The sequence below is a fragment of the Silene latifolia genome, chromosome 8 (assembly GCF_048544455.1).
Source record: "Silene latifolia isolate original U9 population chromosome 8, ASM4854445v1, whole genome shotgun sequence".
NCBI classification, from domain to species: Eukaryota; Viridiplantae; Streptophyta; class Magnoliopsida; order Caryophyllales; family Caryophyllaceae; genus Silene; species Silene latifolia.
In genome coordinates, this window is record NC_133533.1 from 111,824,140 (window position 1) to 111,894,500 (window position 70,361).

At 37.6% G+C, this 70,361-nt stretch overlaps 7 protein-coding genes and 1 pseudogene across 11 annotated transcripts; 5 read left to right on the forward strand and 3 right to left on the reverse strand.

Moving 5' to 3' along the window:
• Positions 1-8,637, reverse strand: part of LOC141595765 (leucine-rich repeat extensin-like protein 6) — a 24,426-nt pseudogene extending 15,789 nt beyond the window's left edge.
• A 5,330-nt stretch (positions 8,638-13,967) lies between these two features.
• On the forward strand, positions 13,968-14,345 carry LOC141595766 (RNA polymerase II C-terminal domain phosphatase-like 5). Its single transcript, XM_074415732.1, has one exon. It carries the CDS (start codon positions 13,968-13,970, stop codon positions 14,343-14,345), a length of 378 nt encoding a protein of 125 aa, XP_074271833.1.
• A 1,697-nt stretch (positions 14,346-16,042) lies between these two features.
• Positions 16,043-17,280, forward strand: LOC141595767 (putative receptor-like protein kinase At5g20050). The gene has a single exon (XM_074415733.1). The coding sequence runs from the start codon at positions 16,066-16,068 to the stop codon at positions 17,278-17,280; it is 1,215 nt and encodes a 404-aa protein (XP_074271834.1). The 5' UTR covers positions 16,043-16,065.
• A 635-nt stretch (positions 17,281-17,915) lies between these two features.
• On the forward strand, positions 17,916-19,271 carry LOC141595768 (putative receptor-like protein kinase At5g20050). Its single transcript, XM_074415734.1, has one exon. It carries the CDS (start codon positions 17,916-17,918, stop codon positions 19,269-19,271), a length of 1,356 nt encoding a protein of 451 aa, XP_074271835.1.
• A 17,769-nt stretch (positions 19,272-37,040) lies between these two features.
• On the forward strand, positions 37,041-42,909 carry LOC141595769 (uncharacterized). Its single transcript, XM_074415735.1, has 5 exons — positions 37,041-37,213; positions 37,296-37,422; positions 37,534-37,821; positions 38,114-38,188; positions 42,895-42,909. The coding sequence occupies exons 1-5, from the start codon at positions 37,041-37,043 to the stop codon at positions 42,907-42,909; spliced, it is 678 nt and encodes a 225-aa protein (XP_074271836.1).
• LOC141597363 (uncharacterized) lies at positions 42,349-48,511 on the forward strand. Of its 4 annotated transcripts, none has more exons than XM_074417794.1 (10): positions 42,349-42,517; positions 42,895-42,953; positions 43,983-44,109; positions 44,513-44,549; positions 44,647-44,716; positions 45,666-45,770; positions 47,090-47,240; positions 47,326-47,405; positions 47,882-47,975; positions 48,069-48,511. In XM_074417794.1, exons 2-10 carry the CDS (start codon positions 42,923-42,925, stop codon positions 48,142-48,144), a joined length of 771 nt encoding a protein of 256 aa, XP_074273895.1. In that variant the 5' UTR covers positions 42,349-42,517; positions 42,895-42,922; the 3' UTR covers positions 48,145-48,511. The 4 variants fall into 4 exon arrangements, with proteins under 4 accessions (XP_074273895.1, XP_074273897.1, XP_074273898.1 ...); XM_074417796.1 differs by having other exon boundaries at positions 43,995-44,109; XM_074417797.1 differs by lacking the exon at positions 42,349-42,517 and adding an exon at positions 42,529-42,660 and having other exon boundaries at positions 43,995-44,109.
• Positions 48,512-48,553: 42 nt separating this feature from the next.
• On the reverse strand, positions 48,554-52,460 carry LOC141597364 (deSI-like protein At4g17486). 2 transcript variants are annotated; one of them, XM_074417799.1, is made up of 4 exons: positions 51,963-52,460; positions 49,640-49,927; positions 49,175-49,255; positions 48,554-49,071 (listed from the first exon to the last, which is right to left on the reverse strand). In XM_074417799.1, exons 1-4 carry the CDS (start codon positions 52,111-52,113, stop codon positions 48,932-48,934), a joined length of 660 nt encoding a protein of 219 aa, XP_074273900.1. In that variant the 5' UTR covers positions 52,114-52,460; the 3' UTR covers positions 48,554-48,931. The 2 variants fall into 2 exon arrangements, with proteins under 2 accessions (XP_074273900.1, XP_074273899.1); XM_074417798.1 differs by having other exon boundaries at positions 48,554-49,074.
• A 2,064-nt stretch (positions 52,461-54,524) lies between these two features.
• LOC141597361 (uncharacterized) lies at positions 54,525-58,961 on the reverse strand. Its single transcript, XM_074417792.1, has 2 exons — positions 58,826-58,961; positions 54,525-55,953 (listed from the first exon to the last, which is right to left on the reverse strand). The coding sequence occupies exon 2, from the start codon at positions 55,923-55,925 to the stop codon at positions 54,939-54,941; it is 987 nt and encodes a 328-aa protein (XP_074273893.1). The 5' UTR covers positions 55,926-55,953; positions 58,826-58,961; the 3' UTR covers positions 54,525-54,938.
• Between the last annotated feature and the right edge of the window lie 11,400 nt (positions 58,962-70,361).

The following is a 70,361-nucleotide window of genomic DNA, read 5'->3' on the forward strand; positions in this document are numbered from 1 at the left end:
AAATACCATAGTTGAATTAGAAACATAAAAGAAAGGATAGTCATTTACCTACTGGAGTGATCTTTCCAGCTTTGATGTCACCAAGATACTTGGAACAATTCCTCTTCCAATGTCCAACACCATTACAATAATGGCATTTATCAAGAGGACCCTTCTTGGTTTTGGAAGTGCTAGCTTCAAAAGTCTTAGCCTTGGTGGACATGGGAGCTTGCCTCTTACCCTTTTTCCCATTCTTCTTGAACTTCCCCTTGCTCTTAGTGCTTATATTAAGCACATCCTTAGATGGGTTAACATTTAGCCTCATGTCTCTTTCGGCTTGCACAAGTAACTTGTGCAACTCTTCAAGAGACACGTCCTTGTCTTGCATATTGAAATTCACCCGGAATTGTACATATGCTTTGACTTGGATAAGGAGTGAAGAATCCTATCAACAATGAGCTCTTTGGGGATTTCAACCTTTTGAATTTTCAATGTCTCGACTAGCTCCAACAATTTGAGCACATGAGGGCTAACCTTTTGGCCCTCCTTGAAATCGAGATCAAAGAATGCCGAGGCCGCCTCATATTGGACGATCCTTGGTGCTTGTGAGAACATTGTCACAAGTTTGGAATAGATTTCATAAGCGGTGCCCATTTTAAAGGCTCTCCTTTGGAGATCCGCCTCCATTGCAAAAATCAACACATTTTTCATAGCGGCGGACTCTTTGTGGTAAGTCTCATATGCTTCCCTAGTGGCGGCACTCGACCTAGCATTAGGTTCGGGTGGAGAGGCCTCAATGAGGTAACGAAGCTTGTCGTCACCTTGGGCGGCTAATTTAAGTTGGGCATCCCAATCGGAGAAATTTGACCCATTCTTTTCAAGTTTACAACGATCCATGAAGGATCGGAGCCATGAAACATTAGTGAGAGTGGTGGCGTTGGTGTTTGGTGCGGCCATTGTAATGAGAAATAAAATTCGTCTACAAAACAAAATAGAAGGAATAAAACACTTGTCGTTTTCAAAATAATAATACTCGTAAATATTAATTTAAACAAGTTTTATTGCATTTATCTAGTGACCTCTACCCAACTTGATAAATGATTCCAAGACCCAAATTCATATTAACTTGAGCACGGTGTAGCCGATTCATCCCTTATCAATATAACTCGGTGGATTAACTCTTTAATCAATTCTACTTTTAGAACTCTTGGTCGATAAAATTACATTAATATTTATCTTTAGCCCAAAACACATCCGGCAAGGGTCGAGAATACTTTTGTTGAGTTCAACCCAAATTTCGAATAAATGTGTCCATGATCCAAATCCACATCAACTTGGGCACGGTGTAGCCGATTCATCCCTTATCAACATGAATTCGGTGGATAGACATTTATCACCCACTTCCCCTACATAACAAGGTTTGTACCCCGGTGTGGCCGAGCGCACTCCCTCACGAAATAGGTTTTCATGGTTTCTACTTTTTGGTAAGGCTAAGTCTCAATTGTTTATTTTAGCGAGAGGTCATGTCAATTTATTATCTATCACGTTTTAAGTGAACTAAAGCGGTGAACTACGATAATTGTAATTGACACGGTCGATAAACTCGATTAAAATGCATGTTTAGTTATGGCGATTTAGTGATGCATGCAACATATAAATAAAATGCAAAACATAAAAATAAAATCCTAGTATGACCTTCCTAAAATAGTAAATCTAATAAACTATTACAAATTCGGAAACCAACTCCTTTGGTCCCTTGAACTTCGGTCTTGGCACGCATTTCAAGGCAACACTTTCTTTGATGGATCGCCTTCTCGAATGGCACCGTCTTCAAGGAACTCCGGAATAATTAAATTACAAAATGAATTACATAATTTCCTATTATACATTTGTAATTCAAATAAAAAAATAAAAATAAATCTATTAAATTACAAAAAGATGATGCGAGATCACAATAATTACAACCGAATCGATATTCCCATACATTTCGGGTAATACCAATTAAAACTAAGGCCATACTAAGTAAAATTACATAATTCAAAAATTACATAAAATTAAAATATGACAATCATAAATAAAATGCAGCATTATAATATGTATGAACATGCTAGATTTTATGCTAAATCGCCTTTAAAGAGCCAATATCGTATATTTATCGGTTTTTACGGATTTGCGTGATTTAACTTGTTAAAATCACAATAATTACATAAATTCATATTTATGTACAAGTTAATTACCCTAACCATCTTAGGACTCAAAATTAGTCTCCACTAACATTTTGACAATAATTAACCTTGATTTCTTAATATTGTTCATAAATGGACCCAAAAATACAAGATTATGCTATAAACTTCAAATTAAATTATAAAAATTTCAAATAATTTCGAAATTTGAAATTTAAACTCATGAACATTCTGGAAAAAATACCATGACACTCATAATGTTCAAAACTTAGGTTAAAAATTTCGAAAATTTATCGAGAAAAACAATATTGCGGTTTATCGTTTTTAACAATTATGACCATAAAAATATGAGAAAAATTATTTTCATCAACTTTTCACTTTTAGATCTGAAATATATGATAAAATGCAACATATGACGTTTTTCCTTTAGTCGTGAAGTATGTTTTAGCATTATTACTAATTATAGTCACTATTTATGTGAGTTTTTCATCAAAAATTCATAAATCATGCATAAAGACTTCATTATAGCCAAATATTTTACACACATCTTGTAAAATTGCATTCGACAACATACTAAATTTCCATGACCAGATTCGAAATATAACTCATATTAACCTATTTACCCATTTAAATACGATTTTAACTTGAAAAATCCATATTTCGAGCAAAACAACTCATTTTATCATGAACATTTACAGGTCATCAGTAGATAATATATGAGAAAATATATCCAAAAACCACTAAAAAATTCGAAGTTTAGCTATTTTTCGTCCGAAAATGACATTTTTATCATAAAAATCACATTTTAATGCCAATATTATATAAAATGAACAATAAAATCCATAAATAAACCAAAATGTTCTAAAAATGACTTAGGAACAGAAACTTTTAACATGCAAGGTTATTTTTAGGTTTATCTTCATAAATCCAAATTAATTAGTTTTGTATGTTAATCTTATAACTCGGAAAAACTATAAACCGATTTGCATGCAAACAACCTAAGGCTCTGATACCACTTGTTAGAATACATTAATCTCATTAATTTACATATTCATATATGTTCAAATTTATTTAGTCATAAAATAAATGGAAGATCTTATGCATGCAAACTAAAGCAAGATAAAAGAAGAAATCATCAATCTTACATTGAGGTTTCGGAAATTAGGGCACCAACAAGATCTCCCTCTTGTTAGTTCTTGAGCTTTCCTAATAATGGATGAACAAAAGGTCCAAAATAGAACCTCTCCCAAAAGTAAATACCCAAGGAAAAACCCCTAATAACTAATATTATTTTGTACTAGAAATAATACAAGTCTTACTTAAAATTTGACACAAAATAAATTTTGTTCTCTCTTGTGATTTTCGGCCAAGAGAGGAAAGATTTATGAGGATTTTTTTTTTCTCTAAGTTTTCACAAGGTTAGAGAGAATTAATATTTCTTACACTAGAAATATATTGTGAAGTAGTGAATGAAAAATTAGAGGAAAAACCCTCTATATTTCCCTTTTGAAAACCGGTGGGGAGGGTGAGGTGAGCCAATGCATGGTGCTCATTTTCTTCCCAAGAAAATAGACTTGCATGGCTACAAATAAGTATGTCATCATTTTGTTTTCCACTTAGAAAATAATTAACACAATTTGAACCTTATACTCCCTCCATTTTCGGCACATATGACATAAAATGGAAGGTCCATTTTATTTTGTCATTTGTCAATTGTAACATATGTGACATGTTACTTGACTTATGAAATTGTAATGTATTTTTAAAATATTAAAAATCAACATACTCATAAAATATGTCATTTACAAAAATCGACTAGTAATTCGTAATTACTTGTACCAAAACGGTTTATCAAATTTATAAATTACAACGTCCTGTATTTATAATAAATTATTCATTCAATTTCAATTTGTTTCATAAACAAAAATTTTATCTAAGTAATAAAATAATTCGATTACTTAGACCGTATCTAATTTAATCGAATTATAATAAGACACGTTAATCTCACTCACAAATCATCCGTCAATTTTAAGCAATTTAATTAACTCGTATCGACATACGATTAATTAAGTAATCAATTAAGGGTATTTCCCTATAGGTATGACCTAAGGGGATCAACTGATCACCACCGTCGCACGACAGTAATGTCAAACTCTAGTCAGCCAATCATTACCGATATGTGTGGACCAGTTGATTGTAAAATATTACATCCCACATGTATTCTTAAAATGAGATTTAAACATGTGATCATCATGATCGACAGTTGTGATCGCATTATTGTCGGAGGACACATATTCCAGCAGTTTGGATACAATTTCCTCCCAAATTTTGCCTATTGTGGAGAGATTTTAATTTGCCTTCTAGGAGGGAAAATGCTGTAGGAGAAAAAGTACTCTCTAAGATATGGGTAAAAGAGTTGGTTGGGGTTTGGTGATAGGAGAGAGGAATGAATAAAATAATAGAAAAAGTTTCCAAAATAAGAAAGGGGAAGAAAACCCGAATAATCCGTTTAAGGAAATAGGGAAGAAAATAGTGAATAAGACTATAAGAGGGAGTATCCTATTATGGAGATAATGATATAAACTCTTAAGAACTCTCTAAGATAATATTTGAGAGACTCAAAAGATTTTGGATCGAAATCTAAGTTCAAAGGATGTCTTCTATTTATAATCATAGGTTCACCCCACCTTTTGATAATCTTTTGATATGGACAATTTTATTATTTATACGTTCAATACTTCAATGTGAGATATATAACATACTAATGGGTGTCTGGTTGGCTAGTTTGTAATGGAATTGAATGGATTAAATCTATCCGAGTGTTTGGCTGGGTGATATTGGAGGAGTTAGATACTTAATAGATTCTAACTCCATCTCAACCCCTTGGAAACTCACACCCACCTTCTCCCCTTCAATAAAATTCATTCATTCTCCTTACTTATTTAAATATAACCAAATAAGATGGAATCGAGTTGGAATCTCATACATCTATGATATCATACTCCGCTCCATTCCATTCCTTCATTTCGAACCAAACGACCTTTAAGAAGTATATCATCTTTAATATATGCAAATAATATGAAATCTATACTCCAATAATAATATTTTTTTTACCATGAATCTAATTATTTTATTTTCATAATTTTTTTTAACCATCTTATGGTAATTTTATGATGCAGAACAATTTTACTATTTATACATTATATATTAACAACACCTAAATTATTAATGTGGGACAAATAACATCTAAGAAGTAAGAAGTACACCATTTTTTTCGCACCTAGTTCGACATCCAACCCGACTAATATTATACTATGTTCATACGTTTTTTTTTCTTTTTTTTTTATCATAATTAAAATAGGATTATTTCATAGGAATAATCCATCGTATAGGTGACCTGCATAAATTACTCCATCCTATGAGTAATTATAATTTAATCCCTCCTATCCCACCCCCTTCCTGTTACCAAACTCACTCAATTTTTTGACCTGTTGTATCAGGTAACCTTTTCTTCCCTTTTATTTAACCCTCAAATTTATCCCTTTCATCCTTTTTTTCCGTAAAAAACACACCTCCACCACTATCCACACCGCCATACTCACCAGTCACCACCCCTACATCATAATAAGCACCCTTACTGTCACACACAACCCACCGTAAAAACCTTCTTCACTATCGCTCACCACCTCAGCCTCCCATAACACCTTCAACACCATTACCGCTCACCACCAGTATCGTCATCCTCTGTCTAATTTTCAGCGGATAACATTTAATTTTAAAGAATGAACCATACAATAAGATCAAATATACATTTAATTAACAATCAAAGACCATTTTCTACCCACAAAGCAAAAATTCCACCATTCAAATACCAACTTTTCTATGTATCTTCTTAGTCGTGCCTTACCTGCGTCGCCGTCCAATTATAGTAGTTTTTGTCGTCAAATAGCACTGGTGGTGGGGATGTTGTTGTGTGCTTATTTCCTCATCTCAAATCATAAGCAATCATAGCATATTTCATTGAATTAATTTTCAGTGCTAGAGTAATCATATCAAACTTCATCAAAACAAAGTAACTCCCAAAATCAACTAACAATAATGTCGTTAATGCCAAGCTTCATTAGAAACCGCCGAAACAACTACATCTTCGATCCATTTTCCCTGGAAAAGTAATACTCACGGAGGTTATAAATTCGACGGTTGTTTCTATGGCGGCGGCAGCGTTGGGTGGTGTTAGGATGGGATTGGGAGAGATAATGATTGATCGAAAATGAGGAATTGGGTGGTGATCGGAACTGAGGAATTGAGTTTGTTGGGTGGGATAAAGAGGAAGTGAGCCGAGAGAAGTAGGACACGGAAGTGAGAGAGAGAGTTTTTTTTGTTAATTTTAGAATTTAATATTTTTTTATCAGTTTTAGATTTTTTATTTTTAAGTGTGACCTTATGAGCAGGTAGCCGGTTACTTTAGACTGCTATGGGAAGGTGCGTTGTATAGGACAGATTTAATTGGAATAACTGATAGGATGGAGTAATTTATGCAGGCCACCTATAGGATGGATTATTCCTATGAAATAATCCATTAAAATATGTGCAAATGATAAGAAATCTATATTCTAATGATAGCATTTTTTTATCATTAATCTAATTAAATAATTTTCATTATTTTTTTAACGATACTTTTGCAAATGAAATGTAAAAGTTTTTATATAAAAATTATAAACATCACTGAATATGATATAGAAAATACATATTATAATAATTAAAACATCATCCTCATAATTTTTTATATCATATTATAGAGATAATGATACAAATCTTAATTCTTACGAACTCTCTAAGACAATACTTGAGAGACTTAAAAAGATTTTGGGTTAATATTTGAGTTTTAAGGATGTCTTCTATTTACGGGATGTAGCAAATTACTCTCATAACTTATGAATTATGTGTAAATCAGCCCCATAAATTTCAATTGTACCAACGTCAAGTTCTTCCAATCTTATCTTTATTAATTCAGAAGACAATGCTGAATGGAGAATGCGCCACGTCATTTGTACAACTTTTTTTTTTTTTGGAAATTCAGGTTATGGTGGGTCCCGTTGGTGTGCAAAGAATTTATTTTTCAAATCGTTTGCCAATACAACCATGCGACAATTTTCGTCTTAAAAAAAATTTATGAAATAATTACATACAATCGGAATAAATGAAATTAATAGCATATAATCGGAATGAATTACAAATTGGAATAAATGAATAAATTACATATAATCGGAATGAATTACATAATTAATAATAAAATTACATAATTAATAATAAAATTACATAATTACGAGAATAAATTACATTTAATTACGGGAATGAATTACATATAATGAGAATATATTACAGAAATTAATGAAATTAATTATTACAAACAATGTGAATAAATTAAATAACTTAAATAATTTTTAAAACTAGATAGTACGATGTTGTTGAGCGCTTAGTGTGAGATCTATGTGCCGAATATGGTAAAACTCTTACTGATGTTAATCCGTCTGTAATTGGAAATGAACATTCACCCGGTAGTTGTGATTTTAACGCATCCCATTTACGTGGAGAATGTTCATTTCCAGTTAGATCACTGATCTACATTAAACATGTAGATCATTGATATAGAACTATTAGATAATTACAATAGAATTGTAAAAATAAAATATTCATCAAAAAACATTCATACCGTCCTAAATACAAACCCGTGCAATTTTGCACGGGTTTAAAACTAGTAGTTTCATATTTCCAATACTTTCAGGTAGTGTATCCGTAAGATCGTTAAAACTTACGTCCAAAACGGTTGCTTTTGACAATTTCCCTATATCTTTGGGGCTTGGGCAAACACGCACCCTGTTAATCCACAATTTGTGAGAATAACTTCGTCCAATGTTTTCCTCATTCTCGAAATTTTTGGCGGAAAACAACGATTAAGATTGTTATTTCCCATTACCATTACGGATACATGGGAATTTCCGACACTTCCGGGAGAATAAGACGTGAAATTATTGTTATTTAGAAATAAGGCATCGAGTTTTAACTTGAAAACTTCGGGTGGAATTGCACCATCAAAATGGTTAAATCGAACGTCGAGGAATTTGATGGAAGTGAGGTTGAATAACACAGAAGGAAACTCCCCACAAAACTTGTTATTACTTATATCAAGTTCAAATAAAAGTTTTAGTTTAGTAAAAGTGTGGGGTATAGGCCCTAAAAAGTGGTTCGAGTTCAGATGAAGTAAGGCTAAGTCAGTTAACAACGAGCCGACTTCCTCAGGGAAGGCTAAGTCAGTTAACAACGAGCCGACTTCCTCAGGGATTGTGCCCGAGAGGGAGGCGAGGTTAAGGTCAATACCTGCCATGGTGATGACGGTCGGGTCGTCGAGCGAGGGTGCACAATAAACTCCTTTGTAGGAGCACACGTCGTAGCCTACCCAATTGCGCGCTTCCATTTTGGTGTACTACTTGTAGTGCTTCTGCTAAACCAATCATGATACCTTTGATGTCCATTGGCTGAAGTTGCTTATCTGCATGCTTAATATTTACGCAAGTAAATAAATATTAACTAGTTTCGTGGCCCGTGAATTTCACGAAATGTTTAGTGTGATGTTTTTAATGTTTCTAGTAATTGAGACTTTATAAAATATCAAATCATATAGTAAGATTACCTCATGAATAATTCATGATAGATCGTGTACTAAAAATACGGGCATTGACATGTTAACATAAAGATCAAAGTCGATAAATTAAATAGTGCTATTTTTGCAAAGGTAAAATGATGAAAAAAAAATCAACAAATACCAAAATAAAAAATACATTTGAAAAAAAAAACTAAAAAACTATTACTTATTCACGTTGATGTCGTCAATCTTACACTTAGTTTTTATATATAGTTAAGCAATCCTAATATTTTACTTCTACATATAGTCTTTTTCTCCAATGAATCGTCCATATAAAAAAGTAACTCAGTAATTAGTGCGAATTAACCAACAAAACAGTGGAATTTGTTTTATACAATATTATCGTTATTAACTTAAACTTCCTCTTAAATAGAGAAAGAAAGAGGGAATAAGAATAAAGTCTTAGAGATATAAGTAGGTTAACCTTTGAATAGGTCAACACCATAAATCTTGGTAGACCCTAAATGAGAACAAAACAAATACATACGATGAAGTTGACTAATGGAAGTTGCACTAAAAAAGAAATAAATTAGTTAATAATCTAAAACCTTAATACATTTACCTTAATTGGAATAGAATCATAGGAAGATTAGTGACACATTTAGTTCTACTAACAACAGGGATGAGAAAAATTTTGATTTATAAATTTTGCCTTCCAACAAAAATATATATACAATTGAAGATGCGTTTATGACTTTTGAGCATCATTTTTTCACCATTATCAAATTTAATATACGTATAAATATGAATCAAGGTTCATGACTTTTGAGTTTTGAGCATCATTTTTTTCATTATTATGAAATTTAATATAAATATAAATAAGGAGTAAGGAGAAATGGAATGTATAAGGTTTGCTTGATTACTAATAATTATAATTTTTTTTTTACAAAATCTACTTTATACAAGAGTGGTTTACAATATTATCGTATGTAATTAAATATGACATATAGATTATGGTAGATAGTTTGGCTTGCCTTTTAATTAGATTTATAGATTATAGATTTTTTATTTAAATTATAGAGTTATAGATTTTTCTCGGTATTATGAAGTCTAATATAGACATAAATACGGTGTAAGGTGAAATGGAACGTGAAAGATCGTGAAATTGTTGTTGTTGTTGTTGTTATTTTACACAATCTACTTTGCATGAAAATGGTTTAGAAATCATCTTCCGAAATTAAAATATGACATGCAGAATAATAATGGTAGATAGTATCGCTTGCTTTTTAATTATCTTATGTAATTAAAGTTAAATAAATAGGTAGATTAATGACCAAATTTATGAGAGGAAAATAAAGAGTTTATATTAGTTTTTTAGTGATTGCAACTACTATTTTTTTTTTAATTTTTTTTTTTTTTTTGATGACGAGGAGGTTGGATCCTCCCCGGATACAGGACCCCACCCTGCTAGGCGCCTGTACCATGTGAGTTCTTTCCCGCGGGGATTATTCCCTCTCCGGGCGTCAGGTCCCCAGGAAAGTGTTCATCTAGGGAATCGAACCCAGGACCTCGCAATTCCTCCTTAGGAGGCTTTGAGGTTACCCTGGAATTCCACTAGACTCACGCATGTGACAATTTTGGACATAATTAACTTTTTAATACATAGTTTTGCTGTTTTATAGTATTGTATAAAAATAAATAATTAAGTAATTAATATAGATGAATTAGTATTAACCTCTATAAAAATGTCATGTGAATTAAAATTAAATGTTTTAAGTAGCCTTTTAATTATATTGTATAGATAGATTTTACCTCAATTTCGTGCCTTTTGTATTTTTTTCCTCTTCAGATTACCCACGTGATGCTTTGTCTTATCTGCATTCACATACATTTCACGATGCTTTAAAATTCATATAAAAAATATATTGACCAAAAGGTAAAACATCAAGATAACAAAAACTTCACAAACGAATCAACATTGTCACATGTAAATTATTGAAACTAAACCAAATGGAAAACATGAATTTAAATATAAATCAAAGGATTTATAAAACCAATAACATAACAAATTAAAATATACTTTATTGGACATAATAACAACAATACTCAATAATAATACTCAATATACTCTCTATAATCAAATAAATAAATTAAACCATAAAATATAATCCACAACTTAGAAGCTCATGGGCAAATGAGCAATAGATTTTAAATAAATATTGTGAATAGAAACCATCATAGGTATTATAGGTTTTATAGCCATCACACAACCATAGACTCCCATATTTTAATTTTATTTTTAATTTATTTTGTGGTATTATTAAATTAGATAATTGATTGCTGAGCAACTCAAGAGGTGAATTAAATAAGGAAAAATGTTAATGAAAATTATGGGTATTAAGTAGTATAAAGAAATCTAATCAATTTATTAACATATTATATTACTAAAATTAAATATATAGGAATAAATTTTAATTAATTTGGTGGGTGTTAAGTATTATAAAGAGTTTTAATCAATTTATTATAATGTTTAATTAAAAAAATAAATTAAATAGGAAAAAGTGTTAATAAAAATGGTGGGTGCATGTTAAGTAATATGAAAAGTTTTAATTTATTAACATGTTTTATTACCAAAATTTCAATTAAAATGTCAATTTTAATTATAAATTATGACATTTATTAACATGTTTTTATCACAAAAGTTCAATTAAAATGTCAATATCGATTATAAATTATGAAATTTTGATGTAGATTTGTAAGAGTTACATAAATTAAATTAATTTATAAAAAAATGAATTAAATCTATAAAATAAGACAATTACGTGGCAATGAGTTTTGATACTCACATTTACGTGGCATTTTTTTATCCTACGTGACTTTTTTCTACGTGGCGTTTATAAGTCATTTTAGGGTAGCTTTTTAATTATATGTTATGATATTATGGAATTACCCGAAATCTTGATTGGTTTAGCAATATCAGAATGTAATTACCTTCAATTGCTTCTTGTAGGGCCTTCGGGCAATATTCAAGGAATAAAAACCTGAAATCTTTGGTTTCATAGCTTCCAAGTAGTTTGATAATGTTTTCATGCTTTAGTCTAAGCAATCAATGTTGCCTTCTCTTTCTACAATGCGGAAAGGTATTAATCATTTAACTATTTATTTTCAAGGTGTGGCCTTACTTGATATTGCTGGTATGTTGATCCATCTGCTCTGCTTGTTCTTTTACTGCTACCTGTTCGCCGACGGTGAATACCTCCCCAAACTTTCTTTTGGCATTGGGCTTGCGCAAACTATCGATTATAGCTTTCATTTCCATTTCTGACAGGTTTGTTGGGTGTTGCGTGGGAGAAGACGAAGATGCGGCATTTTGTTTTTGCTTTTGCTGCTGGTTGTTCTTTGGTGGCGCCATTTACTAAAAAACTTAAAACAAGAAATACAATAAAAAAGGTCAGTGAAACAGGTAAATTATTTTTTATTGTGGATTTTAATCTTCACTTTTAAGTCCTTGAATTGTTTTCATTTTTGTTAAAGTCTAAGGTAATCACTCAGGTAACTTTATTTCAGAACCCTTTTTATGAGTAAATGGAGAGCTATTGCCATATTCTAATGATGTAAGCACAAAAAATAAGGCCTATTTTTACGAGTAAATTATGGTCTAGAATAAGTAGGTCAAATCAGGTTTAAAGAGATCTCTAATTAAAAATCATTGTTCCTCTTTGCATGTCATATACTTGTTTTAATAAAATGTTCATACATTACCCTTCCTCTAACAAAGCTGTGAACTTAAGTTATTATTGTTGATTCTTGTACAATAAGCAACTCCTTTAAATAAGCTTGCATAACATTTCAATAATACAAGATCACATTTAATTTCCTTACAAAGCTTTATCTGCACCTCAGCAGAATGATATTCCTGATTTCCCAGGAAATTGATGTGATAGATCAGTCAGGGATATTCAACATACCATGTGATCACATATCACCTCATTCCCATAATACAACTATTCACACAAACACTCGTAATACAAATAATACAAATACTCACACAAGCAATCATAATACAAATAATATTTAATTTATACTCCAAATGATAATATCAATTCGATAGCCACTTTTACTCCACCAAATAATACCAGGATGCCTGAGGTAGCTCCCAGGAGATCATCCTGACCAAAGCAAGTCTCATCTTCTTTATCAAGTTATCATTGTTCCATAAAATTATCATTTCAGGCTTCCTCTTCTGATAATGGTCATAATGTAGCAAATTCTGCTTCATTCCATGCTATTGTTCTCAATGAATTACAAGAATTTGATCCCACTTACCTTGCTAGTTTATCCAATGTTCTCACTGAATTTGAACCTACGACCTTCAATCAAGCCATACAAGATGACATATGGGTCTTGGCCATGAATAAAGAATTGGAGGCATTGGAGAAAAATGATACTTGAGATTTGATGTTGTTGACTCAAGGAAAGAAAGCTATAGGCTTTAAATGGGTCTATAAGATCAAGCATAATCCTGATGGTAGTGTAGAGAAATTCAAGACTAGGCTTGTAGCCAAAGGGTATAATCAAGTTAAAGATAAGGACTACAAACATTCCTTCAGTCCAGTAGCAAAGTTTGCTACTGTTAGGACGCTTATGGCTTTAGTTGCATCAAAAGGTTGGATCTTGCACCAACTTGACATCAATAATGCATTTTTGCATGATTTTCTTGAAGAAGAAGTATACATGACACCTCCCTTAGGTTATAATAAGGCAAAGAAATGAAGTTTGCAAGTTGAAGAGATCTTTATATGGCCTAAAACAGGCATCTAGACAATGGAATAAAGAATTGACAAAGTATCTCCAAAGCCTAGGTTTTGCACAGTCTAAGCAAGATTATTCTTTGTTTACAAAATCTTCTTCCTCTGATTCTCTCATTGTGGCACTCGATATATAAGGATAATAATAATAATAATAATAATAATAATAATAATAATAATAATAATAATAATAATAATAATAATAATAATAATGTCAAGACGGCGAAGAACAAGAAGTCGACTAACGATGATGTTTATGAAATCTTGAAAGGGCTTACTTGGGTCAAGTTAAGACCCGGGGCTCGTGATTTCCTTGACAAGGTCAGTCAGTTGTTCGATTTGACCATCTTTACAATGGCTGAAGAAGATTACGCAAAACAAATTGCTAAAATTCTCGAGTCTGATAAGGTTCGTTTTTCAAGCGTCATCTATGGGGAGTATCGTTCCAAGGTGCATGGAAAATCTCTCGACAACGTCTTATCACATCAACGAGTTGTTTTAATTGTTGAGGACAAAGCCGAGGTTTGGGTTACTGAGGATCGAGGTAATGTCATCAAGATTAAACCCTATACTTTCTTCAACAAGGAAGGCGCCAATGTTTCGGACAATGAGGATCAAGAGCTAGCGAGAATTTGGAGTATTTTGAAGACGATTCATACCAAGTTTTTTGATAAAAAGAATGAAAATTACTATGATTCGAAAGATGTAAGACAATTGCTTAGGAAAAGTTAGGATTATTGATTCGATTACTAGGTACTAATTTCCGTATGATTTTACTCCGTATCTAGTTACTTAGTAGCAAATAGCAATCTCCCGTACTACTAAGAGAATAAAAATTCTCTTAGTTTTCCCTCCAAAAAGCATCTAGCTAAATAAGGTAACAAGTAAAAAAAATTCATTACATTATTATCTTTTCAATCAATATATTCTTATAATTAAACTCTAATCTTTTAATTAAAATTCACATTTATGACATTTTCATTATAATTTATAATCTATTATGCAATCATTTCCATTTCCATAAATATTGTTTTTCATCAGTTACACTCTAAAATTAAGCAAACCTGCTTCTTATGCAGTCTTTAACATATTGTCATCACTTAGACCCTAAAATTACATAAATCTGTTTCTTATATTATCAGCTTCATCAGTTACACTCTAAATATGGTGTATATTTTAAAGGACGTAACAATTTTTATGTATTTTTTTTATTCGTAAATCGTCTTTTTAAGTGCGTAGTATACTATTTTTACCTGTTTTTGTTATAAGGTTATATGCGTTTTAATTAGATTTTACATTTTTACATCGCTTAATTGTAATTTAATAACATAAATTAGTTTCATGATATATCATTACAGAGTTAATTTTTATAGTAAAGTAATAATGGTTTAAGACAAAAAAAAAGTTAACTTAAAGTGTCTTTTGATGGTAATAAACTTTCATTTTCTAGCTCTTTCTAAGATTATATTAATACATTATAACATTAAAGGTACATTTAATTTATGAAATTAATTTAACGAGAATGTCTCTTTATAAAACAAAACTAAAAAATATCATGCTGTAACACGAGGATCTACACTAGTTCTTATTATTAAAAGTAATAAAATATGAGTAAAAGAGTTGGATGAGGTTTGGTGATAGGAGAGATAATGAATAAAATAAGAGTAAAAGTTTACCAGAAAGGGAAGAAAACCTGAATAATCCGTTTAAGGAAATAGAGAAGAAAATAGTAAATAGGAGAGAATATTTTTTAGCAGTAACTTTTTATCATAAAAAGTCAATGAATCTTTAACAAATACTCCGTATTTACTAATAACATATTTTTTCAACCTTTATCATGACAACTCAACAAATTTTTGTCATAAAATTCTTTACAAAAATGGAATTTTATCGGAGATAAGTTTGTGCATATGTGAAATATTGAATGTTATAAATATTTAAATATAAAGATTATGTTCATGTATAACCTATGATGTCCATACCTATAATAGATGCTAAAAATATCAAACACTATTAGTTTCGCCTATTTATTTAGTAAATAGGAGATTTTATGTACAAAGCTTGTCGTTTGACAAAGTCAAAGTTATACTCTGCATCTCTATTCGATTTCCTACATTAGTTTAATGAATTCATGAGATTGATGCGAATAAAATAAAGAATCAGAATAACTACCTAGAATATTTGATGAACTCTTAAAATAATTGGATTGAAAAAGTAATTAATTAATCTTTGATGAGCTTTGCTTAAGCTGACAACTGCTGGCAACACCAACTATCCTCTCAAGCATGATTTTAATTAATCTTTGGATTAAAACAAAGAATCATTTCTGATAAGCAATAATTATAAGGTATTACAACCGCGAATTTGTATATTTTAATTATTGCAAATTCGTATCTACTAATAACATATAAATATACAAATTCGCGGTTTGAGAGGTATTTTGCAGGGTATCATGGACGAGACTAAACTTAGGCTAGTCGCAATTTCGCTTCTTACTGTCATGATCATGTTAGTTGTTGTTTTTGTGATCTTTCTTAAGTCTTCATGGATTTTCTTCACAATTCTTGGAATTGTTGTGGCGGGAAGCTTCGGGGTTTTAGTATGGTTTTTTACGCGATATCAGAAATGGTCAAGCGAGAACAGGACTTCTGGAGACGGCATTAGTTCTATTAAGAGACGGTCAAGGGTGTTAACGAAGTACAGTTATAAAGACCTAACCTTGGCGACAGACGATTTCAGCACAATTGTCGGTCAAGGAGGATCCGGGAGTGTGTATAAAGGGGTCTTCAAAGATGGGACCCATGTTGCTGTAAAGCGATTGGATGGACAAGAACACGGGGAGAGAGTGTTCCGAGCTGAAATGGCTGCAATTGGGTGGGCCCACCACAGAAACCTTGTTCGCCTGTATGGATACTGTATTGTTCCGAGAGGGCCTCGCTTTCTTGTTTATGAGTTTGTCCCAAATGGGTCGTTGGATCGCTGGATTTTCCCCCGGAAACCCAGCAAAAATCACGCAAGTGGTTGCTTGTCTTGGAAATTAAGGTATAAAGTTGCAATCGACGTAGCTAGAGCCTTATACTACCTGCATAATGATTGCCAGTCACGGATATTACACCTTGATGTTAAGCCGGAGAATATACTCATTGATGAGAATTTCTTTGCTGTTGTTTCGGACTTTGGCCTAGCTAAGCTGATGGGAAAAGAAGAGAAAATGGTTGTCACGAGGATTCGAGGTACTAGAGAGTACTTAGCCCCTGAGTGGATCTTAGACCATGGAGTCTCAGCAAAGTCCGATGTATATAGCTATGGATTGGTTTTACTCGAGATGATTGGGGGCCGGAGAAATGTCAATTCTCAGTCTGATATGATATCTTCTGACTATTTCCCTAAGATTGTTTTCGACAAAATGAAGGCAGGAAAACTCATGGAAGTTGTCGATAAAAGGGTATTGGAAAAAGGAAATGTCGTTGAAGAAGAGGTGAAAAAAATGGTTTATGTCGCGTTATGGTGCATTCAAGAAAAGGTTATTCTTAGGCCTAATATGGGTCAAGTAGTTAATATGCTTGAAGGTCATTTGCCAGTAACTGAGCCTCCCGAAAGCAATATGTTTTTCCTTAATGTTTTGTTATACAACAATACAGAGAAAGTGCAGGTCATTTGCCAGTAACTGAGTACCGCCTTTGCTACAACTTCGTCTGCAAATGTTTGAGCTCGACTGTTTTGTAACGCGAAATTGGTTTTGATTTGTACATTTTGTGAAGATTACTAGGAGTATGATCAGTTTTTTTTTTTTTGAGTTTGAATGGCTTGAATGGCTTATTCTGTTTGACTGTTTCTGTACTTATTCTGTTTATATACATTTCATTTCAGGTAGCTTATTTTGTTTGACTGTTTCTGTACTTATTCCCTAGTTTTTTTCCATTTCTAATATACATTCTCTGACTTCATAATATGATGAAATAAAGCATAATGACTCGATAAATTAAGGTCCCATGTTCAAATCCCGCGCTTCTTGAAAATACAGGCCTTTTCGCCTTGTAGTGGACCCGAAGTTTATGTCTTTGTCTAAATGAATGACTTGGTCACCTGTCTGATATGCAAGAAACAGATAAAGTAATGTAACTGGGATTTAGTTATCGTTTTAAAGAGAAGCGATCAAAGAAGTCGACTAAGTACCACCCATTGACTTAAACAACCGAAAATCATTGCTGGTAACAAAATGCAAGAAGGTTCAGGAACTTTTCTATCATCCTAAAAAACTCCTTAATTACTGTAATCCTCGAAATCGCTGTAAGGTTTGAGATGGAAGATAAGAAATCTAAGATACTTGCATTTATGATTATAGTAATTTTAGTCACAATAATTACTGTATCTTCTCTGTATCTTGGAACTTCATGGAAATTTTTCTTTGTATTTGGAACTTGCTTTGTAATGATCATCGCGGTGTTTATATGGTTAATATGTCGTCGGTCCAAGGAAACGACAATCTTGCCAAGAAATCAACTTCGACCGCTGTCCAGAGAAATTTCAGTTGCAGGGAGTTTCCTCAGAAAAGTTGCAGGAATTCCTACTAAATTCCGTCACAAAGAGCTTGAGCTCGCGACTGATAATTTCAACACTCTTATCGGTAAAGGAGCGTCTGGCAGTGTTTTTCGAGGAATCTTAGGTGATGGGACTTGCATTGCTGTGAAGAGAATAGACGGTCAAGATCAACGAGGAGAGAAAGAATTTCTGTCAGAAGTGGCTGCAATTGGAAGTGTACAACATATTAATCTTGTAAGGCTATATGGGTATTGTGTTGTGCCTTCGGGACCTCGTTTCCTTGTCTATGAATTCATCCAAAAGGGTTCATTAGACGGTTGGATTTTCTCGCAAAGACATAGTAGAACCCGTCCAAAGGGTTGTTTACCTTGGCATTTGAGGTACAATGTTGCTATAGATGTTGCCAAGGCTTTGACTTACTTGCACCGTGATTGCCGGTCAAGGATCTTACATCTCGATGTAAAACCCGAGAATATACTTATTGATGATGAGTATCGCGCTGTAGTCACAGATTTCGGGCTGTCAAAGCTCATGGGTAGAGACGAGAGCAAGATTTTGACTAATCTACGCGGGACTAAAGGTTATTTAGCTCCAGAATGGATTTTAGAGAAAGGGATTTCAGAAAAGTCCGATGTATATAGCTATGGAATGGTGCTTCTTGAAATGATTGGAGGAACGAGAAATGTTTGTTTAATCGAGGATAATAAGGATAGATCTTTAAGGAAATATGAATATTTTCCGAAGATTGTGGTGGAAAAAATGAAAGCAGGGAAGATTATGTCAGTTGTTGATCAAAGGTTATTAGAAGGCCGGAATATAGACGAAACCCAAGTCAGGAAACTGGTTCACATTGCTCTGTGGTGTATTCAAGAGAAGCCGAGACTTAGGCCTACTATGGCTAAGGTGGTTGATATGCTTGAAGGAACTTTACGCGTGGATGAACCGCCTGAGACTGAGATGATCATTGTTGATTTGCTGTCAATTGGTAATGCTAATGGGAATGGTAAGATGCGGATGAAGGCTACTGGAGTTGTACTTTCTGGTCCTAGTGATCACAGTAATGCACCTGTAAGCGCAGCAGCATTTGAGTCGACTACCATGTTTTCAGGCCGCTAGTTAAAGTGAGTCTTGTATGAAACGGTCTGATATTTGTGCATTGCATCTTCTTTTCTTCTGTCTTAGCAGTTATTTTCTGAAAACAGTCTCTGTGTTGAATCAACGATGGAGTAAGAGCGTGTTCATGTGACCGCGCTCCTTACTCGCTGTAGACGGAAGATTTCAATAAGGCAATTTTGTTAAAAACTGCATGTTCTTTATGCTGCTGATGAATTGATATTTTATATCATCTCATGTTGAATCCTTGAGCTTTAATTATCTACTCTTAACATTATGCTATACATAAATGCAGAAAGTCTGTCATTCTCTGAATGATTTAGATTATGGTACCATAATGTTGTCATATAATATTTGATTTGAATGCAAATAAGAGAGTATGAGAATGTATGTGCTTTTCAAGCAATTGAAATTTCATTTCTGTTCATTTCATTGGCATGAATTATTTGGTCGGGCACCGCCCTTTTTGGCCTGCTAACGCAAGGGTAAGGTTGCGTACATCCAAATATTTTTTACCCCACGAGAGACGTTAAGGCACTGTGATAATTTTTGTTATAATTCAGTAGACATCATCTCATTCTTAGAAAAAATCCAAGTTAGTGAAACAGTTGCTAGTATTTCCAATTTGTTTTTAGAAAGTCAAACTATTTGAATAAGAAACAATATTGCAAGTTGGTCCAAATCTCATCAAAAGGAGAATGATTGGAAGCAAAACTTATACTCCAAAATAGATCACATATGACTCGTTGTTTATTCTTTTCTTTTTTTTTAAAATCACATTAAGGTGTTATTTATACGAGTTGAATCCAACTGATTTTAGAATTAACGCGTTAACGTCTAATCTACTCTAAGCAATTTTTATTTCGCTTCCAGGAACAAATGAATTTGCTTGATCTAGCCTCGAAGCTTCATGGATTTCATTTTTTACAAATTACCACCTATTTTGTTTAACTTTACAAATAACCACCTAATTTATGTTTATCCACACCAATCCAACTTATTTTACATTCTTGTGACGTTTTTGCATAATTATCGACTCAATTTCATTTTAACGACTTTCAATCATTTTCATGACCAAACTACCCTCACTCATTACATACACCCTCTAATTATTTCACACTCCCATTCATCCCACCAAACAAACCCAGAAAATGTTGTTCAATTGTATCTAGGGTTCTTCAGCAAACTTAATAAGGAGTACTAATTATACTATGTCGGGTGAATTTGTTTACGGGAGAAACAAAGCACTGATCCAAGAATATGGAGGGGGCGACAATGAAGGGTAAATTGGAAATAGGGGAAAAAGGAGAGGGTAGGTGTGTAATTAGGGAGATTGGGTTTGAAAATAGTGAAAGTAGGAATGGTGGAAGTGGCAGCCATGATTGGAACTTGGAAGAAGAGAGGAGAATTGGAGACGTAGTGAATGGGGTTCAGGAACTCTTTACAGGTTTCACATTTGGATTTTGGAGCATTTCAAAGGGTTTCAATCACTAATTACTTGATAATAAACAAACCCAGAAGCTTGCTGAAGAATCCTAGCTACATTTGAACAACATTTTTCTGGGTTTGTTTGGGGGTTTTGTTTGAATGGGATGAATGAGAGTGACGGAGTGTAGAGGGTGTATGTAATTAGTAAGGGTAGTTTGGTCATGAAAATGATTGAAAGTTGTTAAAATGAAATCGAGTCGATAATCACGCAAAAACGTCACAAGAATGTAAAATAGGTTGAATTGGTGTGGATAAGTATGAAAGTTAGGTGGTTATTTGTAAAGTTGAACAAAATAGGTGGTAATTTGTAAAAAATGAAACATATTAGGTGGTAAAACATAATTCTTCCTTTATTTTTTAACAAATTGAGATAAAAAAATGTATTTATGCTGGTTGATATCTTTTCTTCTTTCTACAAGTTATTTAGATTGGATTAACTGAAAATGTATATATAAGACCATTAACATCTAGATTATATTTATTTGGTGTAATGCATGGTTTTATAGAAATAACATTGTTGTTCAGATCAATATCAACAACTTATTACTTGGAATGAGACTAGACATAAGTATCTCAACAATCCCGAAAAAGACGAGTCAACTAGAATCAATTCTAGTAAGGAAGAAATCTGGTGGGAAAAAAACCTAAAAACGGTTTCTTAAAGCTGAATTTTGACGGTTCAAGAATAGAAAGCAATAAAGCTGCTTTAGGATATTGTATAAGAGATTATAATGGTAATATCGTTTTGTTAAGAGCAAAGAAGTGTGGATCCAATAGTATTCTTGTTGTTGAAGCGTTCGCTTTAAAAGAAGACATTTTAGCAGCTAAATGCTTAGGAATCTCAAAGTTAATTGTGGAGGGTTATAATTTATGTGTTATTAACTCAATTCGTAGTACTTGGCAAATTCATTGGGAAATCTCTCTAGTTTTATCAAGGATGTGAAATTAGACCTTCATTGTTTCGATGAAGTGATAATTAAGCATTGATTCGGTGAAGCCAACAAGGTTGTTGACTTTATAACTTCTATTGGACATTCATGTCCAACTCTTTCGAGATGGTTTGAAAGTCGGAGGCTTCAATTTACCTCACTCATTCGAATGGATAAGATAGGTTGGTCCTACCTAATCTAGTTTTTTTACCTTATTGTTCCGGGTGTAATTCCAGAGCAGTTATTTGTTACCACCCGTGCTTGTAGAATGACGTCCTTGGTTGAATCCTCCTCTCGGTCTCCTGAAACAACGAACAAACTGAGGGCTCGGCTTTGGATCGAGCGAACTCACTCCGACGCTCAAGTCAGTAAACTTAAGAGATAAGTTGTTGTTACTTGGCGAAGTATATATTGTAGAGAGATAAGGAAGATATTACCAGATAAATAGTGATTCTTAGGTTAAATTGTGGATCCTTTCCTCAATGAGAGTTGAGGAGTATTTATAGACTTTCACCTTTTGTCACGTAGTGGCCAAGTGGCCAAGTGGCTAGCGGGTGGAAAGACTGATCTATCCTCGGCCGAGGGACCCATGGCAGGCCGGCGGGCCCTGTTGACTCGCCGCCGAGGGGTCTTGGATATGAGTTCGCGGATGTGTGCCCCGGCTGGATAGTTGTCCCAGCCGGGACCCAAGAGACAGGCCGACAGGATGCGTCGGTTAGGCTGTCTAAGTCGTTGACTTGCTTGTGGATATCTTTGACCTTGCTCAATATGTTGACTTGGTCAGCGGGTGCAGAATATGCCCCTTCAATTTGCCCCCAGCGTAGTCTATGCCGTGGTATGGGCTCCGATGTGTGTTGAGCGTATATTCTGCGCAAGACAAAATTTTTCTGCCCCGGCTTCTTCTACCTCGGCTTGGTTCTGCTTAGGCCGTACCATATCCCCCCCCCCCCCCCCCCACATGGATGTGCAAAGGGCATCCGATGTGGAAAAGAAAGTGACGGTGACACGAGCCAGTACTGTGAGAATCATGGCCACACCGGCCACTTAACTGACAACTGTCGGCATCTGAAGAATGCCATCGAAGAGCTGATCCGGAAGGGGAGCCTCGGCAAATATGTCGCCAAAGGCCAAAAGACTGATGCCGGCGGCTCGAATAAGAAATCCGTCTTCGAACGGATAGGAGTAATCCATGTTGTCATCGGGGGCAACGAGAACGGTGGGTCCGCTCATGGGCACAAACGGCACCTGAACGAGCTGTATCAGGCCATCAACTTTGTGCCCAAAACAGCGATCCCCGCTTCCAACATCTCCGACATGGCTATTGGAAAGAAGGACTACGAGGGAGTCATCGCCCCTCACAGCGACCCACTTGTAGTCCACTTGGACATATCCAACCACCTGGTCAAGAGGTGCCTGATTGACACAGGCGCCTACACGAACATCATGTTCAGGGAGTGCTTTCTCAACCTCGGTCTGAAGGTTGAAGACTTGAGCCCCCGCACCAATCCGTTGTACGCTTTTTCCGGGGCCGGCCTGGTACCCCGGGGTTGATCGATTGCCGGTGATGTTCGGCGAGGGAAATGCGGCTAAGAATGTCCTAGCCGAGTTCGTGGTCATCGACGGCTCGTCCGCCTACAACGTTCTCATAGGCCGAGTCACTCGAGCGAGGCCGACGCAGTGATGTCCATCCGGCCCCGACACCGATGTATGTCTCGGACCGGGGGAAGCGCATAAGCTCGTCTCCAAGGACGAGAAGGACGAGGTGGTCAACATCCAGATATCTCGCCGAGAGGATGCAACATGCAATCCCTCAAAGTGGCAAAGAAGTCGAGAAGGGGAAAAGCCCATCCTTACAACGGAGGGCGACCTCATGGATGCAACCGACGGCTAATCGGGAAGGTCCCTACAAAGTGGTTGAAGAAATAAGGCCGGGTACACACCGGCTAACGTACATGGAGGGTGTGCCTTTGATGAGCCATTAGGACACTGACAATCTCGGGAAAAACTTTGTATAGCGGCGGAGGTGCCCAAGACAACTGTGGGCACCCCGACGCATGTTTATATCTAATGAAGAATCGTCCAAGTTTTCCATCAAAGTGTTCATTTCCCCCATAATCACTATCAAGAAGCGTACGCCACGGCGATCACCCCAAGAAGTAGACGCCACGGCGATCACCCCAAGAGGTAGACGCCGCGCGATCACTCCAAGAGGCAGACGCCACGGCAGTCATCATCAAGAAATAGACGCCACGGCAGTCACCCCACGAAGTAGACGCCACGGCAGTCACCCCAAGAGGTAGACGCCGCGGCAGTCACTCCAAGAGGTAGACGCCACGACAGTCACCATCAAGAAATAGACGCCATGGCAGTCACCCCAAGAAATAGACGCCACGACAGTCACCCCAAGAGGTAGACGCCACGGCAGTCACTCCAAGAGGTAGACGCCACGGCAGTCACCATCAAGAAATAGACGCCACGGCAGTCACCCCAAGAGGTAGACGCCACGGCAGTCACCCCAAGAGGTAGACGCCACGGCAGTCACTCCAAGAGGTAGACGCCACGGCAGTCACTATCAGGAAGCAGACGTCATGGCAGTCAATACCAGCGTAATTGATACTCCCGAAAGCAATCAACATGCCTTAGAAACGTTAAACACAGTTGAGATACGCACTCTAAACTGCCTCGGCCAGGCCGAGGAAGAAATAAAAGAAGCGCTCAATTAATAACGTAAGAAGACAACTCAGACGAAGACAAGAAAAGACCTTGGCCAAGCCAGAGGCAAAATAAGCAAACTCTTATTAAAAATGATAACAGGTTACAAGTGAGGAGAATACAGACGACGGCCGTCCCCATAGGGATAAGCCAAAACACAACCTACCAAAGTTGTACAAAATACAAGGAAAAGAAAAACAAAAGGTTACAGACATATCATTTGAAGCGCCAAAAGATGGCAGGGAGAAAAGACTTAATAATTGGCTCCCGAACAAACTGGCTATCCGAGACGCCGGTGAGCCTCGTGACGACCGCCCGTCTCCCTATGCCTCGTTGCTTGCCATCGCGCGCTAGCAAAGATCATCTTTGATGGGCGACCCGAGAGTCTGTCTTGGCGGCCTCGGCTTCAGCGGCCTCGGCCTCGGCTTTCTTGGCGCCTCAACCTCGGCGACCTCACCGCCTTCATCCTCTCGGCTTCCTCCTTGGCCGCCTTAGTCTTCTCGGCAAGAAGGGCTCGCCTTCTCCGCGGCCGCCTCTTCCTCCTTCTTCACCCTTACCTCCTCCTTGGCCTTCTCCTCCGCGGCTTTCTCCTTAGCTTCGAGCTTGTCATCAAACAGCTCGTCAAATTTGTCCCACGGAAAGGAGCCATCAAGAGGGAAGAGCTCCCCAATCACTTCCCTGGAAGCTTCTTCGGCCAGGTCCCGGTATTGGGCGCACATGTTAGGGAGGATAACGGTTTGGAGCGTCTCAATGTCCTCCTCCCTTTGGGTGATGATAGCATCCTTGTTCCGAACCACCTTCCCCTGGGCCTGAAACATGCCCCTCCATTCGTCCCTCTGCGTACGGTAAAGGTCGGCGTGCTTCTGAACGAGGTCACGCCCCTCCAGCAGCTTAGCAGCTTCAGTCGCCGCAGCCTCAGCCTTGGCCCTCTTAGCAAGGACCTCCTTTTCAGCGTCCCCCCTGAGTCTTCTCTCGGCACGGACTGCCTCCTCAGCCTCAGCCTTGGCCCTCTCGGCTTCCTTGTTCGCAGCGTCGAGTTCGATCCTGAGCCGCTCGAACTGTGGGGCAGCTTCAGCAATGGCCTTCTCTTGCTCCACAATAAGAGCACCGGCCGTATCAGCCCACTTCGCCAGTGACCGGGTCAAACTTAGGCCCTCCGACTTAATCTGGAGGGCGGTAGGCTTCGGGAAGGAGGTGACAACGGCGGCATCTTGACCACTTGCCTGCGCAGCTTTCTTCTCAACACGCCGTTCAATAGTGTGACCAGTAGACGGCAGCGGTTGATTTACAAAAAATTCAATTAAAGCATCCGTGTCAACATACATGGACATACCGGAGAGCCTATCATCAGGAACGCCTAATGAACCGGCTAAGTCTGAGCCACAGGATAGATCTGTACCATGCTTGGCCTTCTTGGTCGGAGGACGCATTTCCTTGCCGGCAGCAGCAGATATCGAGTAGCAAAGCAGAAGCATTAGCGGCAGGAGCAGGCCCTTTCCTCTTACGGACAAGGGGAGATCCCTCTGCATCGGAGTCCCCCCCATTGATAATGTCAACGATCACCACCGTCTCCTTCTAGACTGAAGGGATGGGAGGTGGAACTGATGTCGACGTCGTCGCCGCCGAAGACTTTGTTTTCCGCGTTCGGCGCGGCATGTTACTAGCAACCTTAGCCTGAGCCGCCTCCACATTCAAGCCTTTCAGCTGCTGATCCATGAGATCATTCGGCGACGTTCTGCGATCACGGGTTAGAGCCTTAGGATGCAAATCAGCAACGGTCTTACACTACAAGAAAAACGCGGCTTACTGACGGCCTTACTGACGGAAAAAAGAAGCCGTCAGAAAACACGAGTTACTGACGGATGTGTGACGGAAATTCCGTCAGTAACGTTTCCTGACGGATATCCCGTCAGTATTTATTGGCGCGTTGACCAAGTCAAAGGCGCCAAAAGAACTGTGACGGAAATTCCGTCAGTAATGTTTGAATACTGACGGAAAATCCGTCAATGGTCTTTGCGCGTTAAATTGGATGACAGCTGGAAAACACTATACAATTCTGACGGAATATCCGTCAGTTTTTTCATAAAACTGACGGAATATCCGTCACATGGTCAATTATTAGTTGGTGGTAGTGTGTGACAGGGTGTCACAATAATTGTTCTACTGACGGATAATCCGTCAGAATTTTGAAAAAACTGACGGATATTCCGTCAGGAGTTGTACTTTAACTGACGTGTACAGTCACTTGTATTATTTTCTGATAAAGTGAGCGTCTGACGGATTTTCCGTCAGTTAAATAGGAATACTGACGGAATTTCCGTCAGGATTTCTTTTTAACTGACGGAATTTCCGTCAGATGTCCCTATTAACAGAAACACGCGAACACTTTCCCCTCACTTTACCAAATTTCCCCAAATCAATTAAAAATCGTCAACCCTCCTAACCTCCTTAAAACCCGACACCACCACCACCCTCCTCCACTTCCGGCGCCGCCACCACCACCACCAACACCACCACGCCGTCGCCATCACTATAAGGTAATTAACTTTATCTTTTTTTTCTATTTTCTTTATCTTTTTCCTTCTCCTTCATCCTTTTCCTTCTCCTTTTCTTATTTATCTTTTTTTTTTTGTTAATAGTAGGCCGCCGTCAGCCGCCGCCGCCCCCAGCCGCCGCCGCCAGCCGCCGCAGCCGCCACCACTGCACTTCCTTTTTCATTTTTTTTGGTCAAGTTAATTAGGTATTACTCCTTTTAATTAGTTTAATTAATTTAGATTATTAGTTATTGTTTTAATCCGTCAGAGGTTTCTACTGACGGATATTCCGTCAGAATTGTGAAAAACTGACGGATATTACTCTTTTTAAATTTTTTAATTAGTTTAATTAATTTAGATTATTAGTTATTGTTTTAATTGTTGTTGAAAAAGGGTTGGTGTTGATGCATGTTGACTTAGGATAGAAGCCAATGTTGTGACGGATGTATGTTGGTAATGTATGTTGTTAATTTAGATTATTAGTTATAATTTTTTTTTTTTAATGTATGCATGTTGAGTTAAGATAGATATTTAATTTTATTATTAAAAATTAGATTATTGTTAAATGTTAATTAGAATAAATATGAATTAGACTAGATATGTAAAATGAAAAGTAAATTATGTTAGTTTTTGTTAATTGAAAAAGTAGTCATTGTTGTATGTTTTGTTTTTAATATTGTTAAAATTATTGTTCATATTGACCTAGTACCCGTTCAAAAATTACTCACTAGGAGTAATTTTTGAATAGTCCCCGCTTTTGGGATCGTCTTTGTACGTTTTAAGTCACTTAGGTAGTAAACATGTGCTTGTGATTTGTTAATGAGAAAAGAGTTTGGTGACAATTCCTTTAATGTTCTCTAAATGCATATGTAGAGTAATTATTTATTCTATATTGTGTATTTGGAGAACGGATGGGAATTGCTGCCGAATTTTTTTTCTCATTAATAAATCACAAGTAAATGTTTGCTAGTGACTTAAAACGTACATTGATGGGTTTAGGTTGGAGTGATAAGGACCCAATTGGTTAAAATGTTAAATTATTGGTTAAAATGTTAAATTATTGTTTATTATGCTTGATTTTGATTGTTGTTAGGTTATTATCTTTTTAATGATATATATAAATGTGTAGATATATAATAACATGAAAAGATTAGAACGGCAGTGGATGTATGAAAGATTAGACGAAAAAAAGAAACCCAAGAAAGCATATGCAGATGGGGTGAAAGAGTTTATTAAATTCGCGGAGGGAAGTAGTGAGTACAAGAATTTAGGTGAAATGAGGTGTCCGTGTAAGAAATGCAAAAACCTAGGTTTTAAAAGGAAAGCAGATGTTCAAATTCATCTTTGGTCGTATGGTTTCGCCGATAATTATTATGTATGGACGTATCACGGTGAGAAACTACCTAGTACAAATGCTAGTGAGAATCCTTACCGTGAGTTCGTGGAAAATGCATTGCGTGATACTGTTGACCAAATTTTGGAGGATCGACTTAATCCTGATGACCTTGACGATGAAGAAGTGCGTTATGAAACCCCGAACCCCCAAGTTTCTTCGTTCTTTAAAATGTTAGAGCAAGCCGAACAACCGGTGTTTGAGGGAAGTGATATGAGTTTGTTGCAAGCAGTACCGCTAGGTTGTTATCAATCAAATGTGAGAACAACATATCTCTTAGATGCGCTAATAGTTTTGTGTCGTTCGTTGGTGACATAATTCCAAAGGAAAATCAAATGGCGCGCAATTTTTATGAGATTAAAAAAGTTCTGAAGGGACTCCAACTTCCCCATGAAAAGATTGATGCATGTATCAATGGATGCATGCTTTTCTGGGAGGAAAATTCTAATCTTGAAGAATGTACAAAGTGTCGTGCATCTCGGTATAAAGGTAAAAAGAATTCAAGTGGGAGGCGAATTCCATGTAAACCAATAACTTATTTCCCGCTTGCGCCAAGGTTACAACGACTATATGCAACCAAGCACATAGCAGGTGAGATGAGTTGGCACTACAAAAACTCTCGATTAAGAGAAAGGGGGACAATGGCACATCCAAGTGATGGAGAAGCGTGGAAGCATTTCGATAGAGAGCATCCAGATTTTGCAAGTGAACCCCGGAATGTTAGGCTAGGTTTGTGTACGGATGGATTTCAACCGTTTGGGCAGTTTGGGACGAAATACTCTTGTTGGCCCGTGATTGTGACTCCGTACAACTTACCTCCTTGGTTATGCATGAAGAGACAATTTCTGTTATTGTCTGTGCTAGTTCCCGGTCCTAAAAATCCGAAAACAAATTTAGATGTTTTCCTCCAACCGTTGATCAAAGAGTTGAAACAACTTTGGGAAACCGGCGTGGACACCTATGATGTCTCTAAGAAACAAAATTTTCAATTAAAGGCTGCATTAATGTGGACGATCAACGATTTCCCGGCATATGGCATGCTTTCTGGTTGGTCCACAAGTGGATATCGTGCCTGTCCTTATTGTTCTGAAAATGATCATAGATCTTTTTGGCTTAAAAATAGCAAAAAGGTTTGTTGGTTTGATTGTCACCGTGAGTTCTTAACACCTGATCATCCTTTCCGCGACAATTGTAAGCATTTTCTTAAAAATGAAAAAAACGAGAATCGCATAGCCGCATCGAAACTAACGGGTGATGAAGTGTGGGAATCCGTAAAAGACTTGCCTAAAATAGTTGATGCTTCTGATAAAGAATTGAAAAGATTGAAAGATCAGAATGAAGGTTGGTGGAAACAAAGCATATTCTGGGAACTTCCCTATTGGAAAACGTTCTTTGATTCGACACAACTTGGATGTTATGCACATTGAGAAAAAATTTTTTGAACAGCTTATCAACACCATCATGGATGTACCAGGTAAAACTAAATTTGACACTAAGGGTAAAGAAGACTTTAATGAACTTTGCTATAAACGGACCACATCATCTAGGTTTGTTTTATCAAACGCGGAGAAAAAGGCTCTATGTGACTGGGTTGCTAACTTAAAATTCCCGGATGGTTATGCTTCAGATTTGAGTCGGTGTGTTGACCATAAAAAGATGGTGTTACATTCTATGAAAAGTCATGATTGTCATGTCTTTATGGAACGACTACTCCCCGTTGCCTTGAAAGAGTTGCTCCCGACAGGTCCTTGGAATGCAATAACTGAGATAAGCCAATTTTTTAGAGACCTGTGTACTTCTACGATTAGAGTTGATTCTATGGAACGTCTAGAGTCAAACATTGCGGAGATAATATGCAAGTTAGAGAAGATATTTCCCCCGTCTTTTTTCAATTCCATGGAGCATTTGCCTCTTCACCTACCTTATGAAGCAAAAGTTGGAGGTCCTGTTCAATATCGATGGATGTATCCATTTGAGAGATTTCTTAATCATATAAAAAAAAATTGGCAACAAAGCTCGGGTGGAGGGTTCAATATGCAACGCTTTTTTGTTAGAGGAAATTTCAAATTTCTGTTCTTTTTATTTCGAAGATCACATTGACACAAAAGCAAAAGACTTAGATGTTGGTGTAAATTCCGATGACCAGTTGAAATCTAAGTTACCTGAGTTATTCAATGATGACATGGGAACTACAACCGGAAAATGTATACAGAGGTACTTAACTGAGAAAGAGTATGAAGAAGCTCATTTTTATGTGCTAAGAAACTGTGGAGATTTTTTAGATACTTATGAAAAGTAAGTTAATACTTCATCATTACTCAATTGTTTTTTAATTATCAAATTAGATCGAATTTATAGGTAATTAATACATAACTAAAACATGCTTTCCCTACTTATAGGGAATTTGAGGCACATATCAAAATCAATTTTCCTGATGTCACATCCTCTGATGATGTTTGGGCATCACATGAGAAAAGTTTTCCGAAATGGTTCCGAAATCAAGTAAGTGATAATACATTTTCTTTGAAATTGAATTATACATTTAGATTTCTTATTAGATATTGAAAAAAATATAACAACTTAATTAACATTTTTTTATTCATAGGTTCATAGATTGAAGGATCATCTAATAATAGCTTTAGCATTGGGTCCTAGTAACATGGTGAAGTCTTGGAGACGGTATTCCATCAACGGCTATAAGTTTCGAGCTTATAAGGAGGGAGTTGATGTTTCGAAGTGTACGTTAAGCAATGGGGTTTCTGTGAATTCAACTGAAGGGTTGGACTACTATGGAACCCTAAATGAAGTAATTGAGCTTTCTTATTGTTATAACAGAAGCAAGAAAGAACAAATAAAGAACAATAAAGAGACAAACGCACAGATTTACGTGGTTCACTAACAGTGTGTTAGCTACGTCCACAGGGCAGAAGGGAGAGAGTTTTATTGATATGTGAGGAGTTTTCAGATTACAGATTCAGACGGTATGATAAAACATAACTGCTAGGTAGAGGATTAGAGAGTTTATATAATACTCTCTAAACCTAATACAGAATGACCTAATAAAGGCCCAAGACAGACCTAGCCCAATAACAGATACGGATACCGTTTAAGTTTCGGGGGCGTTGCCCCCGAACCCCCATCGGGGACCACGTTGCGTCCCCGAACCCCTAAACCAGGGCGCTTCGCCCCTGGACCCGCACTCGCCGACCGGGCGCGAGACCCCGCATAGTTATTCGAAGCGGTTAACGTAATCAAGGCACAAACCCAACAAATCTCCACCTTGACTTGAATTCTCTCACAAACAGATGTACCGGATGCATTCCCATAAATGCCGGATGTACCGAAAGCTCTTCTCCCTTCCCCCTCGGATATTGCCCCCAAGAGGGCAATTACAGATCGAGATATTTAGCAAGTCCAAACAATGTTGGAACTTGCTATGCGGAATCGGCTTAGTGAACATGTCACCGGGTTATCGAGCACCCACTTTGTTCACCTTAATCCTCTTCTCATTTCTCAAAAAGTGATATCTCACATCTATATGCTTAGTCCTCTCATGATGGACTTGATCTTTAGCCAAGCATATTGCACTAAGACTCATCACGAACACAATAGCTTGCTCCCGATGTAGACCCAAATCACGACCCGGTCCTTTTAACCGATTCCCTCTTTAGCTGCTGCGGTCAACGCCATATACTCGCTTCGAAAGTAGACAAAGTAATCGTAGGTCGTAAAGTAGCCTTCCAATCGACGATCGAACCACCAAGAGTGAAAACATAACCGATCATTGATCGTCTGCATTGTCGACATCTCCCCGCATAATCGAACCGAGTACCCCGACACAAGGCACTCTCTATCACCTCCATAAATGAGACCAACATCAGATGTACCCTTAAGGTACCGAAAAATTCTCTTCACAGCTTGCCAATGCTCTTTACCTGGATCACCCATAAACCGGCTCACCACACTGATCGATCATGCTAAATCGGGTCTAGTGCACTACCATAGCATACATCAAACTACCCACTGCACTAGAGTACGGAACTCGGGACATGTACTCCCTTTCTTCAAATTGACTTGGGTGAGAAAGCAACAGACAGATGTGCATTCGATGCACTAGGAGTATCTATGGATTTAGCAGTAGACATGCCAAACCTTGCTAGCACCTTCTGAATATAGCCTTTCTGAGATAAGAAAAGCTTCTTCTTGCTCCTATCCCTGTAGATCTCCATTCCCAGAATTTTTCTTGCTGCACCCAAATCTTTCATCTCAAATTCAGCACTGAGAAGACCCTTCAATTTTTGAACATCAGACTTGCTCTCTGCAGCTATCAACATATCGTCTACATATAGGATCAGATAAATGAGAGACTCATTCTTCAGCTTGTTGTAATAAACACAACAATCATACGGACTCCTAGTGTAGCCAATCTCCAACATGTAGCTGTCAAACCTTTTATACCACTGCCTCGGAGACTGTTTTAGCCCATATAAGGACTTCTTCAGCTTGCAAACATAGTCTTCTTTACCCGGAATCTGAAACCGTCTGGTGAGTCATGTATATCTCTTCTTCCAACTCTCCATGTAGGAAAGTTGTCTTCACATCTAGCTGTTCGAGTTCTAAATCCTGATGTGCAACTATTGCTAGCAACACTCGATGGAAGTATGTCGACCACCGCGAAAATATTTCATTGTAGTCTACCCCCTCTTTTCTCGATCGAACCCACGAGCTACCAATCGAGCTTTATACCTTATACCCTCGGCAGCAGTCTCTCCCTCTTTCTTCTTGAAGACCCATTTACAAGTAACAATCTTTCTCCCTTGAGGCTTCTTGGATAATTCCCGTGTCGATTCTTTTGAAGAGACTCCATCTCATCTCCCATGGCGAAGCCACCGGGCGGTTCAACATGTTCTTCTTCTTTGAAAGTGGATGGCTCATGTAAGTCGGGATCCACCTCCTCAAAGAACCTCGAAGTGCATAACCCACCATATCTTCAAAACCAAGTCTATTCGGAGGCTTCCCAAAATTAGGCCTGATTGACCGTTCACGGGCCAAACTCTGCCGATTCGAATCGGTAATGAAGAATCGATGGAACAGATTCGGATTCGACCGTAGTGGTTGATCTTCTTCCTGTGGTACACTCTCATCAAGAGTGTCTTGCTGCTCCACCTGTTTATCAACACTACTACTACTACTATCCGACAACATATAAGACTTCACAAAGAGGATTAACCATAGAATTTTCATCAAAGACAACATTTCTACTCAAAATAACCCTACCCTCGGATGGAGACCGGATACGGTATCCCTTGACACCATCCCCATAGCCCACGAATACTCCCTTTTAGCTCGTGGCTCAAGCTTACCTTCACCTAACATGATAATAAGCAAGACTACCAAAAGCCCTTAAAATAGAATAGTCGGCAGACTTACTGGACCATATCTCAAATGGAGTTTTGAGATTCGGACTCGTGTGAAGGTCCCCGATTTATCGGATAGCACGCTGTACTAAATCGCTTCGCCCGAAATCTTCTTGTTAGTCCAAAGATTAGAGAGCATGCACCTTGCCCTCTCCGAGAAGTGTCGATTCATTCGCTCTCGCTACACCATTTTGCTTTGAGGTGTATCTCGGACCGTACGATGTCTAGCAATCCCTTCATTCTTGCGAACTCGTCGAACTCGAAACAACAAAACTCTAGGCCGTTATCGATTCGCACCTCTTGACCTTCTTCCCACTTTGATTCTCCATTAATGCCTTCCACTGCTTAAAGTGAGTAAAGGCTTCGTTTTTGTGCTTCATCAAATAAATCCAAGTCTTCCTGGAATAATCATCAATAATAGACACAAAATACCCGTGACCTCCCGGACTCCACCTTAGAAGGACCCCAACAATCAGAATGGATGTAATCAAGTGTGCCCTTGGTCCTATGCACCGCTTTAGGAAACTTGTCTGCGATGTAGCTTCCCAAATACACAATGCTCACGAAAATCCAGATTCTTGACCTTGTGACCACACGAAGATCTTCTTTTGACAGAGTCCGCATCCCCTTTCACTCATATGACCAAGCCTCATATGCCACAACTTAGTCAAATCTTCTTTATCAACATCCGAGGATGCAACAAAGAATGAACCCGACAGAGTAGATCCCTGAAGATAATATAGAGTACCATGCTTGATACCCCTCAGAACTACATTCGAACCTTTGCAGACGTTCAGAACTCCACCTACACCTTGAAAGCTGAAACCCTTACTGTCTAACGTGCTTAAGGAGATCAGATTCTTTGTCATTAGTGGAACATGTCTAACCTCGTTCAATGTACAGAATTTACCATCATGTGTCCTTACCCTGACTGAGCCGATTCCAACTATCTCGCAAACAAAGACTATTCGCCATAGAAATAGTGCCTCCATCTACCTGTTCATAAGTTGTAAACCACTCCTGCGCGGACATATATGGTAAGATGCTCCGAGAATCCGAATCCACACATCGTGTGATGCGTGACCCTATCCGTAACTGCAGCATAATCATCTTCCTCGGAATCTGCATTTGCTACACCAAAGATAGCAGACACGGACTTGTTCTGTTTATCTTTCTTGGACAATCGAATTTCCAATGCCCCTTCCCTTTACGTAGTTACTGAGACATCACTAGGTTTAGGACCTCTAGAAACATAAGAACCAGAATTACCAGAAGTACCAGAAGTACCAGCAGAATTAGAAGAACCCGAATAAGAAGGCTTCTTATACTTTTTCTTCCCCGAATTTCCCTGTCCATAACCCCCACTGGCTGCTAACCCTGCAGCCTGATTGTCTGTACCTGTACCAGCCGCCTTATGGCGCAGTTCTCTAGTATGAAGAGACGACCTAACATCTTCTAGAGTAACAGTATCTTTACCCACAATAAAAGACTGTACGAAATTCTCATACGATAACGGTAAAGAAACTAACAGAATTAATGCGGCATCCTCATCTTCTACCTTAACATCAATATTACGTAATTCTAGTAAAATTGTGTTTAACTGATCTAAATGATCTCGAAGAGGCATACCTTCCTGCATTCTCAGACTAAACAGACGTTGCTTCAGAAGCAACTTATTGGTCAAAGACTTGGTCATATAAAGACTCTCAAGCTTTTTCCACAGACCGGCTGCGGTAGTTTCCTCCGCGACTTCAGTGATGATATCATCAGCAAGACACAACATAATCGTTGAATGTGCCTTCTCCTCCAGACTGGCCATCTCAGCGGTAGCAGCGGCAGTAGCAGCAGTTGCGCTTTCCGTCTTCTGATCTGAGAGCGGCGCCCACAACCCTTGCTGCTTTAACAGAGCCCGCATCTTGATTTGCCACAGACTAAAACTATTCCTCCCGGTAAAGCGATCGATCTTTATGTTCATCGCCGACATCTTCCTCGCTGGTCAGGAACCCGAAGGCTCTGATACCAGTTTGTTATAACAGAAGCAAGAAAGAACAAATAAAGAACAATAAAGAGACAAACGCATGCATTTACGTGGTTCACTAACGAAAGTGTGTTAGCTACGTCCACGGGCGAAGGAGAGAGTTTTATTGATATGTGAGGAGTTTTCAGATTCTGATTCGAGACGGTATGATAAAACATAACTGCTAGGTAGAGGATTAGAGAGTTTATATAATACTCTCTAAACCTAATACAGAATGACCTAATAAAGGCCCAAGACAGACCTAGCCCAATAACAGATACGGATACCGTTTAAGTTTCGGGGGCGTTGCCCCCGAACCCCCATCGGGGACCACGTTGCGTCCCCGAACCCCTAAACCAGGGCGCTTCGCCCCTGGACCCAGAACTCGGCCGACCAAGGCGCGAGACCCCGCATAGTTATTCGAAGCGGCGGTTAACAGAATCAAGGCACAAACCCAACACTTATTATGCCGGACAAAGGGTTTATAGGGTTATATTGTTTAAATGTGATTGGCTTGATAATTCCCCACAAGGACTTAGTATCCATAAGGTTTATGGACTTGTAGATGTAAACGAGAAAAAGAAACTTCGTGGACATAACCCATTTGTGGCAGCTTTTCAAGTCGATCAAGTTTGTTATGCTCCTTATCCAACCATTAAGAAAGGTAATCAAGGTATTCAGTGGTCCGCGGTTTTTAAAACCAAGGCAAGATCACAAGTTGATGCTCCTATTGAAGAAAGTGTCTTTCAAGAAGATGTGGTTGTGAACGATCACTCAATTTCACCGATTTTGTTGGAAGATACAGATGATGAAGATGTATACGAAGTGACAGTGGAAAGAGGTCAAGGGGAATATGACAGAGACGTCGAAGAAGAAGGGGATGAAGATGAAGTTGAAGAACTTATTAGATACGAAAATGAGGAATCAGAGGAAGAAGTGGGAGTGCTTTTTTCAGATGATGAACCTGTTTTGATTTGTAGTGATAGTGATAGTGAGGAGGACTAGTTGTAATTGTACAATTATTAAACATTCAATAAAATATGCCCTCCGTTTTTTATTACTTGTCGTTCTAAGCTATTTGGTTTTTTGTTTTATACATGTCGTTTTAGCTTAACATCAATAGTGTGTTTCAATTTTCAAGATTTGGTTATAAGAACCTCTCAATTCACCCAATAAAATGCATTAAAGAAGAGGCAAGTGGTAATTAGTTCACAGTTTTCCATAGTGTTTTTTTCAATTGTTTATATATACTAACGATTTGAATTGTTAACATGCAGTGATTATGCCGAACATTTTTCGCCGTATCATTGGGAGCAATAGTAAGGCAAATGCATCTCAACAGAATCGGGAGGACGAAGAGGTTGAGGATGAGGAAAATCCTGAATTTCCATCAAATAGACAGGAGAACATGCAGGTGATTCTCTCGGAGGCCCGTGCTCGGCCAGATCATTATTGGTAAGTTTATGTTAATTTTTCTTAAGTTTAAAAAAACTTTAATATTTACAGTTTTAATTTCAAATATTTATGTGTTTTTCAGGTGGGATGACGAAACAATCAAGAAATATGTTACTTGGTCATTCACCTGTAACACAGGAGATGAGTACTTCACTAGGTGGGGTGAAGCGAGTAACGCACAGCGTCGGAAGATGTGGAATTACTTTGCGGTAATTATGTTTTTCAATAATAATTTTCTTAAGTTTATAATAATTTTCTTAAGTTTATAAGAATTTTCCAAAGTTTTATATAACTAATTTCACACTTGTTTTTTGAAACAGACTCATGTAAGATCCATCGATCCTGGGTATGATCCTATTCCTGAGTGGCAGGCGAGGGTAACGAGGCGGATTACCACTCTTATCAATGGAATAAAATATAACAAGAAACCGCCAAAGTGGGTGCCTGTTTCTTGGTTGGAGAACCTTAGGAATAGGCCAAATGATGCTACTTTTGCCAAACATTCAAAAATCAACACGGCAAATAGGAAGTCGGGTGGGAAAGATGGGAAAGCATTGGGCACCCACACTCTTGGTCGGAAGAGTTGCTCCGATGCTTTCAAGGAATTGGTAAGTATTGTTTATATTGCTTTTAAAAAGTGGTTAATATATATGATTGACAAAAATATACTTGATTTTACTTGTTTCCATAATAATTTCAGGGTCAAGAGGCCACCCCCACAAGATGTTCATGAAGACGAAGAAAAATAAGAAGGGCGAGTGGGTTAACCCTCGAGCGGCTGATGTTGAGGTAAATTCTTGAATTTAATTTAATATTTATTTTTATTACAAAGAACGATAATCTCTTTCTTATAAAGATAGGTATATATATATCATTTCTGACGATTTTCTATTTTTTCAGCGTGATTTCCAAGAGGAGATGAGGCGACCATTGCCACTGGACAGCTCTCCCGACGAGATTCGGGCCTACTACAAGGTCAGTAGGAGGATTTGACGAGAAGAACCGGATGTTTGGGACAGGACCTACCGGGGCCCAAATATGGTATGATCTTCCTCCTAACAAAGCTGGCCGACGGTCTTTATCTTATGCTCCTAGCATAATTTCACAGCTTTCCACCCAAATGAATGATGAACGATCCGCTCGAGTTGCTCTTGAAAGACAAAGTTCGTGAACAGTCAAGAAAAATGGCGGCAATGAGAAAGGCTTGGGCTGATTTGCAAGCATCTCAACCCCCAAACACGTGTTCACAATTTACTCCACATAGACGGGATGACTTTGGGGGTGGTGATGACGGGTTTGGAGGTATTGGTGGTAGTTTTATTGACCCTATAAACACTTAGAGCCTTTAAGTTAGAGGCTTTAGGTTAGAGCCTTTAGGTTAGAACTTTAGTTTAGTTAGTATTGTCGTCTAGTAAGTATGAAAGACATGGTAAAACAATTCTCTGTTTAATTTGTAAGACAATGTACAAATTTGACTATGTTTTTATGTAAAACAATTTGCGTCCCCTTCTCTTTTGTTGTGTATTGATTCCCGCATTAGCGGTCGACGTGAAAATGGATTCCCGCTTGGCGATCGACGATTGGATGTGTTTTGCAGGTTTTGTTTATATTGGAAACGATGCAAATAGGCATCGTGGGGGCAAAAGGCAGTATTTGAAACGATGCAAAAACGCATCGTGGTGATGGGCAGCAGTCATCTGTTTTCGTCCATTATTTAATACATCGACGGAAATTCCGTCGAGAATATTAAAATACCGACGGAATTTCCGTCATCTGCGTTTTCCTCTCCATTTTCCGTTTAACTAGAAACGCCACGTGTCACAAAAAACGACGGAAATTCCGTCAAGAAACATAAAAAATCGACGGAATTTCCGTCAGTACCCTCTGTTAATGTGATTTCAGAAACCTACGTGGAATGCCACGTGTCTGTCATAACTGACGGAAATTCCGTCAGTAATGCTCAACACTGACGGAAATTCCGTCAGTATTGACCTGTAAAAAAGGACGGATTGTCCGTCACAGTTCCGTCAGTTATTTGGGAGACTGACGGAAATTCCGTCAGTACACGTGTTTTACTGACAAAATAAGCTGACCCCTGATTACTGACGGAATTTCCGTCAGTAAAGTGAAATACCGACGGAAAAGCCGTCAGTATGGGCTTTATTTTTCCGTCAGTTTCCCGCGTTATTCTTGTAGTGTTATCCTTGTGCAGCCCCATTCTCCGGAGGATATCCTCAGACAGGTCCGGTCCAAAGTGGTCTGCGAAGGAAACAAAGCAAGAGTTAAGTAGAAGAAATGAATCGAATTTCGAGAAACAGGAACATTGAGAGCGGTGATGGGCCTCACACCGACCCCACTCACCCTGTGCTAGGGCCGGTATGAGGCCGACATGGCAGAGCAGCTCATCCTGAAGAATGATCTGCGTCGGGAGAATCCATATTTTCGGCACCCCACTCTTGTCCGCCTCAAAAAGCCCCATCGCCAGCTTCTCATCCGCATTAAGAGGGACCTTGCTGGCGTCCATCTTAAGCTTGCTCCGGGTGACCCATTTCTCACGCTCTGCCTTACTCTCGCACCGCAAATTAACTCCGTGCTGGAAGGACCGGGGCAGCGGATAGTCATCCGGCACCTCAACGTACACCCACCGATCTTTCCAGTCCTTGCAGGAGGAGAGCTTATCAACGGAGACGTAACCCGGCTCCATTTGCACGCTGTACCATCCGACGCGACCAGGAAATGACGGCCGAAGGTGGTGAAGCCGACGGAATAAATTAACCGTTGGGACCTCCCCGTTGAAGAGACAGAGCCAGACAAAGCCGACTATGGTCCTAATAGCCAACGGGTGCAGCTGGGCCACGTCGACGTTCATGGCCCTAATGATGGCCATAACGTAATCATTCAGCGGAAACCGGAGCCCGTACTCCAGGTGCCGGATGTATACGCCGGTGCAACCCGGGGGAGGGCAACAGACGGCCTGACCCTCCTCAGGGATAACAATTTTGTATCCCCTGCCGAAGTAGAAATGGCCCTCGAAAAATGTTTCGCCGGAACAGCTGGCGAACTTATGGGTCCAGGCACGGTCAGGGCAGACCTTACAAGGTTCGCCGTGATCCATGATGTACTGCCTCCCCTCATTAGGACGAGCCCTTTCAGCATCATCACCGTCATCATCAACATCATCATCATCCTCCCAATCCTCCAAAGCTTTCGGATCGACTTCGGGAGAAGGAGACCTAGGGCCCCCAGACCTTATCGGGACAGCGTCTAGTATCTCCTCCTCATCAAAACGCGACGGGGAACCCCCCGGCGCACGGTTACTAGGTCCGACATCAGCAGAAGACATGGTAGCAACAATTACTTAACAAAATAAGAGGGAAAAATTTGTTTGTTTACCTTGAAGAAAAGCACTAGCCGAAGTAACGACTCTGAAGATTAGAAGAGAGAGAAGCCCTTGAAAGTTTAGAGAGAAGAAAATTTTAGAGAAAATGAAATTGGTGCCAATTTCAGGGACTAACTCCCCTATTTATAGGGGAAAGCCCATGAAGAAGGACCAATCAGGGCACAGCCCATGAAACGTCAGCCAATCAGCGAACAGACACGTGTCAGACATGCAACCACGGAATGTCAATCGTTGCAACAGTTGAACGTCAATCAATGCAACAGTGACCAAGCGTCTTCAACACGCCCCTTCATAAAGTATCTGTTCTCCGCCGGCCATATGATCAACCAAGCTAGGTAGCACCGGCCGGGGGCAATCAAAAACAACCGACACTCTCAACCCTGGTCTCGGCCAGCATCACTTTCTTTTCCACATCGGATGCCCTTTGCACATCCATGTGGAGGGGGGATATGGTACGGCCTAAGCAAAACCAAGCCGAGGTAGAAGAAGCGGGGCGAAAAAAATTTTATCTTGCGCGAATATACGCTCAACACACATCGAGCCCATACCACGGCATAGACTACGGCTGGGGCAAATTGATGGGGCATATTCTCGCACCCGTGACCAAGTCAACATATTGAGCAAGGTCAAAGATATCCACAAGCAAGTCAACGACTTAGACAACCCTAACCGACGCACCACTGTCGGCTGTCTCTTGGGTCCCTACTGGGACAACTATCCAAAGGGCACACATCCGCGAACTCATATCCAAGACCCCTCGGCGGCGAGTCAACAGGGCCCGCCGGTCTGCCATGGGTCCCTCGGCCGAGGGTAGATCAGTCTTTCCACCCGCTAGCCACTTGGCCACTACGTGACAAAAGGTGAAAGTCTATAAATACTCCTCAACTCTCATTGAGGAAAGGATCCACAATTTAACCTAAGAATCACTATTCATCTGGTAATATCTTCCTTATCTCTCTACAATATATACTTCGCCAAGTAACAACAACTTATCTCTTAAGTTTACTGACTTGAGCGTCGGAGTGAGTTCGCTCGATCCAAAGCCGAGCCCTCAGTTTGTTCGTTGTTTCAGGAGACCGAGAGGAGGATTCAACCAAGGACGTCATTCTACAAGCACGGGTGGTAACAAATAGCTGCTCTGGAATTACACCCGGAACACTTATAAAAAAAAAATAACTTCTAGTCACGGTTAATCAAGAATGGATTTTTTTTCTTTGCATTAACAAAATGCATGTCTTGTGCAAGGCTATAGTTTCGGTGGTGAACTAGTAGAGGAAGAGGGTTTCAAAGAGGGTTGGGTCACCCTTGGAGCAACAAATCTTAATAGGTCTCAGCTCCTCAGGTAAGGTTCAATCCAAAAAACGATTATTGGGGTTTGAGTTCGCCGTATCCATCAATACATGGTGAATTTTTGAATTCCTCAAATGATAAATTTTCATTTTTAAGCTTTCAAAATGTTCATTTTTAATCTATTTTACTTCATGTCTATCAAGACAATTTTTATTATATCAATTATCGGTTTGGCATATACTCCGTAAGTTCCAATTAAATTCGGAAACTTTATCAAGTTAAAAGATACAAAACAAACTTTTAAAATCAAATAAATTTAGCGACAATTTAAACTCAAAATCAATCAATCTACAAACCTAATTGAGGTAACTTGTTTCAAATGGCCTGAAACTTACAACACGACATTATGAATATAGACCAACTTAAATTTAAGACGGTCTCAAATAAAATCGACATGTGCGTAGATTTGGCCCTTCATTCTTGGGAATGAACGCCAAAAGAATAAGAAAAGGACAAGCAACACACGACCAACAACTACCATAAACTTTTAAGCATCAAACGTCGACAATACAAGAGTCTCACATACATTCATCCAACATCCCTCTATTCTTCAGGTTCTTTTCTTAATTACCCTCTATTTTTTTTATGTTAATTTCTTATCTTTTCATTAATACCCATCAATTAAAAATCATGATTTAATCACTTTTAGCACTACCCAGAAATTTCGATCTTGTTATTTTAGCTGAATTTATAATGGGTATAGGTCAAAATTTCATCTTTTTGATTTGTGTATTGATTTTTGCAAATGTTGTTAGATTTATTACCCGTGAACTATTGTAATAGATACCTCCGTCTTAACCACTAGGCTAAGACCTCTTCGGTTGTGTTATGTTTTGTTTTTGTGGTTGGTGTTTTTGGTGCAACTTTTGTTGATTTGGGTATTGGTAATGTTGTTGATTTGTTCACCTTTTTTATGATGTTTTCATTGCAGATTCTGTATTCTTAATCCATTCATAAATATGAGTTTTAGTGGTCCTTCTATTGGTTCAGGTTAGTAACTAATTTGACCCTCTTATCCAATCATTTTTTTAGTATTTTACCAGTTTAATAGATGTCTGGTGTGTATTTTGTAGTAAAGCTTGTACCTTTTTGTTCCTGAGTTATTCGGAAACAGCCTATTTGTGTTGCATACGCCCGACCCCCTCACCCCTTACCAGCGTAATCTGTGGGAGCCATTGTGATACTAGGTAAAGTTGTTGAGTTTGGTTACATGGGGATATATTGCTGGAGGTGTTTGCATTTGATGGGGAGTTTGAGAATCAGGAGAGATGATGTGAGACGTGACACTGCAAGAATGGCCAAAACCTACCAAACTATTTACTCCTTTCGTCCTTTCAATTGTTTAGCTTTGGTGATCTCAAAAATGCATACTTACCCTTCCTTACTACCTTGTTGCATAACCCCATTTTCTCAGTACACATTTCTGTCCTAAGAAAGTGTGATTAGGAATTTGGGATGTCAAGACTCGCGTAGAAATTTTAATAAAGGAGATGTTTTTTCCAAAAAGGAAAGGTGGATAAATGACATAGACACCCAAAATAAAATAAGTAAACAAATGATTGAGACAGAGGGAGCATATTCCTTGCAGTCTAGTATTGTCTTGGAAGTTTTTACAAGATTTTAGAACTGGCATTTATGGTGTTTGCTTAAGATGCAAATATGCTAGTTCTTATCCTTTTCATCTCCCACAGAATGTTCGGACATGACACTAGTGTCAACACTAAAAGTGGTTTTGAGTCTAAGAGGATGTCAGTTCAGTACTAGAAACCACAGAAAGAACTCGGTAGATAGATATAAACCAATTATTTTATTTGATACCATGGTGAGCAATGTCATAGTTTTTTTCCCCGTAAGAGTAGCAATAGGCTATCTCATTCTCTTTTGGAGCCATGTTCATGTTTGTTCAGCAAGAATTGATAGTGGTTGAATTAATTATCCAGACACATATGAGAACCATTGCCTCAGTCAGGCAGGATAATATCCTGTAGAGGTGTAGTTATGTATTTATTATCCTAGTAGTTCCATTTTCAGGCGGGAAAGCTGCTAAGAAGGCTTTTGAGTTTGGACGCACCTATGTGGTCAGGCCCAAAGGCAAGCATCAAGCAACTGTTGTGTGGCTACATGGCCTTGGTGATAATGGTGGGAGGTAAATTTCTGTTATTATTGAAACCTGTTAGCTTTTCACTAGTCATATTTTGGGTTGTTTCATGATATTTCCTGTAGAAGTTTTATTTGCGACTTGGTGGACTTGTACCGACTATCTATATCCCAGCTTATTGTCCCTACTCCCTATTTGATATTGGTGTGTAGTTGTGTACTAATGTCAACTTGACCATTAAATTCTTCAAATATATTTGAAGATACAATGTAATACTTGTCATGCTTGTTCTATCAAAAAATAAATTTTTCTGGTTGGCATTTTTAAAATTGTGAGCTATCAGTTCAGTTGTTTGACGGTTTGCTCACCAATGTGACCGATGGATTATAATCTTGTACTCCGTTGATGATAAGTTGTCTAATGTATGATTTTTTTTTGTTCTTAATGGCAGCTGGTCACAAATTTTGGAGACCCTTCCTTTGCCAAATGTGAGAACCTTGAGATACTGTAACAGTCTCTTATTGACATGCATGTTCTTGCAAGATTTTTGTTGATACCTTTGTGTTGTAAATTTCTATAATGCAGATAAAATGGATATGTCCAACTGCCCCTTCACGTCCTATCAGTTTATTTGGTGGCTTTCCATCCACTGCTTGTAAGTCTGAATATACTTATTTTCTGGTATACTTGTTGTGCATACAATTATGTATTCAGCTCAGCTGCTTTTGCAAATCTGGAAATGAGTTGTGTAGAATTGTCAAAAAAAATAAATTGGTTATATTATATAAATGAAAATCAAACCAACTATACAAACTATTGTACGGACTAGAAAATGACTAGAAATGCTGTCAACTTCCTAGCCTACACACCCAATTACTATTTATTATTAATCGGATACAAATTCTAAATTTTAGCCTACATTTGACTGTATCAATTACAGATTGTTCGTAAATAGCTTTTGATATTGAGAACTCAAATTACAACCTTTATGTGGTTTTGTATACTTGTGCCTGATTCTTTCGTGTGGAACCCTGATGGTAAGAATTTCTCAAAACATATAATGAATGAATAATGCGAATGTGCATTTATGTCAAGAAGATGCAATGGGACAGTTCAAAAGAATAGGAGGGCGTAGATTTGGTGCTGTCACAGAATACGCTCTAACCGGTTTGCATTCGCTAGTGACCTAGTAACCATGATTTTTCACATCCCTGTCAAACTTCTTATTCTGCTTAAATCCAGTTAAAGTTGCGATGGTGAATGAATGTCATCTTTGTCACGTATTCAACTTAATTTACTGGTAGAAGACCAAACAGTTAATTGACTATTGAGGAAGTAGGAATTTGGAATTATTTGAGTGTCTTGTTAAGCATTTAATTGATACATCTCCTTGGTTCTTTGGTAGTGCCTAAACTTCAGGAGTTTTTGCATTCATTTATTTTGAGTTACTAGATTGAGTATATAACCTTACTTAGTATATGCTCTTGTGCCCTTATTTTCTCATTTGGGCAGACCGATATATGTACCTAGTTTTGGTTGTCTGAAGGAAGTTGATATGTCACACTTTCGCATGCTCAATTTTTAATTACTGTGTTTTGTATCAGGGTTTGATGTACAAGAACTCTCTGAAGATTCTCCAGATGATATAGAGGGATTGGATGCATCAGCAGCTCACGTTGTAAATTTGTTATCCACTGAGCCCGCTGACAGTGAGTTCCCTGTTTCTTTGAATCGTTTTTTTTCTCTGAAGTATTGAACTTAGCTATCCATATAATGAGTATTAAATTTTTCTGCTTATGTTTGCTAGATTAGTTGCTTAAGTTATCAAGTGACGTGTCTGTGTATGAAACATGTCAGCAATAAGACTGCCATTGTGGCTCCATTAAAACCATAATAGTATTGTAATATAATAATATGGTATCATTCAGATGTTTCAAACTTCAAAGCTTATTTAGAGTCTAAACTTATTTACTAGAGCGAGTGTACGCGCACATGCTATTTTTACCACCTACATCTGGTTAACCTTGCCCTATGAAAGAAAAACACACCCACGTGGCCACGTAGGCTAGTCGGGGTTATTGTTGTATCCATAGTTCCATATTAGGTAACATAGGACATAGTTTAAGTAGTTCCTTGAAATGCCTCAGACCTTTGAATTTGCTACGGGGAGAGGGGAGGAGGAAATAAAATTAAATATTGTAGGCTTGTAGCTGCTGAAGCTTATATATACAGGTCCTCTCATGTAATTGTCTGAGTCAAGACCAGGTCTTACACCTATGTTTGGCTGGTTGAATCTTTGTTATCGTTGATCAGAAGTGAGAGTGTCTGTTTAATAGAGACACTAATGGAAAAAAAGCACTGGTTCAACTGCTGGTTAGTAATATTCATGGTGGCTAAAACAGTTAGTATAAGATAGAAAAAGGTGAAGAACTTTTTTGGATTAATTTGTACCCGAAACTGGATTTTCTCTTCGCAATTTGTTAGATAATAATCAAATATACCCTTCCAATTAGGCCTTGTTTGGATACAAAATAAGAAGGGAAAAGGAGGGGAGGGGAATGGAGGGAATGGAAAGATAAGGAAGGGGAAGGGAGGAAAGTGGGAATGTATCAAGAGAGTTTTCTCTCCGAACTTTAACTATGTTGGGATGATTTTGAGTAGGCTTGGGAACGGGATACTGGATTCCTCCATTTCCTTCTTACCCTATTTATCAACCGAACAAGGGAGTTTTACCCATCCTTCATACCTTTCCCCTCCCATTCAGTTCCCTCCATCCATACAAGCCCTTAAAGTTGTTTCCCTTGTTTGAATCATCAGAAACTGCCTTTTATGTTCATTTCTTTTGAGTCACTAAAGAGTGGTAAGACTGGTTTCAATCCCCATCAGCGTCAAAATGGCAACGTGACTCCATTTACACCTTGAAAAAATATAGAGATTTTAAGATCACTGCGTAGTGATAATCAGTACTTTTTCTAGTTGTCTACCAGTTACAGAATTTTAGTTACAGCTCCGATTCCGTGCTTTGCAGTTAAACTTGGTGTTGGTGGCTTCAGTATGGGTGCAGCAACTGCCCTTCATGCTGCAATATGCCATGTTTCGGGTAAGTATGGCCATGGTGAACAGTTCCCGGTCAATGTATGTGCAGCTGTTGGGCTGAGTGGTTGGCTCCCATGTGCCAAGTAAGTCTCTCTATTTGCAGCTTTCGACATTCATCATTCTTCATAATGCTTTTTTCCATCTTATGGGAATTTGAACTCTTTATAGGACCATGGCCCAAAGATTAGCTTCTACTGAGGCCGCTAATCGTGCTACATCTCTACCCATTTTGCTTTGTCATGGCAAAGGTAAAGAAATGTTTTTTAAGGGTTCTGTTTAGCTTTGGCTGCCCCTTTAAGCATGGTTTTAAACTATGTTGGTTGGACTCGGTTAGAGGTATCCGACACGGGTACGTGTCCAAGTGTCGGATTCGTCTGTTTTATGAAAAAAATACATGTTTTTGGTCTAAAATGAAGTGTCCAAGTGTCCCACCCATGTCCGAGTGTCGAGTATCCGACACGGGTACGTGAGGTAAAATGAAGAGTCCGAGCAACATAGGTTTTAAATTTTGGTCATCGTAACTGAATTATCAAGGTTTTGAAACATACTGTGATTTGTTTGAGGCAGTATCGCCAGCATTCATGCTTCAACAACTGATGTCGGGCCAAGATGACCTATTTATGAAAATGGAAAATTCTCTTATTTGTCGATATTGTGTAAGAGTAATAAAATATCCATGCCTAAAAAATCCTTAAACCAACTAGTATACATTTCATAATTGCAGCTGACGATGTCGTTCAATACAAATTTGGAGAGAAGTCTGCCAAAGCATTACAGTCTGGTGGATTTGGTGATGTCACATTCAAGTCATATGAAGGGTACAAATTCATTTTTCATTTTTCGGCGCTAATGATTTTTCTAATCTATCTTAGCATGGAACTGTTTTACCGAAAATGGTTGTAAATTTACAGGCTTGGTCATTACACACATCCTGAAGAGGTACAGGAGGTCTGTACTTGGCTCAAATCAAAATTAAATCTGGATTGAAAGACTACTCCACATTGGCATTCATGGTATAATTACAAAAGTTTCGACCTATCGATGTCCTTTGCTTTTATTTTTCCTGTATTAGACGGTGATCTGTGTGCTTTAGACCGTCTTATTAAGCACTTATGTTACGATTGAAAGGATTCGATGTTTTGAAAGTGAAATGGAAACTATGATGCAAGGAACTTGTGTATTGGAGGGAGTAGTTCATAGCCTTGGGCCGGTAGGCCGTAGCTAGGACCTATTTTTATGTCTTCATTATTTCGAGTACTTTGTTTCGTTTGGGATGCTTGTATTATTTTGGAACAGTGGGAACACAAAAATGAGGTCATTATAGTGAAAAACAAGACGTACTTATTACACCGAATCTATGATTGACCGAAATTTGCTATCGAATTTCAAAGGCAGCTTGAAACCAAGTTCAATGATCAATCAATAATTTGTAGCCAAACCAGTCGAATCTCGGCCAAATACAGAACATGAAAAGAGAAGTAATACTTTTACAATCCTTTGAAATTGCCACATTTTTGAAGGGGTGGGCAAATTCCATATGTATGAACAAATCCAAGTTTACATTTTGTAGCAATTTAAATTAATGAGCCTATACAAAAGGATAATTTAACAATCCCAAAGAATGAGGAAGAGTAATCAAGGAATCAATTAAACTAAAGGACCTAATACCGTTGATTTTCACAAGCACGGAGGAGCTGAGTGCATATTACATGCACAACAACTTATGTGAGACGGTCTAGGATGAGGTTGGTCTCACATTACAAGATTCACCAATTCATTTGCACTCGACTTCTTTGATAAATGAAACATCAGCAGATCCTGTTTTTGGAGATAGCAACAGAACCTTATCACGGTCATCATCTTCGGTTTCAGTATGCTCGTGATGACTGTCGGTTGAGGATGCTTCACTTTCATCTTCTGCTTAAATGCAGATTGTAAGGCTATACGCAATTACCAGTGGCACAAGATAATACTGTAACCAAATAATGTTAGACGGGATTTAGAAGAGCCTGCTCACCTATGCAATCATGGTACTCAGGTAGCTGCTCGACAGTTGTTACTTGCAGACTTTCAGGAAGGAGGCAGCTACATACAGAGCCTGAAATCCAGTCGACAATGCATTTTAGTAAAGTAGTATTTCTCGGCATAATTCTTGTAATGTGTCATTGTGAAGCACCATCTTTAACATTGTTTTTAGAATTCAACTCTAACCGACGATAAATCACGACTTCTATATTAGTTTGCTTTTTTATTTTGAGTGAAAACAGCCCCAAAAAGTTCACCTCAAATACAGCATCCTAAAACTAGGGCCCTTTCGGAGAACAATTTAAGCAAACATAGTAACATAGGTTAACCAATCGTTAAATAAAGAAAATAAGATTTTGAAGAGCTTCCTAACTAGACACTGTTTCATAAAAATTAATCTAGACCAAATATTCTAAAATTAAAAAAATAATGAAAAAGAAAAAGGTTGAAAAGTTACCAGCTTTGGCAAGGCGATTAACCCATCCAGGGATTCTTTTACCCATTAATCTATGAGCCATGTCATCTGAGAAATGGTTGCAATTTTTGGTGATGAGATGATATGTATCTCCATGGTACTCAGAAGCAACTCCTTCAATAAATGTTCGAAACTCTGACTGAGACATACTAGTACGACCCAGTGTGATAGAGCTTCTGTATATAAAACACGGACAGCTTCTCGGAGCTACTTGAAAAACACCGCTAGACGAGAAATCATGGGCTCCAAATCCATACTCCATTCCATGGACTGTTTGTAACAATCCAACGAGGTATCATTAAAGGTAAGCACAAAAAAGACCAAATCAATCAACATTACAATACACTATGCTGAAGAAGGTAAATCATTAGATGAATTAGATACGCTAATGACCAAGGAGTATAGATGATCATTTGCAAGCTTGAGTTGGACATGGACTAGGCTAAGATGAAACTTCCGCTCACTGGACTGGGCAACTCACAGCCCGCACGCTTTATTTAGGCTAAATGTTGTGCCCTTACTCCCTCTTTTCTAGGCTGTAGGACAACACACGGGTTCACAGGCCTATATCAATCGACATTATAACACCTTATGCCGAAAAAGGTAAATCTTTAAAAGGTAAATCATACTCTGTCTTTCGAGTTTCAAGGTCAAACAGCTCATGCTCTAAAAGCCTCCCATAGAATAGTCTAGAGTCTAGAGCCACTAAGAAGTTTATTCTAGCAACCCGTCCCAAGCCCGACCATACATAGATTGTTTATTTAAAATACAAAGCTAAGACCAAAACCTCTAGGCTCAGAAATGCAGGAAAAATACATCTGGTATTGTGTGAGACTCAAGTAAATCAACTCTTGTTCAGAGCTTGGTATCAAGGGCTCTATGTTTCAAGCCTAAGTGAAGAGAAACACAAAAGGTTCTATATATCAGCCATTTTCACGTATTTAACAATCTTTGATCGAAGAGTGTACCACCTTGCACAACTTAACAAGCTTGAAGGTGCTTTGCAGCACAGTATCAAATAACAGCATAGGTCCATTACTACTGGTATCATAATCTGACTCAATTGTAAGATTAATATCATGATTTATCACGGTGTGTTTTTGTGTTGGTCATATATACCATCTAGAATCAATTGTGATAGCCATGTATGAGCTGCATCGTAATTTTTTTTTTAAAAAAAATTAAAAAAAAAGAAAAAAAAAAAAGGTAGCCTGCTGTCAGCTTTCTACCCATCAGAAATTTTGAAACTATAAGCTGAAAAATCTCTATGTAATGAGTAGATAAAGTGTGTAATGGCCGATAGCAAAGCTAAGCCAAAGCCTCAAACATCAATGACACTACCAAGTACCAACGCCCGGAAAACATAGTTCACATTAATTATGATTGCCACTAAGGCACTAATTCAAACTGTAATTGTCATCAAGTTTGCTTTTGTACCTAAATTTAGAGCAGCATTATCAAAGACCAAAATCAATCAAAATGCATTCAAAATAAAAGGTTAAACAATCCACATCAAGATAACAAAGATGAAAATTGACTGATACTCAAATCCATCAATCATGATTTATCGCAGTGTATGGCATTTCAGTCTAGAATCAATTGTGCCAGTCATGTATGAGCTGTGTGGTGAAAATAGTAGTAGCCATTTTGTCATCCATGTACCCATTGGAAATTTTGGAACTATAAGCTGCAAACTCTCTACGTAACAGGCTGATAGGAGGCGTAATGGCTGATAGCAAACCCTCTATGTAACAGGCTGATAAGAGGCGTAATGGCTGATAGCAAACCCTCTATGTAACAGGCTGATAAGAGGCGTAATGGCTGATAGTTAGAAACGCTAAGCCAAAGACTGAAGCATCAATAATACTATCAACGCCTCGAAAACCTAGCTCAATAGCACACAACTATGAGTCTATGACTGCCACTAATTCAGATTGTTATTAATTATTATCACCAAGTTTTACTTTTCAACATCATCAAAGACCAAAATAAATCAAAATGCATTCACAAATCACAATAAAAAGTTAACCAATCCACATCAAAATACACAAAGATGAAAATTGAATGATACTCAAATCAATCAATCACAAAACAGTAAATCAACAACAATAATGGCTCTAGGGTTCTGACTAAAGCCAGTAAAGGGGTCGGATGTACGCAACTTTCAGAAAACACAGAGTACAATTTCATAGCTTGGATTAAAATACACCTCACATATATTGAACAAACGTATAAAATTGACTTGAACGGAAATGTATATAGCAACATAATAATGAAATTCAGCACAATTAACAAGAAAAACTACCTTCAATTCCAGAATGAAAAATTCCAAAACCAAACCAATAAGTGTAATTATTAAGAGGGGTTAAATCATACACATTTAAAACCACTTGGGTCTCAATCAATCCACCATTTTTATCCCTTGATGATTCCATTTTCATTTCTTCATTACCCATTTCCACAAAAAAATTAAAAAAATCCCACCTTTCACAATTTTGTATTCTTAAAAAACCTCTGTTATATAAACCCTAATGTCAAAAATTTATGATCAGAGTAAAAACCCAGGTCTTAAAAAAGAGTAATTTTGAGGAAAATATCAAAATTCAGTAATTAAATGGGGAAAATTAGATGAAATTAGAACTGTATTGCAAGAATTGTAAGGTGGGAGAAGGGGAAAAAGAGGGGATTTGATCAAGATTTTGATTTTGAGATTTTGATTTGTTAAACCTGGAAAATGTGTAAAAGAAGTTGGTTTGTTGTCTGTTTTTTCAGATTTTGAATGATTGCAAGATTTGCAACGTGTGCTTGAATAGACCAACTTTTATGAAATTAATGAAATTGGGGAAAGATTCTGAACATAGACCGTTATTAAGATTTATTGTCATGTTATGTGGTTCGGTTTAATTAAGTTATAGTGACGGTGACATGTTTGTGAGGCGATCTTATAAAGAATAGCAGGTCTCACTTCAGACGGTTTATTCCTTCTGAAGGCTTCATAAAAAAGTCACATTTAACTGTAAAAAAATGTAATATAAAACTTGTTTGAAATCTTTAGACGAAATAGGCCGTTTGAAATGAGAATTTGTATAAAAAGAATTGACACTTGCGATGATAGTGAACCCATATAGTTACGGTTAGAATCCATGCGAAGGAGGTGGATATGGAATTCCAAGAGGTTGAAGTGGAATTAGAATACTGATGGATAACTTCATCCCAAATGTCATAACCAAACACTGGAATGACTAGAATCCATTCAATTCAATTTCAAACCTCTCAACCAAACACCCCCTAAGATTATCCTATGACTACTCTTCCACTAATATGGATTGTGGTTGAATCAATTCTACGTAATTTTGTACAAAACCGTCTAACAAGAAACTAACTATTCGTCTTTAGGCCCTCCCTAATAAGAAGGTCGAGTTAATTGGGTTACTTACCAAAATTTTAGCTCCTAATCCAATTTATTTATTCTAATATATTCGTGGAAACAGATTGGTAATATACACTAGAGCTGATCAAATGGCCCAAGCCCATTGGCCCTACCCGGCCCGACCCGGTTTTTTGAAGGGCTTGGGCCATTAGTTTTGGCCCAAAAAAGCCCATGGGCCGGCCTAAAAAGGCCCAAAATATTTTGGGGCCGGGTTTGGGCTAAGGGTTTGGCCCAAATTTTGGCCCGGCCCGGCCCGGCCCATATTTATTAATAATAAATATTTTTTCTAATAAAACATATTAAAGTAGCGTTAAAGTTATACTCAACTCTTTACAAACTCAAGTATATTTTTTTAGATTTATAAAACAAAGTATACATAACATAAATCATATCTAAGAATGCATGATTAAGTATTCTAAAGTGGCGATTTTTGTCATTATTTTATTTTAGAGAGCAATTCCTATGCATTTCATCATATTTTGTGCAATTTTATACACTATGTATGTTTTAAAAGTTGTAACTAAAGGTATTACGCTAATTATTTCTTAGGATAAGTCGTAAATTTTAGGGCCTGAAAAAGCCCATTTAGGCCCAAAAGCCCGCATAAGCCCATAAGGGCCGGGTTTGGGCTTGTTAAATAAGCCCACGCATCTGGCCCGACTCGGCCCGGCCCATACAAATGGGCCGCTTTTGTTAGAAAGGCCCGGCCCAAGCCCGCATTGGCCCGGCCCATGATCACCTCTAATATACACCTTCAAATATTAAGATGGTTCGAGTAAAAGGTATTGCACCTAGTTTTTTTTTTTTTTTTTTTTTTTTGGTCAATCGAAGCGCGCACTTAGTCGCATTACAATAGAGGGGGAGGGGGATTCGAACCTGGGACCTATTGTCCACAATACCTCTGTCTTAACCACTAGACTAAGACATCCTCGGTAAGGTATTGCACCTAGTGATACTGATTACTGAGTATAGGAAAAGGAATTTGAGGAATGTACCGAGTAATTCCTGAAACAAATATTTGTGTAAGACGATTTGCCTTCTTGGCTTCTTGCCATACCTCCAAACCACATTTGCAAAAATCATAGTCCCTCCTATTCTACATAACCCTCCCCTTTCATGGAGGGCCGGGAATTAAGGTAGGGTAGTATTATATGATAAAGTATTGGAGTGGGGTAGGAGATTGGAGAGAGGGAAGGTATTGTGTGATTAAAATAAGTATTGTTGTGGGGTAAGGTGATTAAAATAAGGATTGTTGTGGGGTAAAGTGATTAAAATAAGATAAAGTATGAGTATTGTGGGGTATTGTTGTGGGGTAGGGTGATTAAAATAAGTATAAAAGTTTGCCAAATAAGAAAATAGGGAGAGTATTGTGAATAAACAAAAAAGGAAATAGGGAGAGTTATTTAGAATAGGAGGGAGTATAATAATAGAGTTGCATTATAACACAAATCAAATTAATTAATTTAATTCATTATTACGGATGGATTTACATAGCCCGATCGAGTGCGCACCTCCAAACTGGTTTATAACTAGCACCTGAAATCTCTCTCACAGATCACAGTTCCACTGGCCAATGTAAATGCTAAACGAAGGGTACATGATAAATTACTTCGAGTATCCTGTTTTACTTCCATACATTTTCGAGACGAAAATTACAATTTGACATATTCTAAGGAACTACCCACAATGCTGAGAAACCGATTCCGGAAGCCTAGTCGGAACTGTCCGAGACCCAAATCGCAAATCTCTTGAAACAAGTACTCGGGTTTTCTGAGATAAGCCCTTGGATGGAATAAAAACTATTGAGAGAGAGACCGAAGACATGTGCCAGTATCTCGGATGGGGACACACTCAAATTTCATCATCCGGGGTGGATAACCGTCTCCTCACACGGCGTCGCCATGTCATTGAACCGCCATCCGAGGACTCATCATCCTCCACTGAATTAGAACCTGGCTCAGGTTCATAGCTCTCTCCCCATAACCTAGCTGATCTCCTCCTAGCACCGGTCTGAGCCCGAGTCCGGGCCCTAGATGTACCGGACCAACTAGTACTACTTCTCGGGCTAGTTGACGGGCGCCAAACCCGGAAAAGGAAGAATATAGTTATCCAACCGCGGTCATCCATCGGGAGTATGGCATCATCATCTTGATCCTCCCCAAATGAAGACTGAATAGTACTAAGCACATCACCAATATCCCTTTGCCTTTCAAGGTGCCTCCAACTCCTCTGCCTTTCAGGATCAGCCTCTGAGGGCCTAACTTGAGGATGGTCCGACCGCGCATGCTTTCTCAGATCAGTGTAGGTTCCGGTGAACTCACAGGATTCACAAGCACAGCTTCGGGCCTTGGAGTTCATGAAATCCCGAGCCAAATTGACCACAACCCAACCACTAATCTGGCCTCGACAAAGGGGGCAAACTAGTTTTTGGTCGAGTTTACGCATGCTAGATAAAAGTTCTACAGCTATAGCATTATGGGATTTTCCTTCATCTTGAGTGATGGTCAATGCAGAAGTCTCTGACGAAGGCTGATTGACTTCTACAGGAGCTTCAGTAAAAGACTTCCGGAATTGGTCAAGACAATTCGAGTGACGATAACTTGTGTCACACATGTAAGGCCGGCAGCCCTTGTGGTATGAGGAACAGATGAGAAGCACTGCGTTGTGAGGATGCTCCATACAAACAGGACACCTGGCATCCTCCCATTCTTTCACTTCTTCCACTGTTGCAGGTGGGTTAGTTGGCTTAGATTCACAGGACAAACTCGAGCTACAGTGTAATGGAGATCTTTTGGACTTCCCATAAGAAACAGATCGATCCCTACTTGCCTTGGGCATATTGATAGGATTTAAAACACGTCGATACCTAAAATAATTATTGCAGACAAAAGCAGATGAGAAGTCAAATAATAATATCCAAGATAGAGAGTGCATAAATCGAGGAAATTGCACACAGCAGCACAAGATGAAAAAAGAAAATGAGCGAAAAGAACACCTAACACACAGGCATCACATAAAGAATGACGAGCAAGATTGTCAATACATACAAGAGATCGACCAAACTCAAGGTTATTAGCCTTGAACGGCAATAATTCATAAATTGGCAGAAGAGAGTAGCTAGCGGGGACCCATCCAATTACAGCTTAACTTGATGAATACGACATCCCTTGTAAGGGCTTAAAATTGCAGGACCACAGCTACAATTAGAGCCATATTATTCTCCAAATGATTTGTATACAAAGGATCTTTTCAGATAATATATAACAAAATGGAAACTGGCAGCAGCTCTTGTAGCGTCCCAATTCAACCAATAGACAAATTATTATCAGCAATGTCTGATCCACCCAGCAGACTGCCAATGTTTTTCCTCCATAAGACAAGGCAAGTGCAAAACGTTGAGCTCATCTTTGCAAAACCAGAAAGACCTTAGCCGATGGAAACCTTACAGCACAGTATATTGCAAGTGAGCATAAAATATAATTGATGTCAATTATCTGATGCTGAGCCAACGACAAAAAGCCATTGTCTGCATTTACAGAGTGTCTCTGTTAGACATCTGGCACATAGAACTTCATAAAAGTTATAAAACGAACTCTTATAGATACTTCACATGCCAAAACTAAACCTACTCACCATATAAAAGTCGAAGTACATATCCTCACCGATAGTTTTAAACAAACACCCATACAGCTAGTAGTCTACAGTGCAGATTAGGCAAGACTCCATGAACACCTATAATTTTCCGTCTCCGTATTAGCCACAATATTAAACACATTGTAGTTGCCAATATACTCAGAACAACCACATTAATGATCTGGAAATACCAAGCACAGCCCCAGTAATACTAATAAGCCCGCCAAATCGAGCATATTGTCACTTACAAGAACAGGAACAAACATTTATAGCAACTTCCCTGCCAAAACCAAGCTTATGGCACCAAATCTCAACAGTAATTTAATACAAAGGAACAAACATCCCCATGCCATGCATTCACTCTCGCTTTGTATCAAGAACTCGTCAATGTCTGTAACAACTCAAATACAACCAACATGCCGACCCCAAGACAAAAGTCTTAACTCTTAACATTCCATTCTACAACCAATAACCAGTCTCATTCCTGTAGACCATGCCTCAAAAGGCTCTATGATCACCAAGTGTTTTCCAACTTCGTGTCAGAACCATATCACACATATCAACTGGATATACCGATTCACAACATAAATGTGCAGAACTCGTGCATCAATTGACAAGAGAACGCCAAGAAATAGTGCGACGATTGGAAAGAGAACCACAAGATAAATCCTTCTGTGGAAAGTTCATAGCTTCTAACGAAACAAAAAACAACACAAAGTACAAGACCGCCCACCACCAGAAAAGAGAGGGTTTCTCTCGAAGATTAGAACTTTATCAAAACCAAAACCACAAGATGAAGTACCAAATCAACCACAGAAACTTTTCTCAGCTCTATTAAGCACATAAAACTAGAAACACGAGTTATATACTACTCTGCAACCATCAAGATATAAATCAACATGTACGTCAATAAAATACCAATATACCGAGTCACAACATAATAATGCGCTGAACTCGTGCGCCGATTGACAAGAGAACCACAACTCCCTAAAACTCGTGCAATGCTTGGCAAGAGAACTCCATGATAACTCGTTACACAGAAAGATCATAGCTTCTAACAAATCAAAGAACAACACAAGGTAGAAGACTACCAACAACCACAAAGAGAGGGTTTCATCTCAAAGATTAGAACTTTACCAAAAACTAAACCGCAACATGAATTACCAAACCCTCCACAACAACATTTCTCACCTTTATCGAGTACACAAAACTAGAAACACAAGTTATATACTCCTCCACAGCCATCAAGATAGCAATCAACATGTATGTCAATACAATACCAATATATCGATTCACAACATCAATAATGTGCAGAACAACCCCACCTCCCAAGAACTTGAGCAACGATTGGCAAGAGAACCCCATGAAAACTTATTCCACAGAAAGTTCTTAGCTTCTACCATATCAAAGAGCAAAAGGTTGAAGACCCCCAAACTACCACAAAAGAAAAGGGTTTCGCCTCAAAGATTAGAACTTCACCAAAACCAAAACCACGGGATGAAGTACCAAACCCACCACAACATTTCTCACCTCTATTGATTAGACAAAACTAGAAATACACGGTATATACCACTCCAGAACCATAAAATTAGCAATCAACAAGTATGACAATACAAAACCATGCTTCATATAATACCCAATTCACAAAATTCAAGTAACACAAAACCCGAAACCGAAAAAAATACATCATCAATTACAAGACCCGCCACACTACGACAGCAATGATTCACAGCTCGATTAAGCAAAATTAACTATAAAAACAAGTTAATTAACACAAACCCAGTTTCATTTTAACACCCAGTTCACAAATTCAAGCTAACATAGACACTAATTAACCAACCGACAATCAACAAAACCCGGAACCCGAAACCCGAAACCCTAAAAACTCCCAACAAATCAACAAAACTCAACCAAAACTCGACTAATTCACCAAATGAAACACGAAACAAAATCAACGATTCATTAATTACCACAAACGTTATTCCTCACATTTAAATACCTAAACTTGTAATCAAATCAAACCTAATTTCTCCCGATTCTTCCTTTTTTTATAAAAAAAATACAGCAACAATTCGATTAATTAATTAAAAAATTGATTGATTTACCTTGAAAATGATGAATCTCTTCCCCTCTTCCCTCAAGTTCTTCACTGGTTGGTGAGAGGAAAGGGAAGGATGAAGAGAGAGAAAGTAGAAAAAAGAAGAGAGAGAAAGATGGACAAATTTGGGGGTGGATGAGTGACTAGGGCTCTTGTATTTATAGATCCCTATTTTCTGCTTACGTGGAATTTCTGCGGTCTTTCTGTCATTTCTTTTTTTTATGTTTTTTTAATAAGAAAAGAGACTCTAGGGGTGTTTAAAAAGTGGTCCGGACCGACCGGTTCAGACTCGATACACCAATCTGGTCTCCGATTCCCAAAAATATGGTGACCGGTCTCTGATCTGGTACATATTAAAAAAAAAAAATCAATTTACTCTTCAAAGTAGAATTGGCTTCGTCCAAACCCGAAAAATATCGGACCTAAAGGGTTCCGGTCCGGGTCCCCTCTTAATCGGTGCGATCCCCGGTCTTGAGATAAGTGATTATTCGGTTTGAGGGTTGATCCGGTCCGTTTCAGTCCGTTTTTGGACCTGTGAATAGACTTGACAAACAGATCAGGTTGTGTCGTGTTCGTGTTCGTATCAACTTTAAACGGGTCACTTCTACCCCGACCCAATTCCATAAACGGGTCATTTATCTCTACCCTAACTCGGCCCATTTAGTTTTTCTATAACCCGACCTGTTTAACCCATTTATTTTAAGCAGATCATTTTTAACCCACTTAACCCGTTTAACCCAATAAACTAATAAAATAAACTACGCTTTATTGCCCTATTATCTCAAAAATGATGAATAAAAATGCTTATTTTTAAATTGTTTTGTTGAATTATTGAGTAAACCCAAATATATTATGACACTTTTAAATAAATGGGCTGTTCGTGTCGGGTTCGTGTCAAAAGATCCCAACCCTAATCGGCTAATCCCACCACTTAAGTTTCGAGTCATGTCGTGTCAACTCAAATACTTAAATGGGTCAAACCGTCTTGACCCTAACCCGCTAACTTCGTGTCGGGTTCGTGTCGTATTTTCGGGTCTTGTCAATGATAGCCGCCTCTACATGTGAACACTGTAGGTGTGTCTTCTGTTGTGCGGAAACGTCCATATCTCTTGTTCGGCCTCTATTCCGTTTGTGTCTGGTGTCGATATGTCAAACTCTCACGGATTTACTCTTGGACTCCTTCAAAAAGTTTCATACTATTATTATATTTGTGGACACTTATAAAGATGAACTTTTACCTTTACATTACCGATGCTGTGCTTGAGCTTGCACCCTAACATCTTATATACCCTCTCATCTAGACTTGTCAAAATCTGACCTGGCCCGCAAACCCGACTCGCCCGACCCGTTTTTAGGGTCAAAGACCTGTAAATCTTGACATGTGACCCGAAATGACCCGTTATTTTAGGATCGAAACCCGACCCGTTGGGTCAAAGATAAATTAAGAATATTATTAAAATATTAATATTTTTATATTATAATATTTGAAATAATAAATATAAAAAATATTCTTTTAATATTTTTAATTAAAAAATTAATTTAAAATTCAATTTTACATAACATTTATATCATTAAATAATAAAATAGTTATTAAAATAATGAATATAATAGTATCGAAAACTTCCCATGATACCCACGAATTTTGGCAGATTACACATGGTACCCCTCATTCTAAGTTTCTACATATGGTACCCATGTGTTTACCCTTTTCTTTTCCAGAATACCCTTTAGGAAAATTCCGTCATAACACCGTTAAGCCTCTTACTTAGGACACCTTTTTTTTTTGTTATCTAATACACTAATCCTTATTTTATCTAACAAATAAACACACCTCAAGCCTAATCTCACAAATCCCCACAACCACCACACCATCAACACCAAACTCCGACGACCACCACTCATCGCCGACACCAGAGCTCTGGCAGAGGTCATGCGTGCATTCCTGTGTTTCGCCCAGCACCATACGAGCCACATCATCATCTTACTTTTCTCCCACCGTCATAATCATCCTTCCACCTCCCCCAAAAAACACAATAGGATGTCATCAGACCACTCTTGATTGCAAACATCAACTTTATAATCGATTCCCCGCCATGATCCGACGGCAACAATGGCGTCTTGAAAAATCGATGGCGCCGATGATGGTGGGAGATGATCAGAGGGATTGAAGGAAGAAATGTCGGATTCTTTGCGAAGTGTGATCTGGAGTTGATTAATGAGGTCTGGTGATACCTAGTACTTCGTCATTGATGAATGTTGATTGAAGATAATTGTAATCGATTTAGGGATTTAGGGTTGATAAGGGTGGAAATGGTGGTGGTTTTAATGGTGGCTGATTTTATTTGTTTAATAGATTGGTGGGAGGGAAAGAGGAAAGAGGCGGCAGTGGTGGGTTGTGGACTGGTTTTGCGACGTCGGCATGGTGCCGTCGGCGTGGTGGCCAACGAGGGCGGGGCAGGTGGCGACAATTAAGAAGAAGACGATGATAATGGGTGGTTTGAGGATTTAGATATTAAAGTTAGTTTAGTGTATAATAAGAGGGATTAGTTTATTAAATAACAAAAAAAGGGTCATTAGTCAGGTAAGTAACAGAGTGATGACGGAAGTTTGGCAAAGGGTATTCTGAGAAGAAAAAAGGTAAACACAGGGGTATCATATGTAGAAACTTAAAATGAGACCATGTGTGATATGACAATGTTCGAGGGTATAATGGGAAAAAACCGTAATAATATTATTAATATTAAAAATAATTTAATTTCAAAAAGTACATTTTCGGTTGAAAAATGATAAAATAAGAGACATCATAAACTTTTCTCTGACCTGTATTCTGACCCTAACCCGACCAGAGACCCGTATGACCCACTAATATATGACCCGACTCGTATTCTGACTCGACCTGAGACCCGATCCGCGCGACCCGTTTGACAGGTTTACTCTCATCTAATCAAGTGTAGTGTTATTTTTATTTTAGATGTTCAAATTTTGAATGACTAGAGTGGGGTATTTTTTTTTACATGTTGAATACTCCGTAATTAGTCGGAAATCCCCCCGTGTATAAGATTGAGACCATTAGAAGGATAAGGACCAAGACTACTTTTAGTTTTCCCCATTAACCAAATTGAAGGTCCATGCATTAAGATTAGATTGACTTCCCATATTCCAGTCGATCCCATTTTTCAACCATTGAACATGTGAGTGCACTACTGCACTGTTGCTTGACTTGCTTCTAATGTTTGTACTCCCTCCATTCAACTCCACTTTACAAGTATTCTATTTCCGTCCATTCAACTCCACTTTACAGGTTTCCTTATTTGGACATGTAAAAGACCTTTCTATCCTTATTGAAAATCTATATTTACAAAAAATGCATTCATACCCCACACAAATCCACCATAAAACTCACCTTTATATTTTTTTAATATCTTTAACCCCACCATTCCCTTTCCCTATGTACTTTTAATAGTTTTTTTAATCCGTTTCTTAATACCCGCGCAAAAAGCAATGTTGCAAAGTGGAGTTGAATGGAGGGAGTATGTTACTAGAGTAGACTATTCAACCATTGAACATGTGAGTGCACTATTGAACTCATAGGCTCCATTCTTTACTACGGACCACAGAGTAATTATTAGTGGTAGACTAGGTATTGGCGTAAGTCTCGGAACCGCTAAATGACTTCGTCAACTTTTGTTTAAGACCGTCTTAATTTAAAGCGGCTCTTAAATATTCTCAATCCTCTCATTCTCAAGTAATAAATTAAGCGTGGAAATAAAAGGAGGTTGTGAAACGTCTTATGTTGAGAATTGAGTCACTCTTAACCAATTGTCTCCAAACCCGATAATGCATTCCAAAAATAGTTTCAATACAACGAATTTGGTTAAAAAAAATTAAAAAAAAAGTTCATGAGATTATCAAATACCTTAACCTAGTTTTTTTTTACCTTGTCAAAAAAAAAAACTTAATTGAAGTAGTTCGTTGATGCACTGAACTAACAGGAATGGTAGTACTTTACTGAATGATCATCCCCATCGAATCAACTAGGCCTTAATGATACGAAGTATCGGAGATTCCATTTCCAAAGCGGAACCTCCAGTACTTCGTATCATTAACAACAGAACTCTTAAACTACTTCAAGCATACAAGATAGCGAATTTCTGAATTATATCAAACATTCCGAGATGTATCTCCTATTGTCCTCTATGCATAACACTTGAGGAATAACCTGAAGTTCTCTAGTAGCTAAATGAATACAAAGTTCAAAACATGTAAGTAAATTAGCAGATTATACACCATACAAAAGTTTTCGAGCTCTAATCGCCTGCAACTGCTACTAAGCACATACCTTTTCATCATTGTCGATAGAATTCAGTGCACGCTCATCATCGCCGAGAGAATCAATGTAATTCTATTGGTCCCTTTAGAGTCTTTGGGGTTCAGAGCAAAGTAATCAGGGTTATATGAGGAAAGATCCTCTTTATTTAACCATTTTACCGCGATTTTTTGGAATAAAAATCGATTTATTCATCACAAATCTCCATTAAATGCTCAAACACCTAAATTTCCCTTTCAAACAGATTACCATAATTCCGATCACACCCGTCCTGTTTCGTCTAAATCAAATCCCATGTCTCATTCCCTAAATCAAGTAAGAGTTCATCATTACTATCATTCAGAACATTATAATTATGATCCGATCTCCGACTCAAACAACCTTGAATTTGATCTTGTTAATTGCTGCTTCAACACCAATTTCCTCAAACAATCTTTCTCACTTCCACTACTACCTTTCTTACTATGACTACTACTACTTTTACCGTTTTCTTGATTATGATTACGATTATGAGATTTCGCAATATCATAATCACTAATTTTTTCACTAAAACTATCAAAATTATCATTATCATTACAAACATAAATCCAAATCCTAAAAGAACTATCATTACTACTACTACAATTACCTCTCTTACCATAATAAGCCTCAAATTCCTCAACCATGCATAAAACATCGTCATCCGAAGCAACAACAATGAGAGGCAACTCGGCGTCAGACTCAGTACCCGGAAGGCGGTACTTGAGAGTGAAATCATCCAAGTTACTGACTCGCTCGGAGATCAAAGAACAGAGGTTTGAGTAACTGAGCATGGCAAGGTCCACAGATACCAGCCTGGTTTCGCCACCAATGTACCGGAGCTTGGTATCCGTTGATCGGCGCCAGAATTTACCGTTGTAGCTGTACACTAGCTTAATTAATTTCTTGGTTACTAAGTTACTTCTCATGGTGTTTTATGATGGCAGTTAATTTCAACTTTGCTTAGCAATCTTGTGAGATTCCTTTGTCTTTTTCAACTTCGCATGTTTAGGTAACCCGCAGCCGTTACTTTAGTTGGTGAGATTTATTGGTATATCAAGTGTATCATGTAATCGTACATTTTTTTTAAACAAATGGATTACGCCAATATATAAAACCTTGTAAGTAGCTTTTTAAGGGAATGTGATTCTTGATTTCTTTGATTTTATCAATATACAAAAGGTTTAAACTTGATTATGTGTATCACATAATCACATCTCATTTTTATGCGAATAATCACCTTTAAACTAGTGATGGTGGTCACACAAACAAGAAAACCATGAACGGTTAAGTTATCGCCCTGTAATGCTAGGGAATAATTGACGGATTATAATAGGGCGCTATTTGATGGTATTGAATTTTAATATCACCAAATATTTTTATATAATTGAGAGATAAATATATAAGTAGGTGATAGTAAGTTTCACTATCGCTAAATAAAGTTCTTTTATTTTCAATTACTTATTTGACAAACAATAGGACTATACAAAACTGTGCCTAGTGGTAAATAATTTAGTGAACTCCAAATAGTAAGAAAATTAGTTTCGAGACGACAAACTCGATCTCAAACAAAATCCGTCTACAATAACTTTATATTGTAATTGGTTATGTACCTTATTTATGATTATCATAAATCAAATGAAACTTACTTCATATATATTTTCTTTGCCTCAAACATTTATTTACCTTTTTTATTCTTTGCTAGGGGTATTTTAATCAAAAGTAAACAAATGATTAATATAGGAAAAAAAACTATCTGGGGTTTGGTCAGACATCAGATAACCCCGCCCGCTCCCTCCTTATGGTAAGGCTAAGCCAGTCTATCTCATCAGATAACCCCGCCGCTCATCCCCCCGCCCCCTCCTCTAGAGTCTTTGACTCTCCGCTAGTAACATCTTGTATGACACGTTAGCAAAAGCAGAAATTTGACATTCTGATATTAAGTATATTCCCCTGTCGATTTCTCCCAATCCTCAAAGAATATGATAGAACAAGGATGATGCACTTGAGATGTAAAGTAGTAGAACAATCTAACAGGGAATTGTGAAAATGATGGTGTGACAAACATAGACGCAAGAATTTGATACTACCTACCTGTCTTCCTATTTATGTTTAGACATTGATATTCCGCAAATTCTTGTTTTAGATGATCACTTTTCGTATGGGCATATGTGACCATTTTATGGTTAAATGTAACCACATATGGTGCAGCCAGTGATACGGCTTATGGTAACTTGTTTTTCGATTGTGGTCACATTTGACCGTAAAATAGTTACAAAATCTCGTCTTATTGCTTCAGACTAAAATGACCCGTCTGAAACAAGACCAACTACTGATATTCAAGGTGATAAAAGAAAACAATTGGTGCTTTGTAAAATTTACCTAGTCACATATCACCTGAAATTTCACATTGTAGGACAAACTTATTTTATTTTTAGTCACATATCACTATAAATTTTCGACTTTTTGTATTAAAAATTTCCGACTTTTATAGGTTTAGTTTCGTATAATTGTTTTACTCATGACAATTACAGTACTAGTCAAGCTTTAGTTGAGTCGGTCTTAGTTAGCTCGTGATCTACTAATCTGACTCGACTCGACAATTCTATATATCTATAAATCTAGTGACACTTTCATAGACAAGTAAAGAAACAGATCATCTCGAATTGTCGATGATATTAATACATCCACATAATCATATTACATATCTCACCTAAAAGTTGAATTTGAATAACCTATAATTGTAAAAACAATGCACGCAAATAAAGCAGTCGACGTACCATACCAGCCACTTGAATTGAATCCGAGTCTTGGATCAGTTATACCCTTTGCCCAAACAGTTGAGACATCGTTGTATGCTGAAATAAAGCAAGTTGTTAGATTACATAAACAATACTTGTGATATGTAAACATTCGAATACAACGCGTAGATTACATAACAATACTTGTGAGCTGTGAATCTGTGATCATGTGGGTTTATAATGGTATGCAAATTGCAAACTAGTTCAAATTTGGACTTCAATTTGAACTAGTTTGCAATTTGAACTACAATTATGCCAATAAAATGGTTTCCTTTGTGAGCTGTGACGTGTGGGTTTATAATGTATTTCCATTTATTGGCATAATTGTAGTAGGCTCAAGGCATTAGAACTTCAATCTGATACCAGAGTTTCGGCCGAGATGACTTTGTAATGACCCGTAATAATTACTGTGTCTAAAAACACAGAATGTTGCAGGAACAGGAAATCAACGACTAACCGATGACCATCGCAAGTGGGGCATTGACAAGGGTTAATATGAATCGGATCATACAAAGGAGACCATTCTATTGTCGCATTCCCGTTACAAAGTTTGCATACGTAAAACCCTTTTCCTCTACATGCTTGACATGGCTTGCCCAAACATTTCTGCAATGAGACCACAATGTACATATAATTTACATAAAATGCTGCAATGCTGCATAATTTAGGAGAGTTAGTACTATAAGCTTAAATGTCCCACCCTTTTCGCTTCGGTGACGGATTGGATGACTTTGACGGTGACTGAACTGGCTGCGGAGAGGGCAAGTGTCCCTCCAATCACCATACCTCCTGCCTTTAGGACTGTCCCAAGTAACTGAGGGTCTCCCATTTTTAGTTGGTTTTCACTTTTCAGTGAGACCTTTTATCAAACACTTGGCGCGCTTGCTACTTGGTTCGTATGACGTGCGAAATTTGGATAACGAACTTTCAAGTATTGGGTTGGGCTGTAATACTCCGTTTGATTTTTGAAGTTGGGATTTTATTTGTTACTTGTTGGGTTTAGCAAAACGAATTCAATAAATCCGAATCAATTCGATCTCTGTTACATTCGAAAATTAAGTTTGGATCCATATTCAATCCGAATTTTTTGGGACATGAACATTAATTTTAAAACATTTTATATATACTATTAGATTTTTAAAAAAATCACTTATTATTCTTGTGGGTATTTAGTAAAAAGAAGTCAAAATGTAAGAAAAACATGTAAATTGTACTTAAATTCTATGATTTTGCATCTCGAAATGCTCGTGAACCCATTATTTATGATAATATGATTACAATTTATAACGATTTTCTAAAGAATTGATGTCATACTAGTTTAGACCTCGTGCATTATATAGACGGTACTTAAAGTTTAATATTTTGATAAAATTACTTATGTAATATTGCCATATTGGTACCTTAGTAATTGCTTACCTTTCTCATCAATGTATTTTGTTTTGATAAATAAAAACTAGAAATGAAATTAGTTAAGAAAATTGAGTAATGAGTTGAAATATATTTTAATGAAAATATTTTTATAGTATAAAGCTAATGAGTTCAATTTATATTTTTTTTTTCAATTTTTTTTACCACGAAAGTAATAACAACCGATTTCTAATTTTGGTTTTATACAGAATATGGGTCGACTCACCATCTAATAATATGATCAATAAAAGATTTAGCAATTTATAGTTTTATATCAATTTTAGTTCATATTAATTAAAATATTATATTTTAGAATTTAGTGAAAATAATATAATTTCGTGAGAAGATTAATTTTAATGAATATATAATAGATGAATTAAATTATAATTGTTAGTTTCCTTATTTAGTTAATGAACATAATTATAATTAGTTTCCTTTTTTGAGAATATGTTTTTTTGCGGGAAAATAATGGAGATCACCTATTTTTTAAGTAGATAATAATAATAATAATAAAGGATGTTTAGAAAAGTGTATTATGGGCCCAAATCTACTGTTTTGCCTAGGGCTCTTAAAGACTCGGGACCAGGCCCGCTACCAAGGGTAAAAGAGTGTAATGATGAATAACTTTTGTAAAGGATCATGGTCTTTGGCCACGTTAAATTGCCTATAACTTTTAAAATTTCCAATTTCAAAGAAAAAAAATTTAGTGAAAATAAGTCGAGATTAACTTTATTCATCTCAACTATTTGAGTCATCCATCGGCCATCGCACACCGTTATCGTGAAGAAAATCAAAATAGAAACAATTAAATATTTTTCAATTAGAAAAAAAAAAAGTAAAAGTGATTACAATTTCAATTTTTCATACAAATCGAATTTAATTATTTCCATTTTTATTTTTTTACAATGTGCCTAGGTGGGCACATACATGTTAGAGAAAACCCAAAAAACAAAAATTGTACTACACTAGATCACAAACACATATTTGGTATCTTCCCTCTTTTGGCAATGGTACAACTGATACAAACATACTTAAAATCCGATTCCTATGAATGGGCTACTCGATGCATCACTTCTTGCACCTCATGGTTAACCGGTACAACTGATACAAACAAACTTAAAATCCAATTCCTATGGATGGGCTACTCGATGCATCACTTCTTGCACCTCATAGTTAACCGCTATCTCCTTCAAGGATATTGTCTCGATAAATAAACATTTGAGATTAATCAAGAATCTAGTACGTTAAGATGGTCACATCTTATGTTGTCACAATTCAATGCATCATATCCCAAATATCCCTAACGACAAATAATTTACACAAGTATTTGATGATCTTATGCATACTAGGTCGTTGCATCTATCAACACATCGCATTGTTAAGCGGGTTATTTCAAACCAACAACAAAGGTATTAAACGAGAATTTGTAAGGGGTAGGATCCCCTTCTAGGGTAGGGATAATAACATAATAATAATATTGCTTGCTGGAATGTGAGGGGTCTAAACAAGCTTCCAAAACAATTGCAAGTAAAAAGCTTTCCTTCCAAATGATACGATTGACTCGTTTAGATTCTAGAGCACAAGTTTAGAAGCAAAAAGATTCCTTGCTTATACCTTAGAGTATGTAATGGTTATCCTCATCTTCGTAAAGAGGAATAAGAGTATTGTAACATCCCATTTACGGTTTACCAAGGAGCCTTTAATAAGACCTTCCCTAATAAATAAAAGCGTTACCATCTCGGTTGCCCGTGGTAAGTATATCAAATTGACAATAAAAGAACAATTAAAATATATTTAACCTCAAAGTATAACTTATTACAAACAACTAAAAGAAATAAAACTGACGGCGGAAGATTACAACAACTTAAACACTACTGTCATTTCTAGGTGGAACTCGACGATATCACACGCTCTCCAAGCACCCTTGACACAGCTCACAGCAAGCATCAACACCTGATAAGACTATCTGCTCACCATTTGTCGGTAATATCAAATGGATTACCGCAGATATAGATAACAAAAGAGACTCAACAAACACACCACACAAGGTCATTAACTGAATAGCCAGCAAAGTCTAGCAGCCTATTCGATAATGAGAGTAGAAATAACAAGTACATGTAGCACCACAAACGTACATAGTAATACCTGTAATACCGGGATATTTTGGGACCCACAAAGGACCCTTGGGATGCGTAAGTGGAGACTCGGACTTGATGAGACTACCGGAAGTAAAGGATGACCGTACACTAGACCAAGTAGAACCTTAACTAGACGTAGTAAGACTTCAGTGTACCGAGTAAGACTTCTAGTGGACCGAGTAGCGGTCACTCGGTTGAGTAAGCATAGTACTTGACCAAGTAGTGTTCACTCGGTCGACTGAACTCTTTACTCGACCGAGTGAGACTCGTCAAACTGGGTTATAAGTTATTTCGGGATTTTATCTTATTCTAATCGTAATTTATTTCTATCTTCTTCTTTATCACTCCAAACTCCCCCCCCCCCCTTCTCTTTAAGATCTCCTTAATCACCTTCTAGTGAGATTCAAGCTTGGATTAGAAGATTTTCTCACCTTACCTTCTCTTCCTTCCACTTTGTAAGTTGAGATCTATTGCTTTTCTAGTCTTATGAACCCTAAATTTTTGTTATTTTTTGTTATGGGTAATTAGTTAGTAATTTGTATGAGTAATATGGGTAATAATAAAGGGTTTTATATTGTATATTAATGTAGGATGTATTGTGATGGTATTATGTGGATTGTTTAGGATGAGACGGTTTTATGAGACGAAATCGAGTCGGATTCAGGTAGCTTATGAAGATTGCTAAAAGGTAGGTTCATTCTACTCGGTTTCAATAATGTGTGTACATATTTGTGTGCCTTTTACATCATTGTATAATAGGAGTCATATTGCATCACATTGTAGTATTAAAGGAACTTGGTAAATCTCTTATGTTGTCGGAAATGCATTATAACATGATATTGGTTTATGAGG

Excerpts from the sequence above, each read along its gene's own strand:
- LOC141595766 (XM_074415732.1), top strand. The coding sequence starts at position 13,968 with ATGGCTGAAGAAGATTACGCAAAACAAATTGCTAAAATTCTCGAGTCT.
- LOC141595767 (XM_074415733.1), top strand. The coding sequence starts at position 16,066 with ATGGACGAGACTAAACTTAGGCTAGTCGCAATTTCGCTTCTTACTGTC.
- LOC141595768 (XM_074415734.1), top strand. The coding sequence starts at position 17,916 with ATGGAAGATAAGAAATCTAAGATACTTGCATTTATGATTATAGTAATT.
- LOC141595769 (XM_074415735.1), top strand. The coding sequence starts at position 37,041 with ATGCCGAACATTTTTCGCCGTATCATTGGGAGCAATAGTAAGGCAAAT. Across the intron at positions 37,423-37,533 it reads AGATGTGGAATTACTTTGCG|ACTCATGTAAGATCCATCGA; the intron begins GTAATTATGTTT and ends TTTTTGAAACAG. Across the intron at positions 37,822-38,113 it reads CCGATGCTTTCAAGGAATTG|CGTGATTTCCAAGAGGAGAT; the intron begins GTAAGTATTGTT and ends CTATTTTTTCAG.
- LOC141597363 (XM_074417794.1), top strand. The coding sequence starts at position 42,923 with ATGAGTTTTAGTGGTCCTTCTATTGGTTCAG. Across the intron at positions 44,550-44,646 it reads AGACCCTTCCTTTGCCAAAT|ATAAAATGGATATGTCCAAC; the intron begins GTGAGAACCTTG and ends TCTATAATGCAG. Across the intron at positions 47,976-48,068 it reads ACATTCAAGTCATATGAAGG|GCTTGGTCATTACACACATC; the intron begins GTACAAATTCAT and ends GTAAATTTACAG.
- LOC141597364 (XM_074417798.1), bottom strand. The coding sequence starts at position 52,113 with ATGGGTAATGAAGAAATGAAAATGGAATCATCAAGGGATAAAAATGGT. Across the intron at positions 49,928-51,962 it reads TTTTCATTCTGGAATTGAAG|TCCATGGAATGGAGTATGGA; the intron begins GTAGTTTTTCTT and ends TGTTACAAACAG. Across the intron at positions 49,256-49,639 it reads TAATCGCCTTGCCAAAGCTG|GCTCTGTATGTAGCTGCCTC; the intron begins GTAACTTTTCAA and ends ACTGGATTTCAG.
- LOC141597361 (XM_074417792.1), bottom strand. The coding sequence starts at position 55,925 with ATGCCCAAGGCAAGTAGGGATCGATCTGTTTCTTATGGGAAGTCCAAA.